The 72,089-nt window shown below is 41.4% G+C and overlaps 1 pseudogene; it reads left to right on the top strand.

Annotated features, from left to right (window-relative positions):
• The first annotated feature begins 35,796 nt into the window (after positions 1-35,796).
• LOC148049956 (uncharacterized) lies at positions 35,797-37,214 on the top strand (annotated as a pseudogene).
• Positions 37,215-72,089: the final 34,875 nt, after the last annotated feature.

The following is a 72,089-nucleotide window of genomic DNA, read 5'->3' as shown; positions in this document are numbered from 1 at the left end:
AAAGTTGTACACTACTCAGCTTACCACAAATAGAACCATAAAGATAGGTTAGGAATGCAAATTAAACTATGCCAAAATAAGGTAACAGAACACCTGTCAGCTTATGTGGTTCCCATTTTCAGAAAAAGAAAGAGGGGAAAAAACAGATCCCGAAAATTAAAGACCAATCAGCCTAACATAAATATCTGGGAATATCTTGGAAAAGATAATCAAGCAAGAAATCTGCAAACACCTAGAATGGACAAGGTTATAACCAGAATCCACAATGGAATCATAACAAATAGATCATACCAAACAAATTCTATTTCATTTTTTGACAAAGTGTTCACATTTGTAGGTCAGCAAAATGCTGTGGATATAGTATACCTTGCTTTCAATAAAGTATTTGATAAAGTAGACCCCAACCTATTTCTTGGTAAGCTAGTAATATATGAGATAAACAGCACAAGAACCAGGTGGGTTTTTACTGGCTTATAATTGTGTTCAACAAGTACTGTATTTTTCTGAGTATAAGATGTACCTTTCCCCCCCCTAAAAGAGGGTGAAAATTTGGGTGTCTTATGCACCAAATATAGCCCCACCCACCCATCGGCCCCCACCCTTTGGACTCTGCCTCCCAACAATTTACCTCCTTGTAGCAAACAGAGAAATTGGGTCTTGGGGAGGAATTCCTGCAGTCTGAAACAGCTGAACATTTCATAAACTAAAATTGAAAGTGAAACTTGCGGTTTGCTGCAACAAGGCAAATTGCTGGGAAGCAGAGGCAGATTTTTCTTCTTCTAATCAGGCTAAACTGAAATAGGCTGTTTGCGGCAAGGAGGTAAGTCAATAACTATAAATACCTATAGAATGTTCAAATTATTAGACTTATTTTTAAAAGACTTCTTTATTGTTGTTCTAGGCAATTTAAAATGAAGAAGCTTTTTAAAATAAGTGCTTGATCTGAAGAGGCCCAGTGCTATTGTATCTTCTTTTAAATAGCAGAGAATAATGTATACTTCCACATCAATTTTACCAGCATCTGTACAAGTATAGTCTGAAATGTAACACTACAAACATGTATATCTTCTGTACTGTTTGCTGTTTGGTGCAAGGAGGCAAATTGCTGGGAGGCAGGCAGATTTTTTTCTTGTTTTCCTCCTCCAAAGCTAGGTGGGTCTTATACTTTGGAGTGTCTGATATTCCAAAAAATATGATACTCCTCAACAGAACTACATCTACATGGAGAAACAACATTGTGTGGAAGCAGCCAAAAAAAGCCAATGCAATCCTAAGCCTGTATTAAAAGAGGGATAGAGTCAAAATCACATAAAGTTCTAATACCACTTTATAATGTCTTAGTAAGACCACATTTGGAATATTGCATCTAGTTCTAGTCGCCACAATATAAAACAGATGTTGAGATTCTGGAAAGGATGCAGAGAAGAGCAACAAAAATTATTAGGGGAAGAATTATGGGTGACAAGATAGCAATGTTCCCATAATTGAAAGGCTCTTACAAAGTTGAGGGGTTCAAACTATTTTCCAAAGTACCAAAAAGCAAAACAAGAAACAATGTTTGGAAATTAAGCAAGGAGAGAAGAAACTTGGAACTAAGGAGAAATTTCCTAACAGTGGGAGCAATCAACCAATGTAATAGCTTGCCTTCAGACATTGTGGGTGCTCCATCACTTGAGACTTTCAAAAAGAGACTGAACAATTATTTGCCTGAAATGATACGGGGTCTCCTGATTGAGCAGGGGTTTGGGTTAGAAGACCTCCAGTTCGGATAGGGCAAACTGGTAGTAGTTGCAGTGGGAGGCTCTGCCCACCTGCCTGGATGCTTCTGCATGCCTGAACCAGTAGTAAAACAATTGGCAACCCACCACTGCCTCCGAGGTTCCTTTCAACTCAATTATTCTATATTCTACACATGGGGAACTTCATCTCTATGTTGGCTTTAAGGAATTGTGGACTGGATGAGAAAACAGAGATTACCTGCCATGACTGGACATCTAAGATCCTTTTTCCACGTCTTATCTTAGCTGATCGAGCTCCTGATACATGCATTGCATGGAACGCATGTGCCACAGCAAAAATAGCATTGTAGATATTGTAACTTTCACCTGTCATGCTTGTTTCAAACAGGTAAGTTGGCAGATTCTGTAAATTCTCCTTTCCTGTACAGGGTTTTTTGCCCTTTGGAAGGATCTCTCCTGGCTTCTGAATCTTGCAGTCAAAGATCAGTCTCCACCATTCAGGGAGAAAGAAATTCCCTTGCCGGTTGAAAGGGTCTAAAGACATGAGAAAATCTCTGAATTCTGAGACTTCTCTGGTGTGGTCCCTAAAATGCAAAGCCCCATGGTAGGGCTTTATAACAAGCAATGTATATTTAGAGTTTATCACATTAAGTTTCCAATTGGATGTAAAGATCCAAACTTTCAGTAATGATGCATAGCTCTGTTTTTCATAAGCAAACACAACTATCTGTACATTTGTAATAGTACTGAAGTCTCCAAAAAAAATGATGATTTCACCTTTAGACAAAGTTTTGAAAATATGATATACATTTATATTTTGATCAGTGTAAAAATTAAATTTCATTACTTCAGTGAAGACTAGGCAGATCTCCTTTTCCTTGAGCATTGGTATCAGAGATGAGACAAAACGTTCCCCACCATCATCTTTGTTGGCCACCAGCCCAACCCAGTTCCACTGGAAATACAAGAGCAGCTGGACCAAACCCGCATACTGAACAGATTCCTTGGGATTAATCTGGAAGAAGGAAGGATAAACTCTTCTGTCTTCTTGAGTGAACTCAAAGTCAACACCAAGCTGGAGAAAATGAGAATCTTCTTTCAAAAACAAAGTTAAATTTTAGAGTGTCTTTAAAGCTCACCATTCTGTAGTTAATGCCCCACCAGTCAGACTGACTCACTTTGAGTGGCAGGCTTCATCTTCCTCCCTTCTTAGAAAAAGTCACCAGTTCCCTTTTTTTGCCTGGTTGTCATAGGTCAGAAGTCAAAGGAACAAAATATCTACCTGATATAGAGAATAAACTGCACTGAAAGGTGTAGAAAGATGATAAACTTTTATGAAACTCAGGAAGCAATGACTCTTGGCAAATACAGCCTTTCAGAATTATGTCAATATCTTTTTGCAATTATTTAAAATGTATCTTGACATATAACATAGAAAAATGAATTCAACTTTAGGATGGATTATCTAAGTCATATGCCCCTATTTCCCCACCCCCAGCATCTTTTTTTTCATCCTTGGCTTCTGGGTGTGCTTCTGTGGTTTGTGTACTCCATACTGCATCCAGTGCAGCCCCCTACCTGTGGGACCTTGAAGATGCTTAAGATGGAGGCCATTTGCCATGATGATTTGCCATTGTGACCACCAATGACAGAGAGCAGAGGGTCCTGCCTGCCACATTTGTACCCTGGAACCATCCGTTGCCATGTGAAGAGCAGTGAGAAGATGCATAAGAAAATCTTCCTCTCCATCTTCTGATTTTCATAGATGCTGAAGCCAAGTGTGATGTTGGGGAGGAGAATTGGATCCTTGTTCACCTCCATGACAGTAAACATCAAGGCCAGGAACTGATGGTAGTTTTTGTGTAGGTATCTACAGTGAGAAAATGATTGGAGAACATTATAGGAAATATTTTGTGTGCTGGTGGAGTCGGCCTTGCCTTTTTGTGTGTGTTAAGTGACAAGTGACAAATTCCATTATGTTGTTTTGGCTTTTTAAAGGATGTTCCTTCTTTGTACTTGGATGGATTTCTGAAAAAGGTAAAAAGCCAGGCCACCCATATCCCACATCATTTTATATTCCTCTATTCTCCCTCCTTTCTTCACTTTCCTCCAGTGGCTGAAATCTTCCCCAGCTGCTCTTCTTCCTCCCTAATCAGTTTGTTTCTACCTTGGAGCAGCTTCTTCAGATCTGAGGAAAAGACTGCAGTGGGGGCACAGCTCAGATTTACTAAGGGCCATTATTCCTCAGCTCTGCTGATTCCAAAACTGGGGGGAGGGAGGTGGCAGTACCCACACTGGAAAAAGATTGGACAATTCTTTGAGGTTTTTTTTTTCCTATGACATTATTTCCAGATTAATATTATAAGTCAACTTCTTCTCTAGGCCAGCACAGTCTCTATGATGTTTCCCCTCCCTACCTTTACATTACTTTTTAATTATCCTGATGAAAAGGTCTGGAAAGAAGATCATGCCCACATCATATAATTTGTGTATAAACTGTTATTGTTCTCTGGAACAGTTCTGGAAAGACAGGGAATTCTAGCCTATTTCTTGAATTTGACTCTTTATTAAGAAAAGAGTTGAAGATCCCTAAAATGAATCTTTCCAAAAAGAGGCCCTGAATCCAAAGATAATGATAGATAGATAGATGATAGATGATAGATAGATAGATAGATAGATAGATAGACAGACAGACAGACAGACAGACAGACAGACAGACAGACAGACAGACAGACAGACAGACAGACAGACTCTTTCCCCTGCAGGTAAAACTTACATGTAGTTATTAATAAACTGCAATGGATCACCATGAAAATCTGGTGATTTGAACTCCACAAAAGTTGACAGGGGCAAATTCCCTCCAATTATCAGATTACCAGGCTTGTAAAATTCCCACTGTCTTTGAAACTTTACATGTTTTTTTAATGGACACATGGTTTGAATCTTCTTAGCAGTAACTGAAGGAAGGAGCCAGAAGAGCAGCAGCAGCAGGAGAGGCAGCCCAGCCATTCTTTTCACCTTCCCTCCTAGATCAGAAATCAAGGTTTGAATTATGCAGAAGCTGGATTGCAGGGAGTATCTGAAATACCATCAGAGCCTTTAGCACAATAGGCAGCTTCTCTGCCCTCTGGATGGCCTCAGGGCAAATTTATCTGATGTCTCTTTACATTCCATGTGTTGTATTTTATTTTTTAGAATAACAGAGCTGGAAGGGACCTTCGAGGTCTTCTACTTCAACCCTCTGCTTAGGGAGGAAACCATACACAACTTCAGACAAATGTTTATCCAACATCTTCTTTAAAACTTCCAATGTTGGAGCATTTACAATTTCTGGAGGCAAGTTGTTCCACTGATTAATTGTACTGTCAGGAAATTTCTCCTTAGTTCTAAGTTGCTTCTCTCCTTGATTAGTTTCCACCCATTGTTCCTCGTTCTACTCCCAGGTCCTTTGGAGAATAGTTTGACTCCCTCTTCTTTGTGGCAACCTCTGAGATACTGAAACATGCTATCATGTCTCCCCTACTCCTTCTTTTTATCAGACTAGTCGTTCCCAGTTCCAGCAACCATTGTTTATATGAATAAAAAATAAAATAAAATGTTATTTTATTTTAATAAGGAAAATAAAATGTTATTTTATTTTAATAAGGACACAAGACTAATCCATCAAATAAACTTCTATATCTATCATGCTTTTTTCTTACCTGTGTTTGGACTTTGACACAAAGGCCAGCAGAATATCACCAAATCTCAGAGTTAGCTCTTTGGAAGACAAAGCAAAATCCTCCAACACTGGGAGAACTCAGAGACTATTTTTTAAAGCAGGTTTAACCCTGGAAGATTTATGTGTGTTGAAATCCACAGGGGATACATTAAGAATTACTTTCTTCTAATAATTGGAGGGGAAAGCAGTTGTCTTATCTGTTGGGCAATGGATGTTTTTTGCACACCAGAAAAGGAAAAACATGTTTGTGTCTCTTGTTGCTAATCCACAGAGCAGATGGACTTGAGAGTCAAAGTGAAGTTGACTTTTTGAATTACCTGAAAGTGAACACCTGCACACAAGATGGAGTTTGTCTTGTGTCAAAGTATGTTCAGGTAGAATGGGTGCTAATGGGGCATGGTGGCAGTCAGCTGTACTGTAGCAAGTGTGAGCAATTGTACCAATGGTTAGATGCCATAACTGCTTTAATTATTGTTGAGATTGGATTGCTACAATGCTTGTTAGCTTCATCATTTTGCCAAAGAAAAGGGAGGAGGGAATGGAATGCCAAGAAGCCATTCACAGACCACGGGAGCCTTCATCATAGCAAGGTCATTGATGCAGGTGCTCGATGGAGAGGTGAACTGTTCCCAAAACAAAAATAAATGTTACTGTTGGATAATGTGAACCCTCAGTGGGTGGGGGAATGAGCATCTAATGTTTAACTAAGGAACTTTTGCAGTAGAATTTTCTCAGTAGACCAGGTATAACTCCACTCCCCTGATCATCTTTCTTGCTCTTTTCTGAATATTTTAACAAATGGGGTGACCCAAAAAAGATGTTGAGACTTTGGAAAGAATTTAAACTACTTGGATTAATTTAAAATTAGTTTAAACCGATTTAAACTATTTGGAGTCAGAAAACGTGTTCTGCTATGTTTTGAAGTCCAAGCAATGTTGTGAAGGTTTTGTCCTAGGTTGTTGGCTATGAAGAAACTCTCATATTTAATCCTAGCAAAAACCCAAACAAGGGATCTCCTTCCAATATTGCGACATATCCAGTTTTAAAATAAACAGAAAAATACTGGTTTAAAACAGAATTAAAGATTATGACATTTTATAGCATAGCATAGCATAGAATTTGAATAAAAATAGAATAGAATAAAAATAGGATAGGATAGGATAGAATACCAGAGTTGGAAGGGACCTTGGAGGTCTTCTAGTCCAACCTCCTGCCTGGACAAGAAACCCTGCACCACTTCGGACAAATGGTTATTCAGCATCTTCTTAAAAACGTCCAGTGTTGGAGCATTCGCAACGTCTGGAGGCAGGTTTTTCCACTGATTAATTGTTCTGCCAGGAATTTCTCCTTAATTTTAAGTTGCTTCTCTCCTTGATTAGTTTCCACCCATTGCTTCTTGTTCTACTCCCAGTTGATTTGGAGGATAGTTTGACTCCCTCTTCTTTGTGGCAGCTCCTCGGATATTGAAACACTGCTATCATCTCTCCCCTAGTCCTTCTTTTCATTAAACTAGACATACCCAGTTCCTGCAAACCTTATTTATGTGTTTTAACCTCCAGTCCCCTCATCAAATTTGTTGCTCTTCAAATTTTGATGAAGACATCACATTTTAAGGTGAAGTAAAAGGTCAAATACCTTGAGGTGACATTTACAAATGCAAACTATAACCTGCTCCAAAATAATTTTGGGTCTGTTTGGAATGAAATGCAAAAAGATTTACTAAGGGGAAATAAATTGTGATTATCATTTTTGAGTAGAATTTCTGTAATTAAAGATGTTGTTTTTATTCCAGAAACTACCAATACTGGTGACCGATATTTCATTGAAACAATGGCAAAAGGCTATTTCTAAGTTTATATGACAAAGGCCAAAAAAATATGGAATATGACTAGTTGCAAGATGCTAAAGAAAGAGGAAGGTTTGTGTGGCCAGGTTTAAAACCATACTTTGATCCTTGTTGTGTGATCTTGGTGAAAGACCGGGTAGCCCTTTAAAAGAAGATATCAGCTCTGGAAACTTCCTTTAGAAAAGAAATAATGGTGAGACCAAACTAATAAACCTACAGTCAGACAATATATTTTAGCAAAACTTAACCTAAACTTAAGTCAAAAGGAGAATTGGAATAAGAAGAATGTGTTTCTCACAAACTCACATACCTACAATATAAGAAAAGATTTAATTTAGGCAGGAAAGTTGGATTTGAGGAAAAGTATAGAACCAGAGGTGACATTCACATTTTTTCCCTAACGGTTCTATGGGCCTGGTTTGGTGGGGGGTCCTGTGACTGAGTGGGAATGGCCACGGCCCCTCAGTCACATGATTTGTCAGAAATGGTACAGGGTCTCCTGCTTGAGCATGGGGTCAGATTGGATGACCTATAAGGTCCCTTCCAACTCAATTAATCTGTTAGATTTAGTAGCTGGAGCAATGGGGTTCTGCTGTGAGCAAGAACACACACTGATGGTTGATTGGCACCAGAGGGCTGGTTCCTGCATGAGGCAATCTGCACTGTGATTGGTTGCTCTGGGTGTGGAGGGGGAGTTTCCCCTTTTCCCGCCTTTTTCTTCTGTGGGCCCTGATTTACCTCAGGTGCTCCTGTTTGCCTAAATATCTAATTTTCTGTATATATAGTTGTAAAATATGTTCATTTTTAAATATAAATGTCTGTGTGTGTGTCTGTGTGTGTGTGTATGTATGTATGTAATGTATGTATGTATACACATATATATACACATAATTTTCAAACATACAAAATACACAAAAACAAAACCTAGGCATAAACTACATTTACACAATACATTGGAACTTCATGTTTCTTCTTATAGCAGTTTCAAATCGGTACAATTCTCCTTCTGTTAATTCTCCTTTTAATTTCGTTTGAGCTTCACCATTTTTTTAAAATTATTTTTATTTTTTATTACACAGACAACAATGGGAAAGGGAGAGGATGGAAAAAAAAAGAAAAAAGGGGGGGGGGAAGGGAAAACCCATCTTCACATATAATATGTCGTTTAATCACAGGTGCATCCCTGCTAAGTTTATACATCCCGTATCTCTCTATTGTATATTTAATAAGCACCACAATAAGCTAGGGTTTAAAAACAAAAAAACAACAAAATAAAACAAGGGAGAGAGAGAAGAAAAAAAAAGGTATGGGGAGGGGGGGGAGGCCAAAAAGGGCAAAAAAAGGTCCAAGAAAAAAGGAAAAAAAAGAGGAAAAAAAAAAGACCATCATCACATGCCGCATGTCATTTGATTAGGGTTGTTTTAACATCTACATCTTCAAATAATGTTTACCATCTCAGATATTTCCTCTAATGTAACTAAAGGTCTCATTTTCCTTCTACCATATATATTCAGTTAACATTAGCATTGTTTTCCCCCAGAGAATATACTTCTATTCATTGTTAATCTTGCATTTCATACCTTCAAACAGAGATCTTATTCCTTCATTATTCAACAAGGCATCGCTGCCTGTATATACCAGTTTTCATTTGTTCCCCTATTAGAATTGCCTTATCAGCAGCGAAGTATCATTATAATAAGTTCTTAACCTTATACATTATATCACCAGACCTTATATTAGTACTTCCTTATATCATTGTTGAATTATTTCACATCATAATTATATCATTTACTTTTTCCAATTAAGACATAAGTGTGTCATTTTTCATTTCCAAAATTTTGTTTTTTTTCCCTTAGCCATTGATAAAACAAGTCCCATAGCTTATAAAATTGTTCATCCTCTTGCTCTCTAATTTCAAATGTCAATTTACTCATTTCGGCACAGTCCATTATTTTTCAAATGATTTCTTCCTCTTTTGGTACTGTTTCATTTTTCCAGTTTTTTGCAACTACAATTCTGGCTGCTGTTAACACATTTACAATCAAATATTTTAAGTCTTTGTTGTAGATTTCTGGTATGATCCCCAATAAAAAGACCTCTGGTTTAAAGTCTATTTGTTTGTGTATCATTTTCTCCAACCACATGTGGATTTTAGTCCAGTATCTTTTGGCTTCAGTGCAAGTCCACCACATGTGGTAGTATGAGCCAGGTATCTGGTGACATTTCCAACACTTTTCTGATTTATTCTTGAACATTCTTGCGATTCTGGTCGGGGGTAGGTGCCACCTGTAAAACATCTTATACAAGTTTTCTCTATATGCAGTAGCAATAGCAATAGCAATAGCAGTAGACTTATATACCGCTTCATAGGCCTTTCAGGCCTCTCTAAGCGGTTTACAGAGAGTCAGCATATTGCCCCCAACAATCTGGGTCCTCATTTTACCCACCTCGGAAGGATGGAAGGCTGAGTCAACCCTGAGCCTGTGAGATTTGAACCGCTGACCTGCTGATCTAGCAGTAGCCTGCAGTGCTGCATTTAACCACTGCGCCACCTTGGCTCTCAGTAGACATTGTCATTTTGTAATTTTGAGACCACAATTTCTGCCAATTCTCTAAGTCAATCCCATACTTAAAATTTTCCCCCCAAGCAATCATAGTTTCTTTAACTTGTTCTTCATGCAATTTAAACTCCAATAAATATCCATATAGTTTTTTTATTACTTTTTCATCGGTACCTGTTAGAATTTTGTCTAGCTCAGTCATTTTATTATAGAGACCTTTAGTTTTTCTATCTTCATTTTATCTAGATTGTATCTGTACATATGAATACCAGTTCATTTCCATCCCTTCTTGCTTCAACTCTTGACTAGATTTGAGCTCACCCTCTGTATTCAATAATTCTATATATCTAACTGTTTGTTCCTTTTTCTGTATTATCGGATACGAGAATGCTTCAATTGTTGATGTCCAGACTGGAATTTTTAAATAATGTAATTTTTTAATCTTTTCCCAATTTAACAACAACGCCTCCCTTATATAATGTCTTCTAAAATAACCATGTGGTTTAGTTCCCTTATACCATAAGAAAGCATGCCATCCCAACAGCAAATCGTGACCTTCTACGTTCAATAATCTAGAGTTTTTTTTAATGATATCCACTCCTTAATCCACATCAGGTTTGCTGCCTGATAGTATAGCTCCCAATCGGGTAAACCAAAACCTCCTCTTGATCTAACATCTTGTAGTAATTTAAGCTTTATTGTAGCTTTTTTTCCCTTGCCAAATAAATTTCAAAACTATTTTATTTAAGTCTAGAAAAAAATCCTTACCCAGTCTAATTGGGATTGTCTGAAACAGATATAGAATTCTAGGTAGAATGTTCATTTTAATTGTGGAAATTCTTCCCATCATTGATAAATGCAAGTTTTCCCATTTCTCCAAATCGATTGCTATTTGTCGTTTTAATCTGGTATAATTATCCTCTTTAAGAGTGCTACATCTAGGTGATAAATGTATCCCCAAATATTTAATCTTACTTGTGTTTTGAATCTGCAACATTTCTGACAACTGTTCCTTTTGTGTAGCTGGGATATTCTTTGTCATGATCTTTGTTTTATCTTTGTTTATTTTCAAGCCTGCTACTTCTCCATATTCCTCTATTCTTTCTAACAATTTGGGTGCGGTTTCTAATGGATCTTCAAGAATGAAAACTAAGTCGTCTGCGAACGCTTGCAGTTTATACTCTTCTCTCTTAATTTTCATTCCTCTTATTTCTTCTTCTTCTCTGATCTTTCTATTTAAGACCTCTAGTGTTAGGACAAAGAGTAGCGGTGATAGTGGGCAGCCATGTCTTGTACCTCTCTTTATTTCAATTGGTTCTGTTAGTTCTCCATTTACCATTATCTTTGCTGCTTGTTTCTGGTATATCGTTCGTATACTTTGAGTGAATTTCTTGCCAAAGTTCATCTGCTCCAGTTGCAAAAACATAAACTGCCAATTCACATTATCAAAGGCCTTCTGTGCATCGAGGAACATCAGTGCCAATTGTTTTTCTGGGTGGGCCTCATAGTATTCCAAGGTATTCAAAATTATTCTCATATTGTCTTTGATTTGTCTTTTAGGTAAAAATCCATTTTGATCTGAATGGATGAAGCCATTTAAGTATTTTTTAAGTCTCTCAGCTAGTATAGATGCAAATAGCTTGTAGTCTGAGTTTAATAAAGAAATTGGTCTATAATTCTTGATTTGTGTTGAATCAGTCTCTTCCTTGGGTAGTAATGTGATATACGCTTCTGACCATGACTTCGGTATTTGGTTCTCAGTCATCACTTCATTCATGACTTGTAAGAGTGGGAAGTATTCTTCGTAGAAAGCTTCTGCCTTCTCAGTTGTATCTATCCTGTGTCTTTGTCCTTGCCAAGTACATAATAAACCTTCCGGTATGAGCCATCTGTAGTTAACACCTTTTTTTATCAATACTTTGGTCAGAAATTGATATTCTCTTCTCCTCTCTCTCACCTCTCTTGGAATTTGTTTGAGTACTACAATCTCCTTTCCTTTATATTCTAATTTTCTATCTCTCATTTTCTGTAGGATTTGTGATTTAATTGTTTTCTTAGTAAATCTTACATGCACTTCCCTTGGAAGAGCATTTCTCTTTGCATACCTTGTGTATACTCTAAAAGTCTCATCGATTGTTTCTTTTATTTGGTCCTGGGACATCCCCAGAACATCTATCAAAATATTTGAAATTATCTGAACTAAGTCCTCTCCTTTTTCTTCTTCTATGTTTTGAAATCTTAAAAAAAATTCAGACCTGTCCATCTCCCATCTTAATATTCCACTGCTCTCTCTTTCTACATCACTTAGTCTGATCTCTAGCTTCTCGGTTTTCTTCTCTCCTTCTTGAATCTTATTTTCAATTTTTTTAATCCTATTTTCGTATTTCAGCATCCAGTTGTGTATACTTTCTACTTTTCCTTCCATATTATCAACTTTTTGCACTATGCTTTGGTTTTGTTGTTCCATTGCCTCCATTTTTTTTACAAGGGTATCGTTTCCTGCTTGCATTTTCTGCATCATTTGTATAAGTGTTTCAAAGTTGGCTTCCTTCTCTTTTTCCTGATGGGACATCGTCTGTGTTGTCCTCTGGCCTCCCGCAGGTGAGGGGGCAGGGGTTGATGTAAAGCTAGAGGCAGCTGCTTTTCTACTCATAGCCAATTAGTATTAGAGGGTGGAGGGTTATAAGTATGGTGGATTAAGTACATAAAGTACACAGAGGAAAGGGGGGGAAGATAAGAAAAGGGGGAAAAGAGAGAGGGAAGGAAAAGCGAGAAGGGAGAGAAAAGGAAGGAAAGAAAAGGAGACTTTTTTTGTTTCAAAGATGAAATGCAGTAAGAATGCATATATATATATATATATATATATATATATATATATATATATATAAAAGAGAATATGAAATAGTAAAAAAGAAAAGGAAGACACCCCCCCCCCTCCAAAAAGGGGAGAAGGGGTGCTTCAGTTACAAGTGAGAAAAGAAAGAAGCAGAAAAAATGTAAATAGTCAAGGGGTGATCCAAAGGTTAAAAAGAATAATCAAAACAGAAAAGAAAAAAAATGTAAAAGATCAAAAGGTCGATGGTGATGATCAAAAAAGAAAAACTCAATGTCGATGTCTCCACAGCCGGTAATATGAGAATGGTGTTGGGAGATGAAAGGATGCCAACAAGCTAAAACAAATGATTTTTTTCGGACTCTTCCCCCCCCCCCTAAGATAAGAGTCTCTTCAAGGTCACGCTCAGCTTTGCTGTTTTATCTCACAGGTTCCCAGCTGCGTAAACACGTAAATCAAATGCATTACAGGGGGGATTTTAATAACAAAGTTCGAGTCCACAAGATGGCAGTGTTGGCTTGTAGTTTGTAGTTTACAGCTTGTTTTAGTCCGTTCCGTTTGTTAATTACTAATTGTTAAAAAAAAAACATCAAAAGAGCTAAAAGGCAACGAAGAAAAACAAACCAAAAAAAAAAAAAACAGATCTTCAAAGCACTTTAAGTTTAAGATTTAGTGCCCCATTAGATTCAAAGTTAAAGGTGTCAACAACAAAGAGAAGAAACGCAAAAAGCCGATTCAAATTACAGGAAAGTCCAGCCCGGCTTCCAGGAATTAAAAAAAAGGAACAGAAAAATAAACTTCCAAGTGGCAAACATTTATCACCGCCGCTTTTCTCACTTATCAGCCTTATTTTAAACTAAGTTTCCAAATTTAGAGTGTTCTCTTTCCAACAAGAAAAAAGGATTTAAAACTCACATCAAACGACATGTTCATATTCAGCTCTCTGTCTGGGCTATCGCAGTTGCAGTCGGCATCGAGCCGATCCGGAAGTCACTGGATTAGGAAGGCTTTCCTTAGGTTCCCAGAGATTTTGCGAACATCTCTGGGACCACTGGAGTTCCTCCCACGTCACTGTCTCTACGGGACAGCTTAGATTCAAACGAATCCTCCAAAAAAGACTCCGGTATAGATGGTCATTCAGGAAATGCCTGAAAGTCTGTCTTCTCACTGCTAAGCCCCGCCTTCTTTCCGAGCTTCACCATTTTTAACTCTCTTATTTTACTCTTCTATCTGATATATCGGATGATTACCTCTAATAAGCTTAAACTCTCTTGAGTGCATCTATACATGGTAATCCTCCTTAACTTCTACTTTTGAGCTTTATTGGCTTCTTTCATTGACCCTTCATTGACGAGCCGAAGGACAGAGAATGGAAGTGTGATCTTCCTCCCATATTTGGGCATACCAGGGGTTGTGACTTTAAATATATACCTTTCACCCTGGCCTGGCTGATAAGGAGTGGAGCTCTGTAGCTCAATGGTTAACACATCTGCCTAAGAGGCAATAGAGCACAGGTTCGATTCCCAGCAAGGGTATGGCTAGCTGATGAGAGCTAAATAGCTTGAAATAGATCTATACTAGTCTCCCTTTATTTATTTATCAGCATAAATATAACAAATGTAACAAAAAGGCAACAGTAAAAAATATTCGGTTTCTGTCTGGATGGTCTCTTGTGACGAGCCGAAGACAGAGAGTGGAAGTGTGACCTTCCTCCCATATTTGGGCATACCAGGGGTTGTGACTTTAAATAAATAAATAAATATAAATATATATATATATATATATATATATATATATATATATATGTATATGTATATGTATATGTATATGTATATGTATATGTATATGTATATGTATATGTATATGTATATGTATATGTATATGTATATGTATATGTATATGTATATGTATATGTATATGTATATGTATATGTATATGTATATGTATATGTATATGTATATGTATATGTATATGTATATGTATATGTATATGTATATGTATATGTATATGTATATGTATATGTATATGTATATATATACTCACACACAATTCATGTTTCTATTCTCTTGCTACATTCCCCTTTCTGATAGTGTTGTAAAACTCCTGTGCAGCTTCCCCACATGCCAAAAATGTCAATCTCAGAGCTTTATGAGCCGAGGTGGCGCAGTGGTTAGGGTGCAGTACTGCAGGCCACTTCAGCTGACTGTTATCTGCAGTTCAGCGGTTCTAATCTCACCAGCTCAAGGTTGACTCAGCCTTCCATCCTTCTGAGGTGGGTGAAATGAGGACCCAGACTGTGGGGGCGATATGCTGACTCTGTAAACCGCTTAGAGAGGGCTGAAAGCCCTATGAAGCGGTATATAAATCTAACTGCTATTGCTATTGCTATCCCAGGACTATTATCAAAGATGCCTCCTATTACGCTATCAGCTCATCTGATATAGCAGGATATCTTTATCAAAATAATAAAGGCAGGATACAAAGTAAGACATAATTTTGGAGTGCAGTTTTTCCCCAGTGCTCAGCTTCCTGAAGATGCTGATTTTGGCTCAGGGGTTTCTCTGTTGATGGAAATGTAACCAAATTTTGGTATCTCCTCAAAAAACTTTCTTTCTTTCCTTTCCCCCTGTAAATCAGGAATCTTTCCCCATTCAGAACACTTGGTGCATAATTCTATGTCCTTCTCTTTGTAACCAATTTCTTTGCAAATTAATTTGCATCAGGAAAGGTGACCATTTTCTCTCATGAAGTTCAGTGCACTTTTTTACCCTCTGCTACATTGTTGACAGCACACATGAAAAGATAATGTACACATACAAAAGAGATTTATGGCTGATAGACATGTCAGTCTTTCTATAGTTCCAGTATAAAGTGGTGGAAAATTGTCACTCTGACATTGAAAGTTACAGTAACCATGCAAGTGTCCAGTGAATAGACAGGGCCTTTTTCCCACAGCAAACTGACCAGGCCACCTGGAGATGAAGAGATCCACGTCTCTTGGAAACCTATCCTGAAGTCATTAATAATGAAGAAGGATTGGCCATTTTTGATCCATCGTGAGGACTGGCCTTAGAACAAAGCACATTTGTCTGTTCTGAAAATCTCCTTGAAAGTTGGGAAAGTGACATGATCTCACATCACCATTTTTTGTAGCCAAATGATTTTCCCCAGAGTTTCTGATTCTGGTTGTTGGCTGTAGGTGGGTCAGATGCAAAGTGGGGCGGGGGGGGGGGGGGAGAATTGGTGAGGATTTTTAAAGGATCCCAGGTACCAGGCTTGATGTGAGAAAGGTAAAAACAATCCTGCAACACACTCTCCCCCAACTTTATAGCAGTGCTGGACAGAAATTCCTTCTAAAAGGGAATTAAATCTTCACAAACATCCATCTTAATATATTCATATAAAGCTGCTCCAGGAGAAAAGAAGAATTGCAGATGTCACAGAAGCTGAAGTGGAAGAATGGAAAACTGAAGGCAGGATAAGAAGATCAAATTGGAGGGGAAGAAAAGGGTAGAACCACTTGGGAAACTGAACTCAATTTTAGCCATAAAATCATTTAGATGTTCCCCATTTCGTCTGGAGAAAATCAAGAGGTCAATAATATGTGTATTTTATTTTCTCATATACATCTGTTAAGATGTTTAAATTTAGTAGCTGGAGCAGTGAGGGGTTCTGCAGTGAGCCAGAACATAATGATGGTTGATTGACACCAGAGTGCCAGCTCCTACGTGAGGCAATCTGTGCTGTGATTGGTTGATGTGGATCTGGAGGGGGAGTTTCCCTTTTTCCCCGCTTTTTTCTTCTGGGTGCCGTGATTTACCTCATGATGCTTCTGTTTACCTGGCTGTCTAATTTGCTGCATATATAATTGTAAAATAGATTCATTTCTATAAAACTATAAGTTCTTTGCCAGGTCAAGTGGTTTATGATGAGTGATGGTATCTTTCCTACAACAGTCAACAATGAAGAAAACCCACTTCACAAGAAAAATGCAGCAGATAAACATTGCTGGCTCTAACTAGTTTTTGGATAACTCTCCTGGAGAATTTAAGTGAGCCTCACATTTTGAGAAATCTCCTTGCCTCTTGTGCAAGAAAATGTTAAATAATTGAAGATAACATGATGTGATTAATCACAAAATATTTCTTAATCAGTAACAATCATCCATCCTTTTATTCTTCATTCTTTTTGCTGTACCCTGTATGGCCCCAGTAATAACAATAAAAGTAATCTTTTGTATTAAATATGTGGATATTAGTTCCCAATAGGACAGTTCCTTGTTTCATTTCTTTTAATCCAAAGAGTCTTAAAAAATTTTTTCTAATTGGGTTCATTATCCACATTGATAAGCATGTTCCCTATGAATGTTCTGAATAAGAGTCTGAAATGAATGGATATATAAAGGAAGGAAGGAAGGAAGGAAGGAAGGAAGGAAGGAAGGAAGGAAGGAAGGAAGGAAGGAAGGAAGGAATAAAGATGGGATACAAAGATCAACTTGGAGGAAAGTAGTAGAACTATTTGGAAATAGTAGAACTGAATGTTTGCAACTTAACCCTACAGAAATTGAATTATTGGATTCAATTCACTTCAATTACACTTCACTTCACTTCAATTACAATCCTCTTCCTGGGTCACACAGAACAGATAGACCTTTTCCACTTTGATGAAGCCCAAGAGGGTCTCATCTGATTGAAAGTTTTCTAGGAAATGGGCCAAAGGATGGGCATGGAAATTGTCCATCTCTTATGTGCCAAATATCACTTCTCAGTCGAGTGCAATAAATTAAAACAAATAGAGATTTAGAGGCTTAATGCCAACCACTATTATCTTAGTACAATAATCCTATATATTTACAATAGCAATAGCAATAACACTTAGACTTATACAACACTTTATAGTGCTTTACAGACTTCTCTAAGCAGTTTACAGAATCAGCATGTTTTCCCCAGCAATCTAAGTCCTCATTTTATCAATCCCAAAAGGATGAAAAGCTAAGGCAACCTTGAGCCAGTCAGGATCAAACAACTGACAGTCAGCAAAATTAGCCTGAAATACTGCAGTGTAATCACTGTGCCACCTCAGCTAAGCTAACCCTGGGCAGCTTACAGACATAAAAAACATATACATTAAAATCTGAATAAATATAAAGCCAAAGATTAAAAAAAATCAAGGACATCTGGGGATGGAGGGGTGGAGAATGGGGGGAAGTGAGATCTGATGTTACTCAATCAACCACCTCCACAGTGCTGTTATCCCACTGGGGCCACAGGCCAACTGGCAGAGCCAGGTCTTTAGGCCCTTATGAAAGGATATGAGGGTTGGGGCCAACCTCACATGGGGGGCAAGATGTTCCAGAGGGTGGGAGCCACAGCAGATGAGGCCCTTCTCCTGGACTATGCCAGCTGGAATAATTGAGCTAAGAGGACCCACAGTATACCTCTTTGCCAGCACAGGAGAGACAGGCCAATCCCAGTGGGGTCAAATGGTCCCTCGGATAATCTGGACCCATGCTATGTCACTTTCTTCAAGAAAGAATGATTATTTTAATAGAAACAAGCATATCAGTGATATTGTCATAGAATATTGAGGACCAGGCATTTCAAAGTTGCCCAATTCGTACATAATCCTTCTATCTTTCTATTTTCACAGTGCCTACCTGATCCCCATTCACAAGATGGATTTTTTTTTCAGACAAAGGGTCTGAACCATATGATGAACAATTGAAGTAATTGGGTATGCCTAGCATAATGAAGAGAAGGATTAGTGGTGATATGATAACAGTCCTCCGGTACTTGAAGGACTGTTACAGGGAAGAAAGCATCAATTTATTCTCCATAGTACCTGAGGGAAGGACAAGAAGTAATGTGTAGGGTCATATCAGAGGGATATTCAACCTGGAAATGAGTAAGAATTTCCTGACAGTATTTATTGTTTATTTATTTATTTATTGAATTTATATTGCCACCTATTCGCACATGGTGAGTCAAGGTGGCTTACAGCATATAAAACCTCATTTAAAACAATAAAACTAATAAAAAGAATCAAATAAATTAACATAATATAGTAAGATCAATAAGAATGATTAATGAATGGAACATCTTTTCTCCTGGACATGTGGGTGCTCAATGGCTGGTAACTATAAAAAAAGGCTGGGCAACAATTTATCCAGGATTGTATAAGGATTCCTGTCTTGGGCAGGGAGTTGGAGTAGATGATCTCCAAAGTGCCTTCCAGACCTATGATTCTAATCATTGAAATGGCTTTCCTCCAGAAGTTGGGGGTGTCCAATCACTGGAGGTTTCCAAGAAGAGATGGGAAGGGACATTTGTCTGGAATGGTATAATATCTCTTGGATGGGCAGGGCATTGGACTAGAAGACCTCTAAGGTCCCTTCCAGCCCTATGATTCTGTGTATGTGTCTTACTAACATGCTGTTACTCAACCAAGAATGTGTTTTCCACACAGATATCATCTCTATGCTAATGATATTCATGTGTACAAGCAGTCATGTTTAATGTGCTCAAAGGTTTGTGTCTGATAGTGCCTAAAACTCTTGGAAGTGAAGGAACAGTATCAGGTTGAATCCTAGAAAAACCAAGGACCATTTTATTTATCGTAGTCAGTTTTCTCTCCTTCCTTATATCATTTTCTCTTAATTTTTGAAATGTGTAAAGTATGAATGCATCTCATTGTCTCCTGATCTGCAGAGGTATGTCTTCCACTATTTTATTGGAAAAGATCCATTTCCAATTTAGTAATTAAACAGAGTAGGAACATCCATCCATTATCTGCAAAACTCAACAAAGAGGCTTACTGTAACCAGTTATCGCATTTGATAAACATTATTTATTGAAAATATTCCTCCTCTGTTATCATGTATTCAACAGGTCACCAGGTAGTAAACATGTCACCAAGATACGTATGAATGTTCCCCATTACTGCATGAATTAAAGATTTTTGTTTCTTATCATATTTTCCCTACAATTCAGATCGGGCCTCAGTAGGATAATGTAACATTTTGGGAAAAAAATACAAGCCAAGACAGCAGCTCCAGAGGCCAAAATTGATAAGATCTCCACGGTCACCATGGACTTCCCTTTGGTACTCAAGTAGGTAGGGAGGAAGGTGATCCAAACACTGCAAAATATTAGCATGCTAAAAGTAATGAACTTGGCTTCATTAAAGCTGTCAGGCAATTTTCTAGCTAGAAATGCAACTGTAAAACTGATGAGGGCCAAAAAAGCTAGATAGGCAAGGACAGCATAAAACATTGAATCTGAACCTTCATTACATTCCAAGATGGTCTCTCCAACCAAGGAGTGGAAGTCCATGTTGACAAATGGGGGAAAGGTTGCCAACCAGGTGGCACAAAGAAGGGTTTGGATCAGGGGACAGGCTATGACAATGGAGTTGGTGAGTGGTTTTCCTAAGAGTTTCCTTGACTTGTTCCCTGGCTTGGTGGCCATGAAGGCCAGAACCACCATGACAGTTTTTGCCAACACAGAAGAAACTGCAAGGGAAAAGAGAATGGCAAAGGAAGTTTGTCGTAAGAGACAGGTGAAGTTCCCAGGTCGTCCAATGAAGAGGAAGGAGCAAAGGAAGCAGAGCAGGAGAGAGACCAGGAGGATGTAGGTGAGATCTCGGTTGTTGGCCTTAACGATCGGTGTGTCACGATGCTTATGGAAAATTGCTAGGACTGACAATGTAATAAAAGAGAGAGAGATAGTAAGAGAGGCTAAAGTGTATCCCAGAGTATCTTCATAGGAAAGGAAGTGGATCTTCTTGGCAATGCAGTGATCCTTGTACTTGTTGGGATATTGGTCTTCTGGGCAGGGGTCACAGCGAGCTGCATCTGAAATGAAGAATCTTTGTCTAAATATTTCAGTAGCAATCATGTTAAGAATTATACCTCCTGCCTCATATCTCAGTTGTGACTCATTTTCACATCAGTCAATTCAAAAAGAAAGGGATGGTAAACTTTTTGTGTCGTGTAAAAATCAAGGTGGTTTTTGTTCAAACTGAGCCTGGAGGATCAGTAGCTGAGAGATTGAGATCTCTGCCTCTGTAATCACCAGGCACCTGCACCAAATTTTGCATATTTTTCCAAGAGGGGGAGAAGGGTTGGCACTTGCATTTTTTTTTAACTTTGTATTGGAAATCTAAGAAGATTGACCTCTCTCTCAATCAAGAATCCTGCTTTTTACTGCTTAGTTTCATCATCATTTGGAGTTTTATAAAATAATAAGATGACACACAAATGCACACCAACTCACACATAGAAATATTCATGTGTAATGGGATGTGGGGGAGTGAATTTCTGTGTTTGAAACCAGCATCTCCCATCATTCAATCAGGGATTTTTTTGTAGAGAGAGCCTAGCTTCAATCCATGATAGATTGGTTGATTTCTCTGACATGCCTATAATTTTCAAGAGAGACTGATAATCTTGACAGAAGCAGCACACTAAGAGTAATACAAAGTATGAATACCAAACCAGGCTGTATCATTCATTCAGGAAAATGATCAATAGTTGGTTTTCCCATTGGGATGAGATAAGAGGAATGGAGAGGACAGCAAGAAATCTGCAAATGTTTGTCTTGAATGCACCTTGTGGTAAATTTGGTGAGGAGAGCAATCTTGCCAATCCTAGTTTCTCAGACATGGGAAATTAGACCGGTGGGGAGATGGGACTCACAACAACTTCTTTCTGTATTGTAAAGCATGTCAATCCTACCACAAATCATAAAAAGTCTCTTAATATTTTAATATATTGAATGGCTTCCTTGATCCTGGAAGATCTCCATTTGAAGGTTGCTCTACCTGTCTGATTAGAAATGGTGCCTTCTGGACAAGGGTCACATTTGTAGCAGCAAACCTGTTCACCCTCTGGAACGGTTCTCTTCTCACCTGCCTGGCACCTCTTCCTGCCACACCTGGCAAAGGGAACCTTCTAAAAGAGGAAAGTTTGAGATGGTCTATTGAATGATAACACATAATTTAATTTACACATTAAGATCTCCATCTTCCAAAGTGCTTTACCATCCACATCAACTAGGAAGTGCTCCTGGGGAATTGAGACTATATCATTGCCAACTACATCAAGAACCCAAATAGGACTGGAAGGGACCTTGGAGGTCTTCTAGTCCAACAAGTAGGAAACCCTATACCATTTCAGATAGGTGGCTCTCCTATCTTTCCTTAAAAATCTCCAGTGAGGAAGCACCTACAACTTCTGAAGTTAAGTTAATTTTTCTCACTGTTAGGAGGTTTCCCCTTAATTCTAGTTTGCTTCTCCCTTTGATTAGTTTCCATCCATTGTTTCTTGTCTTGCCTTCTTGTGCTTTGGAAAATAAGTTGACCCCATTCTTTGTGGCTGCCCCTCAGATAGCAATAGCACTTAGCAATAGAAATTAGACTTACTGTATATACCACTTCATAGCGCTTTACAGCTCTCTCTAAGTAGTATACAGAGTCAGCCCTTTGCCCCCAACAATCTGGGTCCTCATTTTACCCACCTCAGAAGGATGGAAGGCTGAGTCAACCTTGATACTGGACCTTGAAACTGGAATACAGCTAACATGTCACCTCTAAACCTTTTTTCCCCTAGACTAGCCATATCCAATTCCTGCAACCATTCTTATGTTTTAATCTCCAGGGCTCAGCTTTTCTCTGCACTTTTTCCAAAGTCTCAACATCTTTTTTGTAATGTGGTGATCAAAACTGGATGTAGCTATCAGCCCTGGGAGCCATGTTTTTCTTTGGAGTTTCAGGGTTGTTACATTTAGAGCCTGGGAATACAGGAGGAGGGATTACAAGGAGAACTGTAAGATTCACCACAACAATATTCTTCTCCCTGGGAGTCAAGGACAGCTGCCCTGCGCCTGGATGGGAGTGACTGGGGATTGTCTCTAATTAGAGTGAAGAAGCGATTGGGCCATGTGATGGACTTGTGGGTGACATTGACTTTCTTTTGGGTGGGGAAAAGCTGGAATTCTCATATTCAGGTTTTCCCAGATGTGCCAATATAACATCTCTAATAAAATGGAGCTTTGAGGAATTGCTGTCCTTGGGGTCTTCTTTCATTGGGGGTGTTACTTGGAACCCTGACACAGTATTCCAGCTGTGATCTTACAAAGGCTTTATAAAGCGGTACTAATATTTCATGTGATTTTGATTCTATACTTCTCTTTATTCAAGCAAGGATTGTATTAGCTTCTTTTTGTCTGCTGCCTCCCACTGTTGGCTCAGGGTTAAGTGATCGCCCAGTAGGGCTGCAAGGTCTTTCTCTCAGTTACTGTTTTTTTGAGCCAGGTTTCACATCATCTGTACTTGTACCTTTGTTTTTTCCTTCCTATGTGTAAAACCTTGCTTTTCTCTACATTACATTTTGTGTTGTTGGATAGGGCCCATTCTTCAAGTCTCTCAAGATCTTTTTGAATCCAGAGCTTGTCTTCTGGGGTGCTGGTTATTCCTGCCAGCTTAGTGTCATTTACTATTCCAGTAAATAGTTGCCTTTGGTTGCCAGGCTGTCAGTCGTATGTCGAGAAGAAAAAAAGAGGAATATTTTTTTTCTTCTAGCTGTTCGAGCAGGGAGTTCCTCTGTATCCCATCCTCATCGCCAGTGTAGAAGTCTGGACCGACAGAAAAGGTGACAGACTGGCTGAGGTAAAAAGGAACACTTCAGCACCTTCCTCTGCTTGGCAGCTATTTGTACGGGAGCTGTCAAGCAGAGCAGCCAACAGTAACAGAGTAAAAAGCCCACTTCCAGTCAGGCACGTCTTATCCAATAGGCACGAGCCTTTGGTTGCCGAGCTGTCAGTCATATGTCAAGGACTTGTGGCTGATCATAAGTTGACTTAAGACCGGTCGCAAGTCAAGGACATTACAGTCATAGTGCAAAGACCAAACTGCAGCCACCATCATCACCCTGCAGTCTATATTCCTGCAATTCCCTGCTCCCTCAGCTGACCTCCACCATATTTTTGCTCATGATGAAGCGAGCCCAGTCAGGCTATTCGGAAGAGAACTGTTGTCTATATGAGGCTTTTTCTGAAGAAGTAAACCACCATGAGTGACCTTGGGAAGAAAGCTTTATGTATGTCCTGGAATAAATGAACCTTTTTCTGAATTCAGGACATTTCCTTCCAGCCCACCTTTTTGGCCCAGATGATTTCATTGGAGTTGATGGTGAAATCCTGGCCTTGGGAAACCCTGGGATCCATTTGCCCAACTTTCATGTAGACAAAAGATTGATTGGGGAGGAAAATCCAGTTGAGAAGATCGTAACAAGCAGACATTGGTCCATTTTCCAAGAAAGAGACTTCATTTCCATCACTGTTATTGAACTTAATATTGTTCAAATGGGCAAGAAACTGAAAGAAAAGAGACCCTTGGAAAGTAGAGTAACTAAAAATGAGACATCATGGATTCTATCACTCTCTGCTGACAAATATTTTAGGAGATAATTACAAATCTTTAAAACTAGGCATGTTAGCTTAATGAGTGATGGGGAGCAGCATGAAATCATAGGAATCTCACATTGGAGAATTATAGATTGACCCCACCGCTACAAAAATACTCTATTATTGTGTGTTTTTTCTGACTACTTCAAATTCACTTTAATAGAATAATTATGACATATAAATATTTTAATGTCCTACTCCAAATGCAATTCTAGAGCTGCTGAGATACTTATGCTTCCATTTTTAATCAAACCATTAATTGTTTGCTATTTCATAATTTAGTTTATTTTCAGATGTAATTAGAAGGGCAATACAGACCTATTTAATAAATTAAGGAAGAAATGTCCATGGAAATTTCTAAGGATCTGTGGACTGAATAAAATTCGGAAAAATTACCTGCCATGACTGAACATTTGTGATCCTTTTTCCAAGCCTCACCATGGCTGGTTGTGCTCCTGATCCATGCATTGTATGTAGTGCATGTGCCACAGCATTAATGGCATTGTAGATGTTGTAACTTTCACCTGTCATGCTCGTTTCAAACATGTAAGATGGCACATTCTTAAAATTCTCCTTTCCTGTACAGTGTTTTTCCCCCTTTTTAAGGACCACTCCTGGTCTGTGGATCTCGCAACCAAAAATCCTTTCCCACCATAGAGGGAGAAAGACATCTCCTTGAGGGTTCAAAGGGTCTAAAGAGAGAAGGGCATGCCTGAATTCTGGGATATCAGGGCTTTGATCCCTGAAATGCAAAGTACCATGGAAAGGTTTTAGATACGCCAACATTTCGTGAGATGCGCTTATTTCCCAATGGGAAGTCAGGATCCAAACAATTCTAAGTGTGAAAATTCTTTTGGTTTCCAAAAAATCGAGAGATAGATATATAGTTTTAATACATTTGGATTCTCCAAATACAATAATGACCTCAGCTTTATCCCAGGTTGGGATTAAAGAAATACATTTTTCTGCTGCTAAATAAGCAGATACCGATTCCAACAGGTGAGTGAAGGCCAGGCAGATCTCCTTCTCCTTCAGCATTGGCACCAAAGTAGAGATGAAAAGTTCTCCATTGTCATTTTCAGGGGCCACCAGCCCAACCCAGTTCCACTGGAAATACAGGAGCAGCCGGACTAAACCCACATACTGAGGAAATTCATTGGAGCTGATCCGGAAAAAGGAAGGAAAAACAGTTTTGTCTCCTTGAGTGAACTTGAGGAAGTGAAAACCAAACTGCAGAAAAGGAGATTCATAATTTTTAATGACAATAATTTATAGTGATGTTAAGGGTCAGTATCAGTAGCTTTTTGCCCTGCCAGTTCAATTGAATCACTTTGAATGGAGTGAGAGGCTTCCAGTTACAATGACAAATTCAGATTTCAACAGGTGTATGAAGACCATAGCAATAGCACTTAGACTTATTTACCACTTCACAGTGCTTTACAGCCCTCTCTATGTGGTTTAAAGAGTCAGCCTATTGCCCCCAAGAATCTGGGTCCTCATTTTACCCACCTCAGAAGGATGGAAGGCTGAGTCAACCTTGAGCCTGGTGAAATTGCAGGCAAACGGCAGGCAGCAGAAATAGCCTGCAGTATTGCGCTCTGCCATCGGGGCCCATGCAGCTGAATGCTTTTTCTTTGCTATATGTAAACAAGATTTGTTCATTTAACAAGTATACTTTGCAAATGCACTAAAACATACAACTTTTCTTTTTATCGATCCCTTCCCTTTAACTGAGCTATTTCTGGACCCCACAGTTCCTTGTGATCTGCTTCTTTGGAAGACTTGTGTGGCTATATGTCTCAGCTACACCCTCAGCTGTGGTGGTCTTTAGAGTCCTCTTGCACATTCAATCAAATTGTGCTTAACATTATGACAAAACCTTGTAAAGAGTATAACTGACACAATCTGACTGGCACTGGCATATGAGAAGCCAAGGAAATATACCATCAACCTTATTCACACAATAAACCAGACTGAAGCATGGTTATGTTTACAAAGAATCTGTTTGGAAAGAATTCATCCAGGAAAGCATTTCAGAAATTCCTTATTCCTCATTCACACACAAAAAAAAAACCTCAAACACTTAGTCCCAACTTAATTTGGTTTCATTTTTGGGTTTTATGTTTTCATCTCTTCCGTCTCCGCTCCGAATTGGTATCCTATGGAACCGCCTTACCTGTGGAACCTTGAAGATGCTGAAGATGGAGGCCATCTGCCTTGAGTCCTGGGAGGTGAGGCCTCCAACAACAGAGAGCAGATTGTTCTGCTTGCCACATTTGTAACCTGGAACCATCTGGCCTCGCGTAGACAGAAGAGAGAGGCTGTTCCAGGAAATCCTCCTAACAGTCTCCTTATTATCATAAATATGGAAGCCAAGGGTGATGTTGGGAAGCAGAACCAAATCCTTGTTGATTTTTGTGAGTGCATGTACCAAGGCCAGAAATAGCTGATAATTCTTGAATTCAATGCTATAATGAGAAAACATTAAATAGTATAAAATAATAATATTATAAAAGTTCATAATATTAAAGGGAAACTTTTGTGCAGTGTGGAACTTGCCTTTCCTTGATTGGGTTTGTATGGGTGTTTGCCTGGACTTTGAGGTGGTGAATGTATTTGTTTTGAGTCTTTGGACAAAAAAATATGATTAAGAAGATTATGTGAATGGACCATCCACATGAAACCATGATCCATGTAGAGAAGTATTCAATGTGATAATGAGAAAACATTCAAAAATTTTAAATGAAAGCTTTTAGAATAGAAGAGAATAGAATAGAGTAGAAGGGAAGGGAAGGGAAGGGAAAAGATGGGAATAAAGAGAAGAGAAGAGAAGAGAAGAGAAGAGAAGAGAAGAGAAGAGAAGAGAAGAGAAGAGAAGAGAAGAGAATTATTTATTGACCAAGTGTGATTGGACCCACAAGAAATTTGTCTTTGGGGCATATGCTCTCAGTGTACATAAAGAAAAATAAAATAAAATAGAATATGTTCATCAAGAATTCTAAGATACAACACTTAGTGATACTCATAAACAATCAAATTATACTTGGAAACAAATAAAACTATATAGATTTTAAAGATACAAGAAACATGGTCATAGTCATAAGTGGGGAGAGATAGGTTGTAGTAGTGTTGGCCTTTCTTTGAGTGTGTTTCTCTTCTCCTGGAACTTTGAGGTGGTGAATCCATTTGCTGTCAGCCTTTGGATGAGAAAATGTGATTAGGAAGATTATGTTGATGGTACTGAAAAACACATTTGCAATCCTAAGCAGCCATGACTCATCGCATGAGAAATATCGTAAATCCCTTTGGCCTTATGAGTTTTCTTTTGAAAGCTGTTTTGGCTCTGGAACTGCTGCTGTTCACAATGCTCCATGAGGCAGATTCACTAAAGGCCATTACAAAATACCACTCATGATTCCAAAACGGGTGTCTATGGAAATTCCCAATCGTCCAGGGCATGGTTTTCCCAAAGATGCTTCTCAAAATACAACTGGACTTTGATTCTTCTTTCTTGAAGTTTTTTTTTCTGATCCAAGAAGCTTCAGAATTGAAGTCAGAACTGAATAAACTTCTTGGATGAGAAGCAAAATATTTTTAGGGGGGAAAAAACCTTTCCTCATTAATTATGCTGTTTATCATCTTCCTGATGAAACTGGAAAATTCTCCCCTATTTTAGAAGAATGCCTCTTTATCCTGGAAAGCACCGAAGGATTCTAAACTGCAGCAGAACCTGCAAACATCAGTAGAGTATTAATTTATGAAAGGAGTTTCCTAAATCCCAAACAAAGCAGAATTTTTTTCTAATCCATTCACTTCCAAGTGAAACTTACCTTATTGTAATTCTTGTCTTTGATGGCTCACGGTCAAACTCTATCATTTCAAAGAGAGCAAACTTTTCCAGGAACAAATTCCCGCCAATAATGAGATCCCCAGACTTGTAGTAGTCCTTTACAATTCGCAGAGGGTTCCTTGCTACACACATGGTTTGCATTATCTTATGAGTTGTTGAAGGCAGGAGCCAAAGGAGAAGCAGCAGGAGAGGCAGCCCATTCATAATTCTCACCTTCCTTCCTAGATTACATATCAAATTTTGTTGAGAAGCAGAACTGCAAGTGGCTTCCACAAAATCCCACCAAGTCGTTAGCAGAGAGGAAGCAGACTGTGCCACATGGGTGGCCTTGAGGCAAATTAATATCAAGTGTGCTTTCTCTTACCTACCTTGAGTTGTCACTGAAGACAAAACAGCCCAGTTCAGTTTAATGGATCGAAAGAAATGACTTGTTTGCAAAACAACCTAAGGTGACATGTCCAGATCCCCTTGGGAGATCTCAGCATTATTTCATTTAAGCAAGTTTTATCTTGGAAGACTTATGTGGGTAAAAATCTGTGGGGGATACATTAAGGATTACTGTACTTCTGCTAATTGCAAGGAAGAGTAACATCCTACCCATTTAACAATTTCCTTCATGCACCAGAAGGGGGAAAACATGTTTGCGTCTCTTGTTCTTCATCCAAAGAACAGATGGAATTGAGGGTCAGGGTCAAGATGGGATTTGGCCTACCTGAAACCCCTCAGCACCTGCATCCAAGATGGAGTCTGGCTTGTGCCAGGGTTTTTTTCAGATAGGGCTAAGCATGGTGATGAGTTGTAGCCTTGCAAAAGTGACCAATAATGCAGGTGTTTGTAGAAGAAATGTTGTATTTATTCTTACATGGTTAGGGATGATATAGAAGCTCATTTCTCTTATACCCCTTACAAATAGTGAGTGGGGGACTCAAGATATAAGCCTAATTTAAACTCTATGGAGATTCCTAGTCATCCAGGTCATGGTTGTCCCAAAGCTGCGTTTTCAGAAGGCAACTGGACTTTCTTGTTTTCTTTTTTTGAAGACGTTTTGCTTCTCATTCGAGAAGCTTCTGTCAGTTTCAAAGTAATGCATCTCTCACAAATCAAACTCCAAGGCATTTCCTTTCCTCAAAGAACAAACATATTTAGATACACCATCTTGGCACTAACTGGTGAAAAGTATGTACTAAAGTTCCTGGGATTTCCCTACCCAACTATGAATAAGGGTTTCGTATTTTTCCAAAACAATATGTCACATTGTCCAACCGGGATGAGAGCTGGTTGCCTGGCATCTTCATTCCTCCTCCTTCAGTCAGCCAGCCATTGGAATCTAGCTGACTCAGGAGCCATCTATGTTCTTTTGGCTAAAGACTGTATCCATCTCTGCTCACCCCCTTTCCATTTCCCACTGTGTCAAACTGAATTCATGTTTGCATAACCCAGAGTATAAACAATCCCACAACTTGATCAAACTCAGGCTTGACAGTTTCATCAGCACTGTCTACATGGTAGGGAATGTTAGGATTTATACTCCTTTATACTCCTTTGCATTATTTTGGAGAGTCCTTGAGGTCAATAGGAGGTTTCTCTGGTTCTCAGGGTCACCTGAGTAGTGCAAATGGGTGTGGAACCTTCTTGGCTGCAGGATTTTTCTGCCCTGTGTCCCTTCACTGTTGAAGACAGATGCAGGCTGTTGGGGATGAGTCTGTGTTATCTGCATCTCAAGCTGAAGCACAAATGATTCCTGCAGTCTGCATTTTTTTCTGGAAAATCATGCATACTCCTACCCCATTCAAACGGTGTTCATCCAACGTGCACAGCTAAATGTCTAAGTTGTATGCCAAGAGTAAATAACACCACAACTCACTAATCCACATGAAATGGATCTACATGGGGGTGGTATAAGTATGTCATTCAGTTTAGAAAAGTGTGGCCGGATGGTAGTCATTAGAAGGAAAGCTGTTAAGGAAGATGGGGTAGAACTATCAGCAGGTCATGAAGCAGTTATACAGAGCAGCTAAAGATACCTTGGAATACCACAGTATATGTAGGAATGAAGAGCATACATTTAACAGCACAGTCAAGTGCTTGGTGTTATGTCCAGGAACATCTGTGCAAAATAAATTGACACAGAATATGAGGGGCAGCAACAAAGAAGAAGGGGTTAACTTATTTTCCAAACCACCAGAGGGCAGGACAAGAAACAATGGAAACTAATTGAGGAGAGAAACAACCTGGAATTAAGGAAAAACTTCCTAACAGTGAGAACAATTAACCAGAAGTTGTGGGTTCATCATCACGGGACGTTTTTAAGAAGCGATTTTAAGAAGATCTTGAGCCCTGCAGACTAAATGCACTATACATTTTAGAACAGGGGGGAAAATTGTGCATGGATACATATTTTTTAAATAATAACATAACAGATCTCAGGCCACCTCTTGCCTGTCATTCTCTTTCTTTCTTTCTTTCTTTCTTTCTTTCTTTCTTTCTTTCTTTCTTTCTTTCTTTCTTTCTTTTTTATTTTTTATTTTGCCACTCGTCTAAAATCTACCAAATGCAGTAACCATGACCTGGATGAATGAGAATCTCTTACAGATTTTGCAATTAGGGATGAACATCCTTTGAATTGTGTGGGAGTAGGAATTGATTTCCAGAGAAAAAAATTGCAGATGACAGGAATCAAAAGGATTACTCAGGTGACCCTGAGGACACAAATAAACTGCCAAGTGCTTCAATAATCCTCTAAAATGATGCAAATGACCAGATGTCTGCAAGGAATATAAATCCTTCCATTCCCCACTAGCTTGTCAAAACAGAAGAAGCTTCATGGATGAGAAGTGAAATGTCTTCAAAAGAAAAAAAAACAAAGTCCATTTGCCTCCTGAAAAAAAAAATCATTTGATCAATAAAGAGAGGCTTACTGTAACCAGTTATAGCATTTGATAAGGAATTATTTAGTTAACATGCCCCTCCTGTGTTTTCATGTTTTTAAAATGGCATCAGAAACATGTCACCAAGATAAATATGAATTTTTCCCATGGCTGTATGAATTAAAGATTTTTGTTTCTAATCATATTTTCCCTACAATTCAGATCAGGCCTCAGCAGAATAGTGTAAAATTTTTTGGGGAAAGATGCAAGCCAAGAGACCAGTTCCAGAGGCCAAGATGGAGAAGATCTCCATGGCCACCATGAACTTCCCTTTGGTACTCAGGTAGGTGGGGAGGAAGGTGATCCAAACACTGCAAAAGACCAGCATGCTAAAAGTAATGAACTTGGCTTCATTAAAGCTGCTAGGCAATTTCCTAGCCAGAAAGGCCACAGTGAAACAGACAAGGGCCAAAAATCCCAGGTAGGTCAGGACAGTGTAAAACAAAGGAAGAGTAACATCCTACCCACTTAGCAATTAGTTTCCTTCATGAAGAAGGTGAAAACATATTTGTTTCTCTTCTTCTTCATCCAAAGAGCAGATGGAATTGAGAGTCAGGATTCAGGTGGGAGTTAGCCTACCTGAAAATTCTGAGCCCCCAAGATGGAGTCTTGCTTGTGCCAGGTTTTTTTTCACTTGGGGCTAAGCTTGGTGATGAATTGTAGAAAAGTGATCAATAATGCAGGTGTTTGTAGAAGAAATGTCTTATTTATTTTTGCATAGTTAGAATGATATAGAACATGCCTGTCAAACTGGTGACCCACGGGCCAGATATGTCACATGCAGACCACGTCCACTCGTGCTCCCCAAAGGCAAAAAAGTAATGATATTACATGTGATGTGATTAAGTTTGACACCCGTGATAAAAAAGCTCATTTTGCTTAAACACTTACAAATAGTGATTGTGGTACTGGAAATATAAGCCTAATTTAAACTCTGCATTGGAAGTGTCTATGGAGATTCTCAGTCATCCAGGTCATGGCTATCCCAAAGGTGCTTTTTCAGGAGGCAACTGGACTTTCTCGTTTTTCTATGAAGACATTTCACTTTTCCTCCAAGAACCTTTTTCAGCTCTGAGTGGATGGTGGGCAATGGAAAGATTTATATTTTTGAAGACTGATGGCCATTTGCATTCTTTTAGAGAGTTGTTGAGGCCACTTGGCAGTTTATCTGTATCTTCAGGGTCACTTGAAGAATGCAAGGAGCCTTCTTGGGTGAAGGATATTTTCTGCCTATCTCCATCACTGTTGGAGACAGGTGCAGGCTGTTGGGGATAGGTTTGTGTTGTCTGATATATTTTACAGCAGCTGGATAGCATAATATTTAGAGCAAGAGCTTGGATGCAGGAGACCAGGGTTCAAATCCTGGCTATTACATGTCTTACCAGGATGGATTGACAAGGTCCCCCTCTACATGGATGATATCAAGTTGTATGCCAAGAAGTGAATGACACCTGAACTCATTGATCCATCTGACATGGATCTACACTGGAGACATCAGGATGTCATTTGGACCATTTTAATTTTCACAGCCAATCACCTTCCTTTCTTATATAACTTTTTCTTCCCTTTTGAAATGTATAAATATGAATGCATCTCATTAGCTCTTTAACTGCAGAGGTATGTCTTCCACTATTCTATTGGAAAAGACCTGTTTCCAATTTAGTAATTAACACAATAGGGACATCCATTCATTCATTCAAATTCTATATCTGCGGAATTCAAAAAAGAGAGGCTCGTTGTAACCAATACAATACAATACAATAGCAGAGTTGGAGGGGACCTTGGAGGTCTCCTAGTCCAAATCCCTGCCTAGACAGGAAACCCTATACCGTTATAGCACTTGATAAGGCATTATTTAATGAACATGTTCCTCCTCCTTTTTCATGTTTTAAAATGTCATCAGACAGTAAACATGTCAACAAGATAAATATGAATATTTCACATTAATTAAAGATTTTTGTTTCTTATCATATTTTCCCTACAATTCAGATCAGGCCTCAGTAGGATAATGTAGCATTTTGGGAAAAAAATACAAGTCAAGACAGCAGCTCCAGAGGCCAAAATGGAGAAGATCTCCACTGCCACCATGGACTTCCCTTTGGTGCTCAGGTAGGTGGGGAGGAAGGAGATCCAAACACTGCAAAATATTAGCATACTAAAAGTAATGAATTTGGCTTCATTAAAGCTGTCAGGCAATTTCCTAGCTAGAAATGCCACTGTGAAACTGACAAGGGCCAAAAAAGCTAGATAGGCAAGGACGGCATAAAACATTGAATCTGAACCTTCATTACATTCTAAGATGGTCTCTCCTACCAAGGAGTGGAAGTCAAAATTGGGAAATGGGGGAGAAGTTGCCAACCAGGTGGCACAAAGAAGGGCTTGGATCAGGGGACAGCCTAAGACAATGGAGTTGGTCAGTGGTTTTCCCAAGAGTTTCCTTGTCTTGTTCCCTGGCTTGGTGGCCATGAAGGCCAGAACCACCATGACAGTCTTTGCCAACACAGAGGAAACTGCAAGGGAAAAGAGAATGGCAAAAGCAGATTGTTGAAAGAGACAAGTGATCTTCCCTGGTTGACCAATGAAGAGGAAGGAGCAAAGGAAGCAGAGCAAGAGGGAGACCAGGAGGATGTAGGTGAGATCTCGGTTGTTGGCTTTGACGATCGGTGTGTTATGATGCTTATAGAAAATCACCAGGACTGCAGAAGTGATCCCAGAGAGGAAAAGAGCAAGGAAAACTAAAATGTATCCCAGGGTGTCTTGATAGGAAAGGAAGTGGATTTTCTTGGCAATGCATTGGTCCTTGTCCTTGTTGGGAAATTGGTCTTCTGGACAGGGCTCACAGTGAGCGGCATCTGAAATCAAAAGTCTTTGTCTAAGGATTTATTGAGCAACTATCATGCACATTATGTCTCCTCTTTTAAATGATCATTCAGCTTTGGAACACCAACAAGCCAGGAGCTGTCATTTGGAGGAGAGTGTAGCAGCGGCAATCACACACACACACACACACACACACACACACACACACACACACACACACACTCCTCCCAGGCCAACAAGGAAGTGGTGGCATTTGTATGGCATGTCACCCTAAAGCCGACAAGCAGCTGTGAGCCCTAGGACTCCCCCTGTGCTTATTTCTTTCACCAGAGTGAGACACCTATAGAGCCTGTTTATGCTGAAAAGTCATTGTTTGTAATATGAGGAGTTTGTAACACATCCGGGTCAAATCGGGTGGCAAAACCTTTAACAAGTGGTGGGGAGCACAGGCAGGTAGCCCTAACAAGAATTTCATTGTTTATCGTGATTTTCAATTTGTGCCAGAAAGTAAGTAAAATAATTAACAAACCACATTTGAGTTTGAAGTTTTTCCTGCTTCTTTGGAACCTGACAGCTATGAGTATTGCCTTTCTGCTGGTGACCAACCTACAAAGGGAGTAATGAAATAATCCCCTGTGCTATTTATGGCATGTCAAAAAGAGGAAATCATCCTTCATTTATGATGATCCTGGGGATAGATTAGCCAGAGAGAAGGTTTTCTTCAGTTCCAGCTGTCCATTTACTGTACACCTCCCCGAATAATATGGCTTTCAGTTTGAGGTTGCTGCCTGTTTTTTTCACCATTTTATAAAGGAACCCACAGAAGACAGACAAATCTGTTATCCAGAAACATTGCTGTTTTGTTTGTGAATACATTATCCCTGCCTTAACCTCTCTGCTTTGAACAACAAATCTGTTCATTCGGGTGGGTTTTGCTCCCTCCTGCTCCATCAAAGAGACATAGATAGATGAATGTCCTCTTTCCCTCTTTCCTCAGAGGTTGGTAGTGCTGACAGAAGGAGCATATTATATAACATCCTCACTTAATACCTCCCAGTGTGCATTTTCACTTTTCATTTACCCATCGTGCAGAGCCAGACTGGACAAATTTATTGTCCTACATAAAAGAGTCGACACCATAGAAACAGCACTAGCATTACTTGATACCATAGAAGCTGGATTAGTATCTCTTGGGGGTGGGGGGTGGGGAATAGATAACACAGAAAATGAATTCAATGACATCACAAACATTCAGAATATTACCAGCAACTTTCTGACATCAACCATCTCCCCCGATGAAATCATCAACATCTCCCGCAATGCCCCGAGTTCAAGAATAGCAATGGCTCAGTGGCCTCACACTTCTGCAGAGTCGTTTGCAAGAGTGAGTCCAGCAAATGCAAATTCGTCTTCCCAATAAAATCACTTGCAAAATGCAGTACTAACCATAAGAAACTTCATTCACAACCTGACCACATACTGCAATGTGCCCGTGCCTGTGAGCTCCACTCAGAAATCAAGGGATGCCAGGACCAAGGAGAGGCTGACCTATACATCGGCTACTGTGCTGACTGTATCAAACACAAGATCAATGGCCCACATCCAATAACCACCCCAAAGAACCAAAACTAGACATGTATGCTAACCCTAACTTCCTCCAGATCCACCACTACAGACCTTAAATGCAAGCTACTCAATGCAAGAAGCCTCGCAAACAAAATGTCTGAATTCCTTCTCTTACTAAATACAGATTTATTTGATCTTATATTTGTCTGCGAGACATGGTTGAATGCATCCTTCCCTGCCTCCATTAAGTGAAGTGACTATCATGTTTACCAGTCCAGCTGTGAAATCCATAGAGGGAGTGGTGTTGCCATCTTCTATAAAATGTCCCTAGAACTAAAAAAAATTCAAGTTACATAGGAGCTTGCTCTTCCTGAAGGCATCATCTGAGAACTTTTCTTAAACACCACATTTTGTTTCTTACTATGTTATAGAGCCCCTGATGACAAACTCATTCATGCGAACAAGCTAACTTCATTATTAATGTGAGCAGCCTCCTGCCCTCACCCTCTTATCCTTATTGGTGACCTCAATTTACTGCTTATTAACTGGACCCTAAATGAATGTACAACTGAACATATATATGCAACATGGTGCAATACCATTACCACTCTGGGACTGGATCAATTGGTAATGAAAAACACTAGGCTCAACAACTGCCTTGATCCCATCTTCCACAACAGCTTAAACTCAATTTATGGTCTACAAATAAGAGAATTCTTTTCCCACAGTGACCACAGCATGATTGACTTTTGTCTCAATTTATGCCTCTACAAAGAAGGTCATAATGATGGGACACCAAATTATAACTTTAAAAAAGCAAATGAAGTTCTCATAGCTGCTGACCAATCATCTCTTGATTGGCACCTTCTATTCACTGGCTGTAATACTGCAGAAGACCATTATAACACTTTTTTTCTAGAAGTCAAAAGAGTCATTAAACTATGTATATGTACCAAAGCATATCTATCTATCTATCTATCTATCTATCTATCTATCTATCTATCTATCTATCTATCTATCTATCTATCCATCCATCCATCCATCCATCCATCCATCCATCCATCATATATCTATCTATCTATCTATCTATCTATCTATCTATCTATCTATCTATCTATCTATCTATCTATCTATCTATGATTAGGTTTTCCAAAGAAAAACAATTACCAACCTAATCTAAAGGGAGACTCCCCCCCAAGAACCAAGACACAGAACAGGACAACGGCATCGCCCTCCTCCCTTACATCAAAGGCACCACAGATAAAACCAGCAAAATTATCCACAAACACAATATCAAGATAGCCTTCAACACTGACCAAAAAATAGCCAACATCTTAAGCATAGGAGAATAATAGGAGAATAAATGCACGCATAGCAGAACAAAAGAACGCAGTAAGAAAAAAAGAAAAAACTTCCTCCCTTTTCCAGCACCTTAAAGATACAGGACATGAAATTAATTTTGAAGGAATGTTGCCAAGACAATCTCAATCTTACACAGGAAAAGACCCGAATACAAAAAGACCAGCATATATACATATCAATAAGGAAACTACAATAAAAAAAACCTTTGGTGAAAAAACAAAACTAGCTATGTAGTTAACTTTAAAAGCTGATATAAAACTTTATGCTGCCAAATAAAAGCAGAATGTACCAATCACCACTGGAAACAGCAGGAAAAGCTGTTACACATGAAATCCACCCAAACCTTCCATTATTTCGTAAATACCAAACTTAAAGACTCAAAAACCATACCACCCCTAAAAGGACTCAATGGGGAAGACTGTAATGATGAAGCCATTAAAGCCAACCTCTTCAACATGTTCTTCAGTTCAGATTTTGGTCAACAGCAATGGCTCATGTCCCACATTTCTCAGTCGTACCACAACTAATTGCAACAATCTGCTACATATTGATTTTACAGAAGATAACGTTGGAAAGGCACTGAGCAACCTAAAACCATCTCTATCTGTTGGCCCTGATGGATTAGTGTATACTTCCTGAAAAAGCTTCCTACTGCCATAGTCGAACCTCTAAGCACTATCTATGAGGTATCTTTCAGAACCAGCTCCAGGCCCAACCTATGGTCATTAGCCATAGTCATTCCTATCCTCAAAGAAGGAGACCCCAGCCTAGTTAAATTGCAGACCAATCTCACTATGTTGCATCACCTGGAAAGTCATGGAAAAAATTTAATCTTGCTACGTCACAGAGATCCCCCCTTCTGGCCCTATGAGTCCCACTCCAAGCCCAGATGGCGCGAGTAATCAGAACCCTGGTCTCAGGCTGCTGTCGCTAAATGCCAGGTCTGTAGTTCATAAGGCTCCCCTCATTCGGGACTTAATTTTAGACGAGAGGGCAGACCTGGCATGTATTACTGAAACCTGGCTGGGCCCGGAGGGAGGAGTCCCCCTCGTAGAGATGTGCCCAGAGGGTTTTCAGGTGCTTCATCAGCCGCGGCCCCAGGAAAGGGGTGGGAGTGTGGCCATTGTTATCCAGGAGTCTTTAGTACCTCGTACGATCCCTGCTCCGGAGCTTGCCGGGTGTGAGTCCCTGCTGGTGAAGTTGGACATCAAGGGTCAAGTGGGCCTGCTGTTAACGTACCTGCCTCCCAACAGCATTGCGGCAGCCCTCCCCTCGCTCCTCGAGTTGGTAGCCAAGTTGGCAGTTGAGTTCCCCAGGCTTATGGTTCTGGGGGATTTCAACTTGCCTTCTCTCAGCGCTCACTCTGATGGAGCGCTGGAGTTCATGGCTTCCATGACAGCCATGGGCTTGACCAAAGTAATCCGGGGCCCAACTCACTCGGTGGGTCACATGCTCGACCTCGTATTTCTCTCGGAGCAGTGGAGTTGTGACCTTGGTCTGAGGAGTAGTGAGATCTTACCCCTGTCATGGTCGGACCACTACCTACTGAGACTTGACTTTCGGAGACCAAACCCCCACTGTAGGGAGGAGGAACCGATGAGGTGGTTCCACCCCAGGCAACTCATGGACCCGTCGGGTTTTCAGACGGAGCTTGGGATTATTCCTGATACTCTCGCCCGCAGTCCGGCGGAGACTCTGGTTGCTGCCTGGAATTCAGCAGCGACAGAGGCTCTTAACTGGATTGCGCCTTTACGGCCGATCCGAGGCAGGGGATCCAGGAGGGCCCCTTGGTTTACTGAGGAACTCCGGGAGATGAAGCGCCGAAAGAGACGCCTAGAGCATCGATGGAGATCCAGCAAGTCCGAGTCAGACCGAGCACTTTTAACATCCAGCATCAGAGTTTACATCCGGGCAATTAGGACGACAAAAAGAACATACATTGCCTCTCTGATTGCTAGATCAGCAGTTCAGCGGTTCAAATCTCACCGGCTCAGGGTTGACTCAGCCTTCCATCCTTCCGAGGTGGGTAAAATGAGGACCCAGATTGTTGGGGGCAATATGCTGACTCTCTGTAAACCGCTTAGAGAGGGCTGAAAGCCCTATGAAGCGGTAGATAAGTCTACTGCTATTGCTATTGCTATTGCTATTGCTTCCGCTGAGTCGCGCCCAGCCGCCTTGTTCAGGATAACTCGTTCCCTCCTGAATAGGAGGGATACGAGCGATCCTTTGCAAGGCAGAGCTGAGGACTACGTCCAATTCCTCGCGGATAAAGTTGCTCGGCTTCGGGCGGACCTGGACTCCAATTCTGCAGAACCAGCTGAGGCACCAAGGGATAATCTGGTAGGACATCACTGGATTGATTTTCAAGCTGTTACCCCTGAGGACGTGGACAAGGCCATGAGAGCTGTAAGTGCCTCCACATGTGTACTGGACCTGTGCCCCTCCTGGCTGGTTGTTAAAGGCGGCAATGGTGAGACGCCTCCTGAAGATGCCATCTTTGGATCCAGCCGTCCTAAACAACTATCGTCCAGTCTCCAACCTCCCCTTCGTGGGGAAGGTTGTTGAGAAGGTGGTAGCCTTTCAGCTCCAGCGGTCCTTGGAGGAAACCAATTATCTAGATCCCTTCCAGTCGGGTTTCAGGCCTGGCTACAGCACGGAAACCGCTTTGGTCGCATTGACCGATGATCTCTGGAGAGCCATCCTGGTACTCCTTGACCTCTCTGCAGCTTTCGATACCATCGACCATGGTATCCTTCTGTGACGACTGCAGGAGGTGGGGGTGGGAGGCACTGTCTTACGGTGGTTCTCCTCTTACCTCTCGGACAGCTCGCAGTCGGTGTTGGTCGGGGGGCAGAGATCGACCCCTAGGCCCCTAATGTATGGGGTGCCGCAGGGTTCGGTCCTGTCCCCCCTCCTTTTTAACATTTACATGAAACCGCTGGGCGAGATCAGTCGACGGCACGGGATAAAATACCACCAATATGCGGATGATACACAGCTGTATCTGTCTGCCCCGTGCCAACTCAATGAAGCGATTGACGTGATGTGCCAGGGCCTCGAGGCTGTTAGGGACTGGATGGGGGTTAACAAGCTTGTACTCAATCCAGATAAGACCAAGTGGCTGCTGTGCTTCCCTCCTACTAATTGGCCAAGTGTTCCACCTCTCAGGCTGGGGGGTCAAACAGTACACCCCTCAGACAGGGTTCACAACCTGGGAGTCCTCCTGGACCCACAGCTGACTTTTGAACATCATTTGTCAGCTGTGATCAGGGGGGCATTTGCCCAGGTTCGCCTGGTGCACCAGTTGCGTCCCTACCTGAACCGGGAGGCTCTCACAACAGTCACTCGTGCCCTTGTGACCTCCAGACTGGATTACTGCAACGTGCTCTACATGGGGCAGCCCTTGAAGAGTATTCGGTGACTTCAGCTTGTCCAGAATGCAGCCGCGCGAGCGATCGTGGGTGTGCCTCTGTTCACCCACGTAATACCTATCCTCCGCGAGCTGCACTGGCTGCCTGTTGATCTTCGGGTATGCTTCAAGGTGCTTGTCGTCACCTACAAAGCCCTTCATGGTATTGGACCTGGGTACTTGAGAGACCGCCTACTGCCAATTACCTCCACTAGACCAATTAGATCCCACAGACTAGGCCTCCTTCGAATTCCATCAGCCGGCCAGTGTCAATTGGCGACTACCCGGAGGAGAGCCTTCTCTGTGGCTGCTCGACCCTCTGGAACGAACTCCCCATGGAGATTCGTACCCTCACCACCCTCCAGGCCTTCCGCATAGCCCTTAAAACCTGGCTGTTCCAACAGGCCTGGGGTAAAGACTCGTTGCCCCACTTCGAATGGTATGATTGTTGTGCTTTTAACTATGTATGGTTTTATGTTTTGTTACTCTGTTTGTATTTCCCCTCTCTTTTGAGTTGTGAGCCGCCCTGAGTCCCTTCAAGGAAAAGAGCGGCATACAAATAAATTAAACGAAACGAACGAAACAAAACGAAACTGTTTCATCAACTTCTTTGCAAAGTCTGCATTTGGCATCATCAGAGGATTTTTCAATTTTGGCCTTAATGGCATTTTTGTGGATAGCTTGTTCTTGCCCAGCCAGGATTAGTGACTCTGTTTCTTTCTTATGTATCTGCTGTTAACCATAACCACGTTTTTTCACTGTCCACTTTATCTTTTTTCCCCCCAGAAATTGGCCATGCAATGCTTTGTTTTGCCAACTCTCCATTCTTGATTTTATCACATCTTTTCTGTATTCTATGGACCTTCAATAGATTTGTATTCTTTACTTCAATTAATAGATGTTCTTGACTTTCTTTTAAATAATCAGCCAGTGCATGTTTTTCTTCTTCAACTATTTGCTTCACTTGTAATAATCCTCTACCAGCTGATTTTCGGGGCAGGTATAGTCTATCAGTATCACCACGTGGATGTAAACTGTAGTGCATTGTCATTAGTTTCCTGGTTTTTCGGTCCAAAATGTCCAAATCAGCTTGTGTCCAGTTAACTATATCAGCTGTGTATCTTATAACTGGTATTGCCCAAGTATTTATGGCCTTGATTGTATTTACACCATACAATCAAGGCCATAAATACCTGGGCAATACCAGTTGTTGTTGTTGTTGTTGTTGTTGTTGTTGTTGTTGTTGTTATCCTTTATGTATAATTCAAAGGGATTGCTAATCTTCCTTACATGGGTACCATTCAATATGCATATCCAATTATACTCATCATAACACTACACATTATATACATTAGTAACATTATCAATTATTTATTTAAATTATATCTATTGTCAATAAATTTCACTAAGTTTAACTAGTTTTAAATTATATTCTTCCATCTATCAACCTGTATCTTTCCACTAGCAAAACAGCCTCATATCTTCTGCCATTTGTGGTACCAATCCTCTAATCATCACCCCTTTCTTAAAAGGTCTTTAGGGGGCATGCATAACTGCACCAGTGTGCCTACGGTCCCTGTCTTATTGTCCCCATTTAGGTAAAGGTTCCCCTCGCACATCTGTGCTAGTCATTCCCGACTCTAGGGGACAGTGCTCATCTCCATTTCAAAGCGAAAGAGCCAGCACTGTCCGAAGATGTCTCTATGGTCATCTGGCTGGCATGACTAAATACCGAAGGAATATGGAACACTGTTACCTTCCCACCAATGGTGGTTCCTATTTTTCTACTTGCATTTTTATGTGCTTTGGAACTGCTAGGTTGGCAGAAACTAGGACAAGTAATGGGAGCTCACTCCATTACACGGGGCTAGATATTTGAACTGCTGAACTGCCAACCTTTCTGATCCACAAGCTCAGCATCTTAGCCACAGAGCCACCATTTATTCATACCCATTCCTGTATTCATGTCCATGTTTATACTTATACCTGTTACCTCGTACATCTTTGACAAACTAAATAAATAAAAAGTGAAATACATATTCTGAATAATAAAAATTAAAGCTTGGACTGCACACCCCATTTATTCAGGAAAGATTGGAAGGTGGTTTTTGCAATTGGGCTAGAATAGAGTAGCAGTGAAAATCCTACTTGGACATTCCTAAATTCTGCCCTGAAGCTATCCTGCATGCAACTTCTGACGATTGGGAAAGGTGGCCTCTGTGGCCAGGGCAGAAAGATTTTGCTGAAAAATATGATTTCATGTTAATCTTATAAAAATGACATCAATATCAAAAAATGACTTAATGAATGTATGATCCTGCAAGATTAACATTTGAAGTCTTGCCTGTCTGATTAGAAAAGGTTCCTTCTGGGCAAGCATCACACTGGTAGCAGCAAACCTGCTCTCCCTCTGGAACTCTTCTCCTCTCTCCTGCATGGCACCTCTTCCTGCTACACCTGGCAAAGGGCACCTTCTGAAAGAGAAAAGAGAAATTCTTGTGATGACCTAAGAAAACTGCTGCATTCACTCTTCTCCTCCCTCCTATTTCCCATCCTTATTTCTACTTCCTATTCCTACTGAAATCATCTATCAGAAATCAAGAACAGTCCTGAGGCATTCTGGACACACGCATGGATGTGTGAGATTGGATCTGGAATCTCATCCTGCAGAGGAAGAATTGTGATGGGATTAGAACATTTTTAAAAGAAAGAACCATGTGGAAACAACTGAATGGAAATGGTCCATTGAAATCACTTTTGCATTTGTGTTTCAAGCAGATGTTGTTCCCAAGCCTAACCCTTTGTCTAATGACACAAACAAGTCCTCAAACGTGTTACATGCAAAGCAGATTTTTCGCCAAATGACTGCCATAATTTCTGACTTGATTATTTTCAAGTTAGGAAGATGTTCTGCATCTCAGGAATCTTTCCCTGAACTTACAACATTTCTTTGCAGCTCACCTTTGTGGCCCAGACAATTCCATCAGAGTTAAGGGTGAAATCCTGGCCTGGGGGAGCCTCAGGATTTACTTGGCCAACTTTTATGGGAATAAAAGATCGATTGGGGAAGAGAACCCAGTTGAGAAGTTCATAACGAGCAGATCCCAGTCCATCTTCTGAGAAGGAGACTTCATCTCCAGCACTGCTGTTGAACTGAACATTGCGCAAATAGGCAAGAGTCTGAAAGAAACAAGACCTTCAGAAATTGGAGTATTTGGCATACAACTACAAATGAGACATAATGGCTTCTATCATCATATAATGGCCATCTTGAGAAGATGGCTTTATTTTGAGAAGCTAGTTCCATCTCTTGGTGGTGATCTGAGGAATCAGGTGTATTTAACTCTGAAACTAAATGTTTTCCCTTTGTCACTGGGCATGGTTTCCCACTCCAATTTCACCAAAACACAAGAATTTTAGTTCCACAATCTAAATTTAATTTTAGGATTTTCCTCTTCTGCTACTTGGCTACATGCACTTTCCAACAGCTACTTTGGCCCAAATTCTTGTTACCTGATAAATGAATGTTTGAAATGAATTAATGATTTCTACCAGAACCATGGAAAATTCCACTGATTTTCACTGGATCATTGTCAAAGACATCAGAATGCAGGAACCAGGTTTGATCAACTGGGCCATGTGGAAAAAAGATTCTGACCTAGTTGGTCACTTTCACTATTCAGAGAGGTCCAACATTTTATCCTTCGATCAAAGAAAATTCTGATGAATTTCAGACCAGGAACCCATTAGGACCACTTTAAATCTTGCTCTGTGCTGTGGTTGTCATAGAAACAGAATCACAGTATTGGAAGGGACATTGGAAGTCTTCTAGCCCAACCCCCTCCTCAAGCAACAGACCCTCTACATTTTTAAACAAGTGACTATCCTGTCTCTTCTTAAATGACTCCAGCAATGGGGCATCAAAAACTTCTAAAGGAAAACCGTTCCTTAAGAAATTTATCCTTAGTTCTAGGTTGCTTCTCTCCTTGGTTAGTTTCCATCCATTATTAATCAGAAGCTGTTTTCACACATCAAGCTGAATAGCACAACAAATAGTAAACTAAAGAAAAGTGCAGGATCTCAAATGAATTGGCATGGGAGTACACAGACATTTAATCAGGAACTGAAGAAATTCATATGGGGAGCTTCCGAACTAAGCGGATTGAGCCAAAGCCACAGAAATTACCTGCCATGACTGGATATTTGAGATCCTCTTTTCAAGACTCATCATGGTAGGTCGAGCTCTGGATCCATGCATTGCTTGTAAAGCATGTGCCAGAGCATAAACAGCATTGTAGATATTGTAACTTTCTCCTGTCATTCTTTTTTCAAATGTGTAATTGGGTAGATTCTGCACATTCTCCTTTCCTGTACATTGTTTTTCCCCTTTTGGAAGGATCTTTCCTGATTTATGGATCTTGCAGCCAAAGGCATATTCCCACCATAGAGGGAGAAAGACATCTCCTTTGGGATCCAAGGGGTCTAAAGACAGGAGGAAGTGGCTGAATTTAGAGACATCCCCGGAGTGGTCCCTAAAATGCAAGGCCCCATGCAAAAGCTTTATACACTGAAATGTGTGTTCAGATTCTTTCACACCAAATTTCCAATGGGAAGTGAAAATACAAACTTTCCTAAATGATACTTTTGTGATTTTTTCAGACAAAAGTACCGTCCCTACTACACTGTTAATAACAGTGTAGTCTCCAAACAGAATAAACACTTCTGTTTTCTGGAAGGCAAGGAAATTAAGAAAAACCTTTTTCGGTGTAATCTGAGTTTCGTCTAACTTCAATCTTTTAATGAAAGCCAGACAGATCTCCTTCTCCTGGAGTATTGGCATCAGAGTTGAGATGAAACGTTCTCCTCTCTCATCTTCAGGGGCCAGAAGCCCAACCCAGTTCCACTGGAAATATAGCAGCAGTTGGACCAAACCCACATACTGAGGAGATTCCTTGGGATTAATCCGGAAGAAGGAAGGATAAACTCTTCTCTCTCCCGGAGAGAACTCAAAGCCAACACCAAGCTGGAGAAAAGGAGATTCTTTTTTCAAAGACAAAGTAAACGTTTTATGCTGACTTTAGTAGTGACCATTGTGTGGTTGATGGCCACCAATTATTCATTTTGAATGGTTGTGGTACATCAGATCATTAGCCTGATACAAAGAATAAATGGTGGCTATAATAAAGAGTAATCTAAGAGTCACAAGCTCATTATATTCATCCCATCCCACAAAAAATAGTTTTAATTTTCTCTTGGCTTCTGTCTGTGCTTTTGACCTTTGTCTATTCCATACTGTATCCAAGAGAGCTCTCTTACCTGTGGGACCTTAAAGATGCTGAAGATGGTGGCCATCTGCCTTGAGGACTTTGCACTGAGACCACCAATGACGGACAGCAGAGTGTCCTGAAGGTCACATTTGTAACCTGGAACCACTTGGCCTCGTGAGGAGAGCATGGAGAGGCTGTTTAAGTAAATAAATATCTCCCTCTGGTAATGCCCATGGATGTAGAAGCCAAGGGTGATGTTGGGGAGCAGAAGAAAATCCTTATTGATCTGGGAGAGAGCAAACATCAATGCAAGGAACTGCTGGTAGTTACTGGTGGTGTATCTGTAGTAAGAAAAACATCAGAGAAAATTATAGGAAAGCTTGTGCATGGCTATAGAATTTCCTTCACTGTTTGGGGGAGATTTTTTGGGGAAGAAAGTCCCAAATTTCATTGGGTTTGTCTTTTTTACAAAGGATTTCCCTTGGCTAAACTTGGATGACTTTGTGAGAAAGGAGACAAGCATTTCCATAGATCTCATGGACCATTTATCCTCTCTATCATCCCTGCCATATTTACTTTGCTTCAGTGACTGTAATTCTTTCCAACTGCTTCCCTTTCAATGTAATTATTTAAGGTCTCTCTTGGAGCAGCTTCTTCAGGGATAGTAAGGATTGCTGAGCACAGGACTACAGTTGGGGTCACTTCATAGATTTACTGAAGGTCATTAATCATGAGCAATTCTGATTCCAACACTGAGAGGAATTTTTGTAACTCCTGAACACTTGAAGAGTGTTGAGATTTTATTTGAATTTTCTACCATAAGTTACTGGTCAGATTAATATTATAATTTGACTTCTTCATGAAGCTATAATAGCTTCCCTCTTCATTTTTGTTGTTTATCATCTTCCTGATGAAGAGATTGAGAATTCCAGCCTATTTAAAGAGCTTGCTAATTTAATGAGAAAAGCATAAAATATGCACTACACCTGGAGAGTTCAAAACACTAGAAGATTTTTTTTCTGCAAAAAGTCCCAAATTTATGTTTCCCCTCCAGTTGAAACTTACGTATTATGTAGATGACGATTCACTTTATTAAAGTCTAGGACAGGAGATTTTGAAATGGTTCCCAAGGGCAAATTCCCAGCAATAATGTAATCACCAGGCCTATAATGGCTGTCCTTTAATTCAATATAATCCCTGAACAAACATATAGTTTGCAGCCTCTTCTCTGTAGTTGGAACCCGGAGCCAGGAGAGCAGCAGAAGCATCAACAGTGGCATGACTTCTGTCATTCTTATCACTTTCCCTCCTAGGACAGAAATCAAGGTTTATGCAGAAACTGATGTCAAGGTTGCTCCTGAAATCTCATTGGAACTTTAGCAGAGCAGACGCCACCTGTGCCACCAGGATGGCACCAGGACAAATTTATAGAGACAATATTTCCTCTTACCTGTGTTCGGGCTGTGACCATAGAGTGGGAAAAGGCACGTGAGTCTCTTCTAACCCAGGAGTGAGCTCTTTGCAAGACAGGCTAAGGTGACATGTTCTGTCCCCCAGCTGGTGAACTCAGAGATATTTTTTAAAGCAGGTTTTATCCTGGAATATCTTTGTGTCTAGAAATCCTCAGGGGATACATGAAGAATGACTGTTCTTCTGATAATTGCAGGGGAAAGCCATAGTCCCATCCCCTTAGCAACAGCCTCTCTTCATGCAGCAGAATGGAAAACATGTTTGTGTCTCCTTGTGTAATTCACAGATGTAGTCATGGGGAAGCTGTGTAGTTGACCTACGTGAAAGTGACCCCTGCTTACAAGATGGATTTGGGCTTTTGCCCTAGTTTGGTCAGATAATATGAGTGCAACTTGCGTATAGTGGCACAAGGCAGAAATGGAATTTGAGGAAGCATCTCTGGATATTAACTGTAATTTTTTTGGCAAGAGGTGCATATTTCTGTTGCTGTAGCTTAAGGGTAGGAATTGTCTTCCGGGTGTCTCTTTTGGTCTTTTGGGGTGCTGCTCCCCAAATTGCCAGGTCTGACATTCTTTTCTTAAAGATTCATTCACAGGACCAGTTGGGATCGTTACTTCTGTACCAGCCTTCCTGCAGCACAGCAACCTCCATGTCTGAGTCTCTGGAGGGCATTTCACAGATTTCTGGTTTTGAGAGAGGTCCATTTGCCATCCCCAGGGCAAGACTTAGAGGCATTTCAACATGGCCACCATCATTCTTGGCTCAACTCAAAACAGACCACTTCCAACGTGATCCGAGGAGAAGCTCTCCTTGTCCCCTTTGTCCTGGCCAGATCATGGCTTGATGGCTTTGAGATTATTTTATGCTGCCCCTCTCTGCAGGGAGGCTGGATCTATTTGACCAGTCCGCTCTTAGTGAGTGATGGGGTTCCAAAGGGAAATTGGGATTATACCCGGGCTCTGCTGCATGGTCCTTCTGAGACCTTGGTCACTACCTGCAATAGGAAAGCTATGAGGCCTTGGATGGGATCCTTTGCATGCAACCTCTCTTGGTCCATGGTTCCCAACATGCCCCATGATTCAACTGAAGAGCATCAAGAGAAATCCAGAGCTCTGATGAAGGAACATGGGGGGAGAATCTGACTGAACATGAGCTAGAGCAGGGGCATCAAACTCCATTTCATTGAGAGCCAGATCAGATTTGTGGTTGGCCTCAGAGGAACAAGGGTGTGTGTGTGTGACTGTTTGGTTGTGGATATCTGGGCGGGCATAGCCAGAGTAGGCATGGCCAGAGTGAGTGTGGCATGTTCAATGTCCCTCATGTCAGGGGTTGGGACCAGGGTGGGCGCCAGGCTTTGATCCACTGGAGGAGCCTCACTGACCCTCTCAGGCCACTTGGGCAGTTCTTGGAGGGCAGCATGGGCTACCTGGGGCCCTGGGCAGAAGGCACCCCAAACTTGAGTTCCAAAGGCACTGGGATTCTACTGCCCAGCCCCACTTCCCTGAGGGGATGCCTGGGGCTTCTTGCCTCCTGATCCTGGCTGCTGTTGCTGCTGCTGCTGCTGCTGGAGAGGGCTGCTGCTGGTGGTGTCACTGCTGCAAAGGAGACAGGAAGCAAAGTGGGGGTGGCCTGACTGCAGAGCCCCTGATAAATGGGTGGAGGGGGGGGCATGTGGGTCAGCTGTGAGGCTGGGCTCGGGCAGGGCAGAGTGGGGAGGGGAGTCCCAGCTGCTTCTTGTGATGGAGCCTGCCCAGTGGTGGAATCTAAATAATTTTCCTACTGGTTCTGTGGGCGTGGCTTGGGAGTGTCATGTGATTGGGTAGGGGTGGCTATGTAGTCATTGGACTAGGGGGTCAAAAGACAGAAACTCACCTTAACAATGTCCTGCTGGGTTTGGACTAGATGACCTCTAGCTTCATTTCAACTCTGGATTGCTCTTTCAAAGTATCCTCTGAAGGTGCGTCTAATGCCAGGTTTGTGGTCCTTCCTCCCTCTCCTTTTTCCCTCCCTCCCTCTTCCTTTCTTCCTTCCTTCCTCCTTTCTTCCTCCCTTTTTTCCCCATCACTCTTTTTTTTCTTTCTCTATCTTTCTTTCTTTCTCTTTTTTCTCCCATCACTCTTTCCTTCCTTCCTTCCTTCCTTCCTTCCTTCCTTCCTTCCTTCCTTCCTTCCTTCCTTCCTTCCTTCTTTCTCCCTTCCCTCCCTTTCTGGCCTAGCAGGCCTCAGAGAAGGCTCCTGGGGGAAAAACGGATCCCAAATGCTAAAAAAAAAAAAAAGTTCCTACCATCGCACCACACAGCTAATCATTGGAACTTTTTTTCTCCTGTGCGCTGTGAGGGGAATCCAAGCAGCGCCGGCCATCTTGGGGCCGATTTTAAAATTCGTGCCATTTGCCTTGCTGCCGGCAGCCATCTTGGGAGCCGTTTGGGCTTTTGCACCCAGCAGCAACCGGAAGAGGTGCAGTTTGCAATTTGCAATAATTAACCCAGTTACAGTTCGACTCAGTCTACCCAGAATTCTAGGGAAAATTTACCCAGTATTTCATTGTAGCTTGTTGAAACCAGTAATGGGGTCTAGTATAAGACCATCCACCCAAGCTCCCCCTCCTCCTGTAGTGGTAGAAGGGGAAACACATTATGAGGTGAAAAAAAGCTTAAGACTCGAGGCTATATAGGGGTCGCTTACAGTATTTAGAGCATTGGAAGGGGTACCCTTTGTCCGAAGCCACTTGGTTGAAAAGTTGGGACCTAAAGGCGGATAGGTTAATAAAACAATTCCATGAGAAGTTTCCCAATAAGCCAAAGGGTCCCCCCCCCCAGGGAGGGGGGAGAGGTGGTTAATTTTTGTATTGCTAACTTTGATTATGTTCTCTTTTCAGGAAACATTTTTCTTCTGAGGAGAAGTCGCCTGTCAAGCCTGTAGTTATGTTCCTTTTAGGATCTTTGGCCTGCCACACTTTCTATTACTTCACTATGCTGTTTCATTAGTGTAGTAGTTGGGAGGGGGGAATAGAAAGGAGTAGAATCATGGGATGTGTTGTTGTCATTCTTTTCTAGAAGCCCAAGGTCATCTTTTGTCTCTGCACCTCTACACCTGACCAGAAACAGCTGGGAGGAGATGCCAGCGTGGCCAAGGAAGATTGGACCATGTGATGGACTTATGGGTGTGGGGATAAGATCATGAACTTTCAACTAGGTGGAATCCCAGGAAGTTTTCAGAATTGGAGTTTGCACAGATGGTTGCCAACATGTCTGTTTTATTAAATTGGAACTTTAAGGATAGCTCTGCCTTAGACTCTGATTTAATTCTGTATAATATTTGGAATGCTGACAGGTATTAGTACCTGAGTTGATCTAGATTGTATCTCTCTATTAATGCAATTTAGGATTTCATTGGCTTTTTTGGCTGCTGCCACACATGGCTGGCTCATATTTAGCTGGTTGTCCAGTAAGATTCCAAGATCCCTCTCACATACTGCTATTAAGACAGGTTTCACTCAGTTTAAATGTCTACTTTTGGTTTTTCTTCCCTAAATGTAAGACTTTATTTTTCTCTACATTGAATTTCATTTTGTTAGATTGGGGCCAGTGTTCAAGTCTGTCAAGATCCATCTGGATCTTGAGCCTATCTTCTAGGATGTTGGCTATTCCTACCAGCTTAGTGTCATCTGAAAATTTGCTAAGTTCCCCTTCTATTCCCTTATCAAAGTCATTTTTGATGATGTTGAACAGTACGAGGCCTAAGATGGAACACTGCTTACTTCCCTCTATGTAGATGTAGTACCATTAAGCACTATTCATTGAGTATGGTTTGTCAGCCAGTTGCAAATCCATTTGATGGTGATGCTATCTATACCATTTTTTCTAGCTTACCAAGAAGTAGGTTGTAGTCTACTTTGTTGAATGCCTTGCTGAAGTCTAAGTATATTATGTCAACAATATTTCGCTGGTTTCTAGTTTAGTCTAATTTAATCTAATTTAGATCTCAGGAATTATATATGCCTAGTCTAACAGAGATGGACCAGGGGTGACATGATAACAGTCTTCCAATATTTGAGGGACTGTCACAGAGAAAAGGGGGACAACCTATTCTGCAAAGCATCCGAAGGCAGGACAAGAAGTAAAGGTGGAATTTTATCAACAAGTGATTCAACTAGAATTAAGGAGAAATTTCTTGACAATGAGGACAATTAATCAGTGGAGGGGGTTGCCTCCAGAAGTTGTGAGTGCTCCAACACTGGAATCTTTTAAGAAGGCCAGATCCTGAAGATGAAACTCAAATACTTTGGCCACCTAATGAGAAGGAAGGACTGGCTGGAGAAGAGCCTAATGCTGGGAACGATTGAGGGCAAAAGAAGAAGGGGACGACAGAGAATGAGGTGGCTGGATGGAGTCACTGAAGCAGTAGGTGGGAGCTTAAATGGACTCCAGAGGATGGTAGAGGACAGGAAGGCCTGGAGGAATGTTGTCCATGGGGTCGCAATGGGTCACAACTAACAACAACAATAGAAATTTCTCTTTATTATTGGGTATCATGGTTTCTTCAACTTCAGTTTTATTAAAATAAAATATATACAGAAATGTTAGTGACACATTCCATCCCGGTTGGACATTGTTTTGGAAAAATATGAAACCCTTATTCATAGTTGGGTAGGGAAAGCCCAGGAACTTTAGTACTGGCTTTTCACCAGTTCGTGCCAAGATGGTGTATCTAAATATGTTTGTTCTTTGAGGAAAGGAAATGCCTTGGAGTTTGATTTGTGAGAGATGCATTACTTGGAAACTGACAGAAGCTTCTTGGATGAGAAGCAAAACGTCTTCAAAAAAAGAAAACAAGAAAGTCAAGTTGCCTCCTGAAAAAGCACCTTTGGGACAACCATGACCTGGATGACTGAGAATCTCCATAGAGTTTAAATTAGGCTTATATCTTGAGTCCCCCACTCACTATTTGTAAGAGGTATAAGAGAAATGAGCTTCTATATCATCCCTAACCATGTAAGAATAAAAATACTTCTTCTACAAACACCTGCATTATTGGTCACTTTTGCAAGGCTACAACTCATCACCATGCTTAGCCCTATCTGGAAAAAAAACCCGACACAAGCCAGACTCCATCTTGGATGCAGGTGCTGAGGGGTTTCAGGTAGGCCAAATCCCACCTGGACCCTGAGCCGCAATTCCATCTGCTCTTTGGATGAAGAACAAGAGACACAAACATGTTTTTCCCCTTCTGGTGCAGGAAGGAAATTGTTAAATGGGTAGGATGTTACTCTTCCTTGCAATTATCAGAAGAACAGTAATTCTTAATGAATCCCACATAGATGTTTACCCACAGAAGTCTTCCAAGATAAAACTTGCTTAAAAGAAATAATGTCTGAACTCTCCCAAGGGAAGCTGGATGTGTCACCTTAGGTTGTTTTGCAAAGAAGTCATTTCTTTCGATCCATGAAACTGAATTGGGCTCAGTTTTGTCTTCAGTGACAACTCAAACTAGGTAAGAGAAAGCAAACTTGCTATTAATTTGCCTCAAGGCCACCCATGTGGCACACTCTGCTTCTTCTCTGCTAATGCCTTGGTGGGATTCTGTGGGAGCCACTTGTTCCCACTTGCTTCAGCTTCTCAAAATTTTTTGATTTGTGATCTAGGAAGGAAGGTGAGAATTATGAATGGGCTGCCTCTCCTGCTGCTCCTCCTTTGGCTCCTGCCTTCAACAACTCAGAAGATAACGCAAACCGTATGTGTAGCCAAGAACCCTCTGCGAATTGTAAAGAACTACTATAAGTCTGGGGATCTCATTATTGGGGGGAATTTGCTCCTGGAAAAGTTTGATCTCTATGAAATGATGGAGTTTGACCGTGAGCCATCAAAGACAAGAATTTTAATAAGGTAAGTTTCACTCGGAAGGGATGGATTAGAAAAAATTTCGCTTTGTTTGGGATTCAGGAAACTCCTTTCCTAAATTAATATTCTAATGATGCTTTCAGGTTCAGAAGCCTTGGTGCTTTCCTGGATAAAGAAGCATTCTTCTATAATAGTGTAGAATGTACCATTTTCATCAGGAAAATGATAAACAGAATAATTGAAGAAAGGTATACATGTCAGAAACTGCACTGGGTTAGTGAGAAAGGTCATTTATTATTTATTAGGTCAAAAAAAGTCATGTTGGAAAACGAAAAAAAGGCAAATCCAGTTACAATGGATAGCTAATCTATCTTGTGGCCTTCAGTGGAGTATTGTGAACTGAGTGGTTCTCAGAGCTGAAACACCCTTCAAAGGGTTAATCAAATGGCCAAATCTATTAAAGATATTTCTCATGTGGAGGAGTCATGGCTGTTTAGGGTTGCAAAGATGTAAACTTCTCATCCCCTCTTTACATGGACCATGGACCATCCACACGATCTTCTTAAACGTATCAGGATCACAACAAATATATTCAACACCGCAAAGACTGGGAAAGCACACATACAAATGCAATAAAAGAAAGACAAACCTCTCTTAGCACACAAAAGCTTCTCTCTAATATTTCCCAATGTTTTCTTTTTATAGCGTTGAATTCAAGAATTATCTGCTAATTCTGGCCTTGGTACATGCAGTCACAAAAATAAACAATGATTTGGTTCTGCTTCCCAACATCACCCTCGGCTTCCATATTTATGACAATAAGGATAGTGTTAGAAGGATTTCCTGGAACAGCTTCTCTCTTCTGTCTACACAAGGCCAGATGATTCCAGGTTACAAATGTGACAAGCAGGATGCATTGCTCTCTGTTGTTGGAGATGTCAACTCCCAATACTCAAGGCAGATGGCCTCCATCTTCAGCATCTTCAAGGTTCCACAGGTAAAGGGTTTGTGTAGGGTACCAGTATAGAGCAAGCAGAAAACAAGACACAGAAGTCACAGATGAAGCCAAAGTTACTTGAGGAAAACCAGGACTACATGATTTGAGGAATTACAAGATGCCACAGTTGAATTCCTGTTGTATATTTTGTGTCAGGATAAATTTCTTTACAGATTGGGTTTCTCTACATTTTACGAGAGCAAAGGACTACATCTGTATTGCAGGAAAGAAAGCACAAGGGATGGGTGAAAGAGACTGAGTGGGAAAATTGAACAAACAAGATGTGATTCAAGCAGAGTTTGATGTAAGGAGCAAGGGTGTAGGAGAGACTTACAGAGCCACAAGTTTTCCAATATCAGACCTGCCCCAGGAAAGCTCCCTTAGGAAAGTAAGACCCTCAACTCCATTTAGTTGAAGTGATAGGTTCTCCTACTGAAGGTTACTGGCTGCCATAAAGTCTGGCTAGAACTATGTTTCTAGCATGAAAAAAAATACAAAATGTTTTCCCTCATCCCTTCATTCCCCATGACCAGTTTGTCTTCAGCCAATGAAGATTTCCCTAATTGTTTTGAGAGCGCCGAGTTGTTTGGGGAAATCCAAATTCTTCCTCATGGTGCATGGCCTTGAGGGCTGGCACAAACTGGTTCTAAACTTTTCTGTCCTTCGTCAAACTGTCATTCCCCACTCCTGATTTCTCATCAATTACTCACATGAGTTTATTGCCCATTTGTTTCCCCATGCCCACCCCTCTACCCCACAGCCATTGATGGCAGGATGCCTGTGAGGCACCAGGCTGAAGATGGCAGACTTGACATCCAAAGATGCAGACCATCTGGTCACAGGGAATTCAGCTCAGTTAAAGGGAAGTGATAGATAAAAAGAAAAAATATATTTACTAAATTCTATTTATCTATCACTATTACTAGTCCTTAAGTGAAGTACACTTGTAGAATAAACCAAATTTGTTGATACATAGCAAAGAAAAAGCATTCAACTGCATGATCTTCACACACCTGTTGAAATCTGAATTTGTCATTGTAACTGGAAGCCCCTCACTCCATCCAAAGTGAATCAATTGAACTGGGAGGGCAAAAAGCTACTGATACTGACCCTTAACATCAGTATAAAATATTGTCCTAAAAATTATGACGAATCTACTTTTCTGCAGTTCGGTTTTCACTTCCTCAAGTTCACTCAAGGAGACAGAACAGCTTTTCCTTCCTTTTTCCGGATCAGCCCCAATGGATTTCCTCAGTATGTGGGTTTAGTTCAGCTTCTCCTGTATTTCCAGTGGAACTGGGTTGGGCTGGTGGCTCCTGAAAATGACAATGGAGAACTTTTCATCTCAACTCTGATGCCAATGCTGAAGGAGAAGGAGATCTGTCTGGCCTTCACTCACCTGTTGGAATCTGTATCTCCTTTTTTATCATTAAAAAAATGTCTTTCTTTAATCCCAACATTGGATAAAGCTGAGGTGATTATTGTATTTGGAGAATCCAAATGTATTAAAATGATATATGTCTCTCTCTATTATTTGGAAACCAAGAGTAATTTTGCAGTTAGAGTTGTCTGGATCCTGACTTCCCATTGGGAAATAAGTGCATCTCACACAATGTTGAAATTTCTAAAGCCTTTCCATGGTACTTTCCATTTCAGGGATCAAAGCCCTGATATCCCAGAATTCAGGCATTTCCTTCTGTCTTTAGACCCCTTGAACCCCCAAAAAGATGTCTTTCTCCCTCTATGGTGGGAAAGGATTTTTGGCTGCAAGATCCATAAACCAGGATTGATTCTTAAAAAGGGGACAAAACACTGTACAGGAAAGGAGAATTTTAAGAATGTGCCATCTTACATGTTTGAAACGACCATGACAGGTGAAAGTTACAATATCTACAATGCCATTCATGCTGTGGCACATGCACTACATACAATGCATGGATCAGGACCACAACCAGCCATGATGAGGCTTGGAAAAAGAATCACAAATGTCCAGTCATGGCAGGTAATTTCTCTGAATTTTATTCAGTCATTCAGTCCACAGATCCTTAGGAATTTCCATGGAATTTCCGCCCTTCTAATTACATCTGAAAATAAACTAAATTATTAAATAGCAAACAGTTAATGGTTTGATTAAAAATGGAAGCATAACTATCTCAGCATCTATAGAATTGCATTTGGAGTGGGGCAATAAAATATTAATATATCATAATTATTCTATTAAAAGTGAACTTGAAATCAGAAAAACACATGATAATAGATTTAAAGATTTGTAATTATTTCCTAAAATGTTTGTCAGCAGAGAGTGATAGAATCCATGATGTCTCATTTTTAGTTATTCCACTTTCCAAGGGTCTCTTTTCTTTCAGCTTCTTGCCTATTTGAAGAATATCAGGTTCAATACCAGTGATGGAAATGAAGTCTCCTTTTTAGCAAATGGACCAATGTCTGCTTGTTACGATCTTCTCAACTGGATTTTCCTCCCCAATCAATCTTTTGTCTACATGAAAGTTGGGCAAATGGATCCCAGGGTTTCCCAAGGCCAGGATTTCACCATCAACTCCAATGCAATCATCTGGGCCAAAAAGGTGGGCTGGAAGGAAACATCCTGAATTCAGAAAAAGGCTCATGTTCTCCTGGACATGCATAAAGATTTCTTCCCAAGGTCACTTCTGGGGAAATAGCCTCATGTGGACAAGAGCTTCCTCTCAAATAGCCTGGCATAGCTCACTTCATCATGATCAAGTTCAAGATCATGTGAAGTGTTAATACCACTTTATAACGCCTTGGTAAGGCCATACTTGAAATACTGCATTCAGTTTTGGTCAGCACAATGTAGAGAAGATGTGGAGACTCTAGAAAGAGTGCAGAGAAGAACAACAAAGTGGATTAGGGGACTGGAGACTAAAACATATGAAGAACGGTTGCAGGAACTGAGTATGTCTAGTTTAATGAAAAGAAGGACCAAGGGAGACAAGATGGAATTCTTCCAATATCTCAGGGGTTGCCACAAAGAAGAGTCAAACTATTCTCCGAAGCATCTGAGGGTAGAACAAGAAGAAATAGGTAGAAACTAATCAAGGAGAGAAGCAATTTAGAACTGAGGAGAAATTTCCTGACAGTGAGGACAATTAATCAGTGGAACAGCTTGCCTCCAGAAGTTGTGAATACCCCAACACTGGAAGTCTTTAAGAAGATGTTGGATAGCCATTTGTCTGAAATGGTTTAGGGTTTCCTGCCTAGGCAGGGGGTTGGACTAGAAGACCTCCAAGGTCCCTTCCAACTCTGCTATTGTATTGTATGATCAAAAATATGGTGAAGGTCAGCTGAGGGAGCAGAGAATTGCAGGAATGTAGACTGCAGGGTGATAGTGGTGGCTGCAGTTGGGTCTTTGCACCATGACCTTGGCCAGAATGACTGGGGACTTTACTCTTTGAGGCTATGCTAGAGCAGCCAGGGCTTCATGTTGTGCGATGATGATGGGAAATCTGAGTTTTCTTCTATACTGTGGATCAATTAGTTTCATCAAGTGGGGATTACTTTTAGCTACATTACACAGTTCCATCTACTAACATCAGTCAGTTAGCCATGGACATCAGGCATGAAATCCTCTTACCTTTGCTATTGGTTTGGAACCAGGAGTGCATGACATCTGGGTGGGTGGGCAGAGCCTCTTGCCGCTGCCAGTACCAGTTTGCCCAAACTGGTGCAAACCAGCAGAATACCTCCTCTGATGGACACACTTAACCTTCAGTAAGGCATTTGACAAAGTAGACCATAGACTACTTCTTGGTAAACTAGACAAATGTGGGATAGACAGCATCACCATCAGATGGATTTCTAACTGGCTGACAAAACTTACTGAATGATACATCTATATGGAAGGAAGGAAGCAATGGGATACCACAATGTTCCATCTTAATCCCAGTACTCTTCAATATCTTTATACATGACTTAGATGAGGGAATAGAAGGGGAAGCCATCAAAAATGCAAATGACACTAAGCTGGCAGGAATAACCTTCACCCCAGGAGACAAGCTCAGGATTCAAAAAGATCTTGACATACTTGAACAATGGGCCCTTATCCAAAAACATGAAATGTAATGTAGAGAAAAACAAGGTTTTACACATAGGAAGGAAAAAACAAAGGTACACAATACAGATTATGTGAAAACTGGCTCTAAAACAGTAACTGTGAAAAAGACCTTGCAGCCCTACTAGACGATCATTTAACCCTGAGCCAACCAGTGACGTGCAGTCAGGGGAGGCAGGGCCTCACCACTGTCATCATGAAAAGAAAAAAAAATGTAAAAGGAAAAAGGCTGAGGCAGTTGCTGCCAGAGTCACAATGGATGACTCTGCTTAGTACTTAACTGTTTAAAAAAGCGTCTAAAAAAGTGCCTTCTACAGGAGGTGCCTCATTTAGTCTATCTTTATGATCACTCGAGCAGAGTTAAGCAAGGGTTAAAAGCCGAAAAATTCCTTATGTAGATGAGGCACGTGATTCTCTCGCCTCCTCCTGTAGAGGGCACTTTTTAGAGGCTTTTTTAAACACTTAAGCAGAGTCATCCATTGGAGACTTTGGCAGCAGCTAACCCAGCCTGACCTCAGCAGCTCTTGCCTTTTTCCTTTTACATTTTTACATTTTCATCATAGCAGACAAGAGCAGAGTTGAAATCCTCTGTGAAACATCTGGAAAATGTATGTGGATCGGAGGGAGGGGGAGGAATTCAAAATTAATGTAATTTGTAAGTAATTGTATTATTGTAAGGTGTGTGTGTGTGTGTGTGTGTGTGTGTGTGTGTGTTTACCCACCTCTGCTGGTGCATGGGCTGGCACTTTTTTATGTTGGACATAGCGGCAGGACTTTTGGACATAGCAGCAGGGCTTTTGGACATAGTGGGATGCCTCTATGTCAGACATAGCAGCAAGGTGGCTTTTGCCTCTAGGGCCGGGGCGGCAGGGCGGCAAATGTAGAATGTAGAATGTAGAATGTAGAAATTTATTTGTATGCCGCCCTTTTCCCTGGGGGGACTCAGGGCGGCTCACAACCCAAAAGGGAGGGGGAGACAAACTTTTAACATATAAGACAATACATAATTAAAAACACAACATTCATACCATTCGGGCGGGTTACAGTCTTAGCCCCAGGCCTGACGGGATAGCCAGATTCTGAGGGCTGTGCGGAAGGTCTGGAGGGTGGTGTGCGGAAGGTCTGGAGGGTGGTGAGGGTATGAATCTCCATGGGAGATCGTTCCATAGGGTTGGAGCTACCACCGAGAAGGCTCTCCTCCGCGTAGTTGCCAGTCGGCATTGACCGGCAGATGGAACTCGGAGGAGGCCTAATCGATGAGATCTAATGGGTCGCGTGGAGGTAATTGGCAGTAGGCGGTCTCTCAAGTACCCAGATCCACTACCATGTAGGGCTTTATGGGTGACAAGTAGCACCTTGAAGCGTACCCGGAGATCGACAGGTAGCCAGTGCAGCTCGCGGAGGATAGGTGTTATGTGGGTGAAGCGAGGTGCACCCACAATCGCTCGCGCGGCCGCATTCTGGACTAGCTGAAGTCGCCGAATACTCTTCAAGGGCAGCCCCATGTAGAGCACATTGCAGTACTCCAGCCTAGAGGTCACAAGGGCACGAGTGACTGTTGTGAGAGCCTCCCGGTTCAGGTAGGGGCGCAACTGGTGCACCAGGCGAACCTGGGCAAATGCCCCCCTGGTCACAGCTGACAAATGGTTTTCGAAAGTCAGCTGTGGATCCAGGAGGACTCCCAAGTTGCGGACCCTGTCTGAGGGGTATAATGTTTGACCCCCCAGCCTGAGAGGTGGAATGCTTGCCGAATTAGTGGGAGGGAAACACAACAGCCACTCGGTCTTATCTGGGTTGAGCACGAGTTTGTTAGCCCTCATCCAGTCCCTAACAGCTTCAAGTCCCTGGTTCATCACGTCCACCGCTTCATTGAGTTGGCACGGGGCGGACAGATACAACTGTGTATCGTCCACATACTGGTGGTATTTTATCCCGTGCCGCCGAATGATCTCGCCCAGCGGTTTCATGTAGATGTTAAAAAGTAGGGGGGACAAGACCGAACCCTGCGGCACCCCATATCTTAGGGGCCTAGGGGTCGATCTCTGCCCTCCAACTAACACCGACTGCGACCTGTCCGAGAGGTAAGAGGAGAACCACTGCAAAACAGTGCCTTCCACCCCCACCTCCCACAGTCGTCGCAGAAGGATACCATGGTCGATGGTATCGAAAGCCGCTGAGAGGTCAAGGAGAACCAGGATGGAGGCAAAGCCTGTCCCTGGCTCTCCAGAGGTCATCGGTCAATGCGACCAAAGCGGTTTCTGTGCTGTAGCCAGGCCTGAAGCCGGACTGGAATGGGTCAAGGTAGCTAGCTTCCTCCAAGGACCGCTGGAGCTGAAAGGCCACCACCTTCTCAACAACCTTCCCCACAAAGGGGAGGTTGGAGACTGGACGGTAATTGTTAAGAACGGCTGGATCCAAGGATGGTTTCTTCAGGAGGGGTCTCACCACCGCCTCTTTAAGTGTGGGGGGGAAAGACCCCCTCCCGAAGGGAGGCGGTAACAACCACCTGGATCCAGCCCCGTGTCACCTCCCTGCTGTTAGCAACCAGCCAGGAGGGGCACGGGTCCAGTACACATGTGGAGGCACTCACAGCTCTCATGGCTGCCCTGCCGCCCCGGCACTAGAGGCAAAAGCCACCCTGCCGCTATGTCCGACATAGAGGCATCCCACCTCTATGGCGGACACAGTGCCGGATAGTCCAAAAGCCCCGGTGCTGTGTCCGCCATACAGGTGGGATGCCTCTATGTTGGACACAGCGCCAGGGCATTCGAAAGCCCCAGCGCTGTGTCCAACATAGGGCAGCTTTTGCCCACTTGCCTCACAGCCATAAACCTTACCGCACGTCACTAGAGCCAACAGTGGGAGGCAGCAGACAAAAAGAAGCTAATACAATCCTTGCTTGTATAAACAGAAGTATAGAATCAAAATCACATGAAATATTAGTACCGCTTTATAAAGCCTTTGTAAGATCACAGCTGGAATACTGTGTCAGGGTTCCAAGAAACACCCCTAACAAAAGAGGACTCCAAAGCTGGCAATTCCTCAAAGCTCCATTTTATTAGAGAAGTCATATTGGCATATCTGGGAAAACCTGAATATGATATTTCCAGGTTGTCCCCACCCAAAAGAAAGTCAATGATCCACGCCCTGCACCCACAAGTCCATAACACAGCCCAATCACTTCTTCACTCTAGAGACAATCCCCAGTCACTCCCATCCAGATGCAGGGCAGATGTCCTTGACTCCCAGGGAAAGGAATAATGTTGTGGCTAATCTTCCACTTCTCCTTGTAATCCCTCCTCCTGCTTTCCCAGGCTCTAAATGTGGCAGCCCTGAAGCTCCAAAGAAAAACATGGCTCCCAGGGCTGATAGCTTCATCCAGTTTTGGTCACCACATTACAAAAAACATGTTGAGATTTTGGAAAAAGTGCAGAGAAAAGCTGAGCCCTGGAGACTAAAACATATCAACAATGGTCGCAGGAATTGGATATGGCTAGTCTAGGGGGAAAAAGGTTTACAGGTGACATGTTAGCTGTATTCCAGTTTCAAGGTCCAGTATCAAGGTTGACTCAGCCTTCCATCCTCCTGAGGTGGATAAAATGAGGACCCAGATTGTTGGGAGAAATAGGCTGACTCTGTATACCACTTAGAGAGAGCTGTAAAGCACTATGAAGTGATATATACAGTATGTCTAAGTTCTATTGCTAAGTGCTATTGCTATCTGAGGAGCAGCCACAAAGAATGGGGTCAACTTATTTTCCAAAGCATAAGAAGGCAAGACAAGAAACAATGGATGGAACTAATCAAAGAGAGAAGCAAACTAGAATTAAGGGGAAACCTCCTAACAGTGAGAAAAATTAACTTAACTTCAGAAGATGCAGGTGCTTCATCACTGGAGATTTTAAAGAAAAGATTGGAGAGCCACCTATCTGAAATGGTATAGGGTTTCCTACTTGAGCAGGGGGTTGGATTAGAAAACCTCTTGGAAGCACTTTGGAAGATGGAGATCTCAATGTGTAAATTAAATGATGCAGGACCATTGAATAGACCATCTCAAACTTTTCTCTTTTCTCTCTTAGAAGGTGCCCTTTGCCAGGTGTGGCAGGAAGAGGTGCCAGGCAGGTGAGAAGAGAACCATTCCAGAGGGTGAGCAGGTTTGCTGCTACAAATGTGACCCTTGTCCAGAAGGCACCATTTCTAAACAGACAGGTAGAGCAACCTTCAAATGGAGATCTTCCAGGATCAAGGAAGCCATTCAATATATTAAAATATTAAGATATTTTTTGTCTTTCATGGTAGGTTTGACATGCTTCACAATACAGATGCAAATTGTTGTAACACCCATTTCCCCACCAGTCTAATTTCCCATCTCTGAGAAACTAGGATTGGCAAGATTGCTCTCCTCACCAAATTTACCACAAGGTGCATTCAAGACAAACATTTGCAGATTTCTTGCTGTCCTCTCCATTCCTCTTATCTCATCCCAATCGGAAATCCAATTATGATCATTTTCCTAAATGAATGATACAGCCTGGTTTGGTGTTCAAACTTGGTATTACTTTTAGTACTTCTATCAAGATTATCAGTCTCCCTTGAAACTTATAGGCATGTCAGAGAAATCAACCAATCTATCATGGATTGAAGCTAGGCTCTCTCTACAACAAAATCTCTGATTGAAAGATGGGAGATGCTGGTTTCAAGCACAGAAATTCACTCCCCCACATCCCATTACACATGAATGTTTCTATGTGTGAGTTGGTGTGCATTTGTGTGTCACATTATTTTATAAAATTCCAAATGATGATGAAACTAAGCAGTAAAAAGCAGGATTCCTGATTGAGAGAGCGGTCAATCTTCTTAGATTTCCAATACAAAGTAAAAAAAAAATGAAAGTGCCAACCCTTCTCCCCCTCTTGGAAAAATATGCAAAATTTGGTACAGGTGCCTGGTGATTACAGAGGCAGAGATCTCAATCTCTCAGCAACTGATCCTCCAGGCTCATTTTGAACCAAAACCATTTTGATTTTTATATGGCACAAAAAGTTTCCCAGAGGGTCCTTCCATCCCTTTCTTATTGAATTAACTGATGTGAAAAAGAGTCACATCTGAGATATGAGGTAGGACGTATAATTCTTACTATGATATTGCTACTGAAATATTTAGACAAAGATTCTTCATTTCAGATGCAGCCCACTGTGACCCTTGCCCAGAAGATCAGTATCCCAACAAGGACAAGGACCAATGCATTGCCAAGAAGATCCACTTCCTCAGCTATCAAGAGACCCTTGGATACAGTTTGACTTCTCTAGCTCTTTTCCTTTCTCTGATCACATCTGCAGTACTGGTGATTTTCCGTAAATATCATGACACACCAATTGTCAAGGCCAACAACCGAAATCTCACCTACATCCTTCTGGTCTCCCTTCTGCTCTGCTTCCTCTGCTCCTTTTTCTTCATTGGTCATCCTAGGAAGCTCACTTGTCTCTTCCGACAAACTGCCTTTGTCATTCTCTTTTCTCTTGCAGTTTCCTCTGTGTTAGCAAAAACAGCCATGGTGGTCTTGGCCTTCATGGCTACCAAACCAGGAAACAGAACAAGGAAAATGCTAGGAAAAACACTGACCAACTCCATTGTCATAAACTGTCCCCTAATCCAAGCGATCATTTGTGCCATCTGGCTGATAACCTCTCCCCCATTTCCCAAATTTGACTTCCACTCCTTGGTAGGAGAGACCATCTTGGAATGTAATGAAGGCTCAGATTTGATGTTTTACACTGCCCTTGCCTACCTGGGTTTTTTGGCCCTTGTCAGTTTCACTGTGGCTTTTCTGGCTAGGAAATTGCCTGACAGCTTTAACGAAGCCAAGTTCATTACTTTCAGCATGCTGGTGTTTTGCAGTGTTTGGATCTCCTTCCTCCCCACATACCTGAGCACCAAAGGGAAGTCCATGGTAGCTGTGGAGATCTTCTCCATCTTGGCCTCTGGGGCTGGTCTCTTGGCTTGTATCTTTTTCCCCAAATGCTTCATTATCCTACTGAGGCCCCATTTGAATTGCCGAGAGAATATAATGAGACACAAGAAACTCTGATTTATATCTCTGATTTGTGTGGGGACAGAGAACTTCATTTTGACTTTGGAATATTGTTATATTTAATGTTATTTCTGATAACAATATATCTGTTAATCGAAAACGATCACCCACCCTTTCATTTTACTTAAATACCAATTGTCACCAGAGAGGTCCAGTGATCAACTTAGGAAAAAATAATATTAAAGAAGTGGATATTAGTTTCCACCATGACTGTTTCTCACTTTATTTATTTTAGCCAAAAGAGTCATTCAAAATTTGTCAGGTTGGCTTCATTGTCAGTGTTTTTAAACTTGATTGTTTGCATAGATCTCTCAGGCTTTGCTGAGTTCCCTACTAACTTTTTCATTTAATTGTGTATTACAGTATTAAATGAGCCACATTGTTTTATTCTAACCAACTACAGAAACATAATTTATTAATAAACAATATCATGTGAAATAGATGTAAATGGATATTTTTTATCATTGGTATTGTTAATATTTTTATCCATTTCAAATATTATGAAGAAGGAAGGATGGACGGAGGGATCAATAGAAGCATGTGAGGAAGAATGGATAAGAATAAATGGAATAAATCATGATTTGTTCATTAGTAAAAAGGGAGGAAGACACAATTATAGGTTGATGCCTTGTTTAAGAACTTACAGATAAAATTACAGAAAATGCTTAGACATTTGTTATTTGGGAAGGCAAATGTCTCTGTACTTCTATAGAAAGATGCCGGTATGTTATCTAAGGACTCAAATAACTCCTACCAATATTCCATAGATTTGATACATACAGACTTGTTTTATGCATTTGCATATCAAATGCCAAGATAATTGTCAAGCCTGAATCTTACCTGGATGTGTCCGGTTCCTTTTTGATGGGGATTTTATTTCTATCATGGGTTATTCTCAGATGGATTCAGGTTGACACACTTTGGAGCTGAAGGCAGAGAGGAGAGGTGGATGGAGTCTTCAGCCAAAACAACATAGCTATCTGATGAGTCAGATACATTCAATGGCTGACTAGCCAGAGGAGGAGGAGAGAATTCGTCAAGCAGTTGGTTATCCCAATTGGACAATGTGATATATTGTTTGGGGAAAATGAGTAATTTTTACTTTAAGTGGGGTGGAAAGCACAGGGACCTTTAGTACTGGCTTTTCACCAATTCGTGCCAAGGTGATGTATCAAAGTAAACCTGTTCTTTGAGGAAACGGACTGCCTCAGGGTTCTGTTTGCAATGGGTACATTAATTGGAACCTGACAATAATCATGATTGGCAGAGAAATGGAATGCCCAATAAAGGAGAATATTTGTAGCTCTGGGTTGAACTGAAGGGTCCTTGGTGCTCACTGAGCTTGGTTGATTTCATGCAGTCAATTTGTTATCCAAAATAAGTATCCTCATTAGTGGCCCAGTTGATAAGCAAACACTTGACGATGTTACCTCATTTAGGTAATGAAATGTCTGCAAGAAAACAACCAAGCCCAGACCCCTCAAATGGAATGACCAACTTAGAAGATTTTCTTTGTCCTAGAGCTGCACAACAGCTATTCCCAGAGTCTGCCTAGAAAAATTCAGTCTAAGAGTAGGTGGGTGACTTTGTGTATCATAACAGAGGCATAAAGATTGAAAAATAGCTGGAAGAATTATGAGATGTGAAAACATATGTAGAATATTCTCGATAATATTTGGTGAGGAATGAACTTTCATGAAAAAACAAGTATGGTTAAAGGGAGACTGAGAAAGTCATGCTTGGAGGAAGTTGATGACTTTTCCCCAAAGAACCTGAATGAAAGAAAGACAATTATTGGAGGTGCAAAGATTTGTTGGAAATAGCTGTTCACTAATGGAAGGAAGGGCATGGAAACTTAAACTGAATGTGGCTGTGGAAATCAGTTATTATCTAGGCTTCCTTTGTTCATTTGAAATTCCTTCCTCCTTCTCCTTTTCCCCTCCCTCCCTCTTTTTTCTTTCTTCCCTCCTTCCTTCCTTCTTTCTTTCTATCTCCCTTCCCTCCCTATTTTTCTCCTTTCTTCCTTTCTTTCTCTCTCTTTTCTTAATTCCTTCCTTCCTCCTTCCTTCCTTCCTTCCTTCCTTCCATTTATTTATTTCTCCCTTCCCTCCCTTTTTTCTCCCATACCCCTTCCTTCCTTCCTTCCTTCCTTCCTTCCTTCCTTCCTTCCTTCCTTCCTTCCTTCCTTCCTTCTCCCTTCCCTCCCTTTTTTCTAATGGAGCATATGAATCCATATGAATCAATATTGGCTATTTGCTTTTATTATGAATTGCTTAAGTTTCTATATAATTATTACTGATTAAACCAATATTTGCTATTTGCTTCTAATAGGATATATTGCTAGAAATCACTTATTAAGAATTAAGGTTTGTTATTGGTTTCTGATTATATTATTGCGTACTGTCAGAAATTAGTTGTTTTCTAGCCTAGCAAACTGTAACTTTAATACTGGATGGCATTATTGGAAATGTTATCTCACTGCTGCATCTCGCTTCTATTCTTAGCTCTAAAGCTAGGCACATTCTTGAAAACATAGAAGAAATTGTTACAGGGGAATATCAGGCCCCATAGATAAAAGAACCAAACTAGGGAGTCATAAACCCTTAAAGCATTCTGCCAAAAAACAACTTGGCAAAGGGGGGGCTGCCACCCCCTACTCAAGGCTGTAGAAATCCTCCATAGATAAGGGAGACAGAGACAGGAGCTTGAACAAAAAGACGCTTTAAAGATCATGTTGGTAAAGAATCTTTGTCTCTGATTGGATAAACTTTGTTTCTTTCTGCCTAAAATGTATATAATACTCTGAGCCCCTCTTGCAGGGGGCGGCTCTTCCTTTCATGCATTTGTTTGTATGTTTTGGGTATAGTTTGGTCACCCAGATTTTGCCATGGCCATAAATAAAAGCTGATATTTTTTGCAAGCTTCATCTCTCTTTGGCATTTCAGTAGATGGGCTGGCTGCTAAAGCAAGGTCATTGCGTGTGGCCCAGAGGTGGGTTCCTACCAGTTCGCACCTATTCGGTAGAACCGGTTCATCAAATCTACTGAACCGGTTAGAAGAGGTTCCACCAGTGGACCCAGAAAGCAGGCCACACCCACAGAAGAGGTTCCAAAATTTTTTGAAACCCACCACTGGTGGGACCCCTCCTCCTTTTGGAAGAACTCCCGCGGCTGGTACCGCTGCTGCCGAAGCTTCCCCATTCTGATCAGCTCCACTGTCAGCCCCCAGGGCTCCCCTTGGGCAGAACAGGGCTTCTGCAGTTCTCTCTTCTAGGTCTGGAAGATCAGCTTCTCTTTCGGGGTGACTCTCGCGTAAACGTTGCATCTCCCAAGCCTCTAGAAAGAGTTTCATAGCCTGGGACAACATAAGGTTCGCCTCATCAGTGTCCTGCCAAGCAGCTGCCGGCTGCTGATGTTGCCCTGTGGTAACTCCAGCGGAATTTCCTCAGGGTCATACTTCTGTCCCACTCCCAATGATGACCTGGGGCAGATGGATCGTTCCTCCAAATTCAGATCTGTCATCCGCTCCGTCTCCAAGGGACACGAGGATGCAGCTGCCCCCAGGTCATCCTCCTGGTCGCTGCCTGGGTAGGACATTCCTTTGAAGGTTTTGGTTTTATTTACACTCCCCTTGGAAGGTGTTAGCTCCGGGATGAGTGCAAAAGTGAGATCTTGCTTAATGTCAAACCAACCTCCCTCAGCAACCAAGAAAGAAACCACTTAACTCCATTTCGCAGAATTAAGAGTACTTTTACTGGTTATGAAAAGGTAGCAGCAAAGCAAGATCTGAGGCAAAAGCGTGTGAAATCATACATATCAATATGCGACCAAACCCCCTTCACCTGGTAACCCCATCCCTAGTCCAATCTGCAAATCCCTTAGGTGTCATGTGGGTTCCATCTTCAAGGAGCATCATCAGGTTGGTATGCAGGACAGTTGGCCTTGACCACACCAAGCACTATCTCCAGCATGCACAGTAGATGATGAGAACAAAACTCTCTTTTTACAATATCTCTGCACTTAAAACTTCCCTTCCCAAATACCAGCCTCCCTCTCCATTTCAATGGCAGCCGAAAGCAAATAGTGAAACAGAGGCTGACACTGGGTAAGCCTGGCAATAGGGGCGTGTCTTAATTAAGTTTAATTGGACTCAGTTCAATCATAAGGTGGACAATGTCAACCCATGTATGGATGCTATCTCTGCTCTATTAGAAGAGGCATATCAGGTAAGTACCAACACCCTTTCTCCAGAGCTCTTGTAGGAATGACAAGAAGTAATGGCTGGAAACCTATCAAAGAGAGACCCAATTTAGAATGGGGGATTAATTTTTTGAGAAAGAGAAAAATTACTAATTTAAAATGGCATATATTCTCCTTTTAATGTAAGATAATAAGATAAATGAAAATAAAATAAATAGAATGGAATGGAATAGAATAGAATAACAGAGTTGGGGAGGACCTTGGAGGTCTTCTAGTCCAACCCTCTGCTTAGGCAGGAAACCCTACATCACTTCAGATAAATGGTTATCCAACATCTTCTTAAAAACTTCCAGTGTTGGAGCATTCACAACTTCTGGAAGCAACTTGTTCCACTGATTAATTGTCTAACTATCAGGAAATTTCTCCTTAGTTCTAAGTTGCTTCCTCCTTGATTAGTTTCCACCCATTCCTTCTTGTCCTGCCCTCGGGTGCTTTGGAGAATAGCTTGACTCCCTCTTCTTTGGGACAGCCCCTGAGATATTGGAAGACTGCTGTCATGTCATCCCTAGTCCTTCTTTTCATCAAACTAGAGATACCCAGTTCCTACAACCATTCTTCATTCTTCATATGTTTTAGCCTCCAGTCCCCTAATCTTCTTTCTTAAATGAAATGACTGTTGTTGCTCCAACTGAAATTACATATTCACTGGAGCTACAGTGTTTTCTGCAACGCTCCACAAACAGCAAGAGGGAAGCAGAACGAACGACTTTCTCACATGGCCACATGGTGCAGTTACAGAAGTGGCCCCCATTTTCCATGTGGCAACAGCTGAATGAGGCCATTTGTCGAGCCTGAATTTGACATATGTGTAGCCATTTTATTTAGCTCTCTATTATACTCATGTATTCCTTTTCTTTCTCTTTACTATGAAAGGGGGGCTTTCAGGCTCTCCACATTCTTAAGGTGAGGGGGAGGGACGAATAGATAGTGAGGATTGTTTTGGCTAGGTGTTCCTATGGGAACACAGGTGAGAATGGAAGGTGGAGTTTGAAGACACTGGTCAATGTGCATGGAGTATTTATTGGAGAGTGTGACTTTTGAGGGACGTTTCTAACGTACAATATTATGTGGTGTAATTCAGGTTTGTCTCAGATCTGGAATTACAACAGAATTTGCCAATTTGATGTCTACCTAAATAAAAGAAATTTGTTTTTGAAGATGGACTTTGCACATTTCTTCTTGGAGTGGGTTTCATCACCTGGAAACCTGACAGCATTGGTGGCTGCTACCAAAATCATGCCAGAAGTGCTTGCTAAATGAATCTGTCCCAACACTTATGGAACAACATCAGTTTTTATGTTTTATAGACCTGCAAACATTGTCCATGTGTAGTTTAGGACAATTGGCTACAGCCACTTCATCCCAGGCCCCTCACCCCAGCTGACCCATGGCATTCACCCCTCCCTAACTGCTATGGTTTATGCACCTCTCTTTGAAAAATGGACAACTCAGGCCATGGCAGGAGTGATCATGTTTGTCTTTCGACTCCCTGCGAGCTGCCCCACTTTGACTGAAGTGCGAAGCGTGAGCATCAGAGGTTCCTGCCAGTTCTAACCTCTTCTATAGAAGAGGTTCCACAAATCTACAGTGCCATTTAGAACTGGATACAGCTCCCTTCCCCATCCGTTCACACATCATCAAGATGAAGAGCGAGAGGAGGAATTCTGGAAGTTGAAGTTCACAAGTCTTAAAGCTGTCAAGTTTGAACACCCCTGGGTTTTTTTCCCTAAAGAGTTAGGGGTGCAAGGGTCTTGTAACTTGACAGCTTTTAGACTTGCACACTTCAGTGCCAGAGTTCCTGAGCCAACATGACTGGAGGAGGAATTCTGGGAGTTGAAGTCCACAAGTCTTAAAGCTGTCAAGTTTGAACACCCCTGGGTTTTTTTCCCTAAAGAGTTAGGGGTGCAAGGGTCTTGTAACTTGACAGCTTTTAGACTTGCACACTTCAGTGCCAGAGTTCCTGAGCACACATGACTGGAGGAGGAATTCTGGGAGTTGAAGTCCACAAGTCTTAAAGCTGTTAAGTTTGAATATCCCTGGGTGTATTCTGTGCCAACATTTTGGTTGCTAAGCAAGAGCATTGTTAAGGGAGTGTCACCACATTTTACAAGTTGGCTACGCCCACCCAGTCACATGATTGCCAAGCCACTCCCACTCAGTCACCTGGCTGGCAAGCCACTCCCACAAAGCAGGCCACACCTACAGAAGAGGTTCTAAAAAAAATTTGAAACCCATCACTGGTGAGCATGTAGGCCAGACAGCTTCTGTTCTCATCATGCAGCTGCCAATCCAGCACTTCAGTTTGTTGATCAATTCCATGGCATGGGGTGTCTAGTTTGCAAAAGGTGCTCACAAGCTGTAAGCTGCTGTCAATGCACAGCAGAACTGTGCTCTCCGTACAACCATCTGTGGGAATAAAACTCTCAATCTCTCCTGGAGTGAAAGAGCCTCTAATCTAGGAAGCCGTGACCCGACAAAAGCCCAAATGTCATAAGCACGCCGACAACACCGCGGTACTAAAACCACGATCTCAAAAGCACGCCGACAACAGTGCGCCGACAACAGCGCGCCGACAGAAGCGCGATTTAATTTAAGGTAAGATATACAGTTAGGTTTAGGGTTAGGTTTAGGGTTAGTTTTAGGGTTAGTTTTAGGGTTAGGTTTAGGGTTAGGTTTAGGGTTAGGGTTAGGGTTAGGGTTAGGTTTAGGGTTAGGTTTAGGGTTAGTGTTAGGTTTAGGGTTAGGTTTAGGGTTAGGTTTAGGGTTAGGTTTAGGGTTAGGTTTAGGGTTACGTTACAGCGCGCTTCTGTCGGCGCGCTTTTGTCGGCGCGCTTTAGGGCTAATTAGTCGCTCCTTCGTCGCGCCGTTTTGTCACCGCGCTTTAGACACCGCGGTTTAGTCAGGCGCGCTTTTGTTGTGCGCGCATTTGTGGTGGAACCCTAGGAAGCATCATCTATGGGTCTCCAGCTGGTTCCAAAGGTTCTATAATACCTTTGCTAGCCTTGCTGGTGGACAGAATGGCAGGCCTGTTAGGAAAGAAAAATCCTTGACTCTATTTGTAGAATTGGATGTACTTTTATTAAAAGTCAAGTGGTTACAGCATAAGCAAAGGCAGATCTAAAGATTCCTACACAAACCATGTAATTTTCCATAATCCCAGCGTCAGGCCTACAGCCATATTCCTTTTGGATCTTTGGCCTGCCACACTTTTATTCTACTATGCTGTTTCTATTGTGGGAAAATGAGATGGTGGAGTTGGATGGAGTTAAATGCTATGTGGCCAAAATCAAATTCCTTTCTAGACTCCAAGGTCATCATTTGTCTTTGCACCTCTGCACCTGACTCGAACTGAATGGGTGGAACTGCCAGCACGGCAGGGGGAGATTGGACCATGGGATGGACTTGTGGGTGTGGGGGCAAGATCATGAACTTTCAACTGGGTGGGGGAAACTAGGAAGCTTTCAGATTCGGGTTTTTCCAGATTTGCCAACATGGCTCTCTTAATCAATTGGACCTTTGAGCAATATTTTGCCTTGGACTCTGATTTAACTTTGGATGACACCCAGGTCCTCCCCCATAGGTCATCTTGTTTGTGTCCAAGGAGGTTAAAATGAGCTGTTCTGGTTTCTAAAGTTTGGCGCCTGCGTGGTGGCCCTTTGCAATCGATTGCCATGTCTGTGTCCTTGGATCGTTCAGCCTTTTTCTCTGATTGGCACTTCTCTTTCCTGTCATTCCCCCTTCCTTATCTCCCCGCTCTCATCCTTTATGGCAGATCTTACATAGAGCCTCTTACTGTCTGCAATTAACATGTCCCCTGTCCCTCTTTGCTGAGAGTGATTCTCATATGGGAGGGGATGAAAAAATGGGGAATGGGCTCCAATTCCAGGAGTCAGTAGAGGAGGAGGCGATTGTTGCAGTGAGAAGGACCTTCTGGGAATGGCTTTAGCCTGGGAACAGTTGAGACAAGCAGGGCTAATTGT

Source organism: Thamnophis sirtalis, unplaced genomic scaffold (genome assembly GCF_051295495.1).
Source record: "Thamnophis sirtalis isolate CommonGarterSnake01/CBP01778 unplaced genomic scaffold, rThaSir2_p1.2 scaffold_1, whole genome shotgun sequence".
NCBI lineage: Eukaryota > Metazoa > Chordata > Lepidosauria > Squamata > Natricidae > Thamnophis > Thamnophis sirtalis.
The sequence above is the reverse complement of the archived record's forward strand: the minus strand, read 5'-3'. Positions and strand labels throughout refer to the sequence as shown.